Genomic DNA, 72,089 nt, shown 5'->3' with positions numbered 1-72,089 from the left:
AAGTGTTTAGGAGTGATAAGGGAAGAATTTGTTTGTTTGTCAGTTAAACTCATTGATGGTGATGTATGTCAGGGTTCTTTATATCACTGTAAGCAATTGCAGACACCTGTGCTAATTAGTTTGGCAGGTGTGTCCAATGAAAGGCAAGACTACTTAAGAAGGCTGTCCCACATTATTAAGCAGCCTACATTTTCTGCCAAAATGGGAAAGAAAAAGGATGTGTCGGCTGCTGAGAAGCAACAAATTGTGGAGTGTTTAGGTCAAGGCATGACTACAATCGTGCGATGATCAGGATGAAGTGTCTTGGCAATCAAGAAGTATGTAGCTGATTCACAGTACACACGTGTGCGTGCTGATAAGGGCAAATTGAGGACTCTTTCCTACAGGCAATTACATCAGGTTAAAAGAGCAGCGGCAAAAAAGCCTTGTCATAGCAGCAGACAAGTTTTTGAAGCTGCTGGTGCCTCCAATGTCCCCCGAACAACAAGATGCAGGGTCCTTCAGAGGTTTGCAGCTGTGCATACGCCATCCTGTCGACCTCCTCTATCCACTTCACACAAGCAGAAACGGCTCCAGTGGGCCAAACATTACATGAAGACTGATTTCAAAATGGTTTTGTTCACGGATGAGTGCATCCAGATGGATGGAGTGGAGGATGGCTGGTTGATGGACACCCCACGCAAACACGGCTACAGCGCCAACAAGGAGGAGGTGGAGTAATGTTTTGGGCTGGAATCATGGGGAGAGAGATTGTCGGCCCCTTTAGGATCCCTGAAGGGGTAAAGATGAACTCCATAATGTATGTGGAGTTTCTCAAACAGCACTTCCTGCCATGGTTCAAGAAGAAGAACCATGTATTCCACAGCAAGATCATTTTTATGCATGATAATGCACCGTCTCATGCTGCACATAACACATCTGCATCTCTGGCTGATATGGGCATAAAAGGGGACAAACTTATGGTGTGACCCCCATGCTCCCCTGACCTCTACCCCATTCAGAACCTCTGGAGCATCATCAAAAGGAGTGTCTATGATGGCGGGAGGCAGCTCACATCTAAGCAACAGCTCTGGGAGGGTATTCTGTCCTCATGCAAAACAATTGAAGCAGAAACCATCCAAAACCTGACAAATTCAATGGACGAGAGAGTTCAGAAGCTCCTTTCGAACAAGGGGTCCTATGTGCAAATGTAACATCACCTAGAATAAAGTTTTGAGTTGAAAACTGTCTGATTTCAGTTTGTAATAACCTGCTAATGCTTATAATTTCAAAAATGACCATTTTTTGGGTCTTTATTAAAATGAAAAGGTTGATCGAAGAGTGTGGGGGATCTAAGAGTGTGGCAACCCAGTAGTCAGGATTACTTCGAATTCTGACAATCTGAGGACCATGTTGCTGGTAGTGCAGCAAGAAGGCACTTATGTGTCTTGCGCATCTCGGTGCCTGAAAATTATTTTCCGGGCTAGATGCAGCTAAAAATTATTATTAATTTTAAATCTGGTGGAGCTTAGTATAGATGGCCTAATAGAATCAGTACTGCACACTGCTACAAAGCCCAAATTATTTTCCAGCCAAGATACAGATAAACATGACTAGTAATTTTAAATCTGGTGGAGCTTAGTATAGATGGCCTATTAGAATCAGTGCAGCACACTGCTACAAAGCCCAAATTATTTTCAAGCCATGATACAGATAAACATGATTAGTAATTTGAAAGCTTAAAACGGTTGGTGAGGTGATTTTAACCAATCATCAAGCTTTTGCTCTCCCCAGGATGACACAGGGGTAGAAAAGTCATTTCGGATCCATGATTTGTTCATCTTTATGAACGTGAGTCTGTCTACATTATCAGTGGAGAGCCACGTGCGCTTATCTGTCAGCACACCACCAGCAGCGCTGAACACACGTTCAGACAGAACGCTGGCTGAGGGGCATGACAAGATCTCCAAGGCGTAAGTGGCTAGCTCCGGCCATTTATCCAGATTGGTAGCCAAAAAAGAGCAAGGGTCCAGTGACACAGTCATGGCTTCAATGTTTACTTGGAGATACTCCTGTACCATCGTCTCTAGGCGTTGACTATGTGTCAGACTTCTTGTTTCCTGTGGCCTTGCAAAGGATGGGCTAAAAAAGTGGTGAAATGATTCTGCAAAATTAATGTTACCAGCAGATACTGTGTTTCTGTTACGGTTTGAGTGCTGAACACTCGACGGTCCCACGGTTTGCAAGTTGGAACTGTGAGATTCACTACGTGCACCACTGGTGTTTTGTGGAAAATCACATGTAAGATTCTGCAACAGTCTCTGCTGATACTTCTGCATGCGTGCATCCCTTTCTATGGCAAGAATAATTTTTGCAAATTTACTTTTGTACCGGGGATCTAACAGTGTGGCAACCCAGTAGTCAGGATTATTTCTAATTCTCACAATTCGAGGGTCATGTTGCAGGTAGTGCAGCAAGAAGGCACTCATGTGTCTTGCGCATCCAGGAGCACCAAGTCCCTGTTGTGTTGGTGGCGAGGTAACAATCATGCTTCCTTCCTCTGTCCTCTCCCCCCAACCTCGCACAACAGAAATGTGATCAAGGTCTCCCTCATCTGAAGAGTCTTCCATCAGTTCGTCCTCCACTTCTTCCTGGGCTCCTGCACCTTCCTCACTAGTTTGGCTGCTACCATGCGCCCTGGTAAAACCATCTCCCCCACCCTCACATGCCTGCCGCCTTGGTGCTGCCGACCATCTGGACCTTGCAGACGTTAGCCCTTCCGCATACAACTCATCCTCCTCTACTTCCTCCACCTCCTCTTGTGCCACCACCTGACTCCGAATTCTGTTTAACATGTGCTCCAGCATGTAAATCACCGGAATAGTCATGCTGATAATGGCATCGTCAGCACTAAACATCTTCGTCGCCATTTCAAAACTGTGCAGAAGGGTGCATAGGTCCCTGATCTGAGACCTCTCCTCCAGCGTGATTTGCCCCACCTCTGGATCTCGTGTGCCCAGGCTATACGTCAGAACGTATTGTACCAGGGCTTGTCGGTGCTGCCACAGTCGCTGCAACATGTGCAGAGTTGAATTCCACCGGGTAGGCACATCGCATTTTAGCAGGTGAGGTGGCAGGCCCAACGACTTCTGTAGAGATGTAAGTCGCTGAGCTGCGGGATGCGAACGGTGGAAGTGAGCACACAGCGACAGTGCCCTCTGCAGAAGGCCATCTAGTCCGGGATAGTGGGCTAAAAATTGCTGGACAACCAGGTTCAACATGTGAGCCATACAAGGCACGTGTGTGACATTGCCCCGGCGAAGGGCCGCACCCAGGTTTGCAGCATTGTCGCACACGGCCTTCCCTGGTTTCAGGTCCAGTGGAGACAACCATTCATGAATTTTGTTCTCCAGAGCTGACCACAACTCCTCAGCTGTGTGACTCACATTTCCCAGACATTTCAAAGTAAAAACTGCCTGATGACGTTGAGCCCTACTGCCAGCATAGTAAGGAGGTGTGCAGGATCCCTTCTGCGCAGTTAGAAAGCTTGTGGCATGACCAGACAGGCTTTGGGTGCAGGTGGAGGACCGAGAGGAGGTTGAGGAGGCAGAAGCATTGGAGGAACTTTGAGATAAAGAGGATTGACGCACAACTCGTGGAGACGGCAAGACTTGGACAGCAGCCCTTTGTCCTGCTGTCACCATAGTTACCCAGTGCCCAGTCAGCGACATGTAACGCCCCTGTCCATGCCTACTCGTCCAAGTGTCTGTGGTGAAATGCACCCTGTCACACACAGAGGTTCTCAAAGAAGCGGTGATGTTGTGCGCGACATGCTGGTGGAGCGCAGGCACACCTTTCTTTGAGAAGTAGTGCCGACTGGGCATCTCGTACTGGGGCACTGCGACGGACATAAGGTCTCGAAAATCCTCTGTGTCCACCAGGCGGAAAGGCAGCATTTCTGTAGCCAAGAGCTTGCAGATGGTGAAATTCAACCTCTTAGCTTTCTCATGGCTAGGAGGAAATGGTCTTTTACTTGTCCACATCTGAGGGACCGAGGGCTGGCTATTGTGCTTAGACGGGGTTGATAAAGGTGTCCCCAGCAAACTGCCGGTCTGTGAGGAAGATGCAGGCGGACATGTTAGGTTGCCTTGATCCAAAGGTGGTGCTATCGATGTCGGACAGCGCTCAACACCAGCTGGTGTTACCACCTCCAAAGAAAATGATGACCTGCCAATCACGCTGGCTGTTGCGGGTAAAGAGGTGGCAGGTCTGCGTCCCAAAACAGGTGTGACTGCTGTCCCCCCAGTCACAGAGGATGAAGAGGCCGCGGATGCACAAGATATGGCAGATGGTGGTTGGCCCGGCCGGCTAGGCCGCATTGTAGCACAGTGAGCTTCCCACTGCAACTTATGCTTCATGTCCATGTGCCGGTTCATGCATGAAGTACTCAAATTATGTATTTTTTGGCCTCTACTTAGCTTTTGCTGACAAATGTTACAGATAACACGAGTTGGGTCATCTTTATCGATCTGAAAAAATGCGCAGGCTATGCAAGGCATAGCACCCATGCGACCTGAAGAGCCACAACGACTTGTGGTGAGAGGCAGAGTTGTGTTTGAGGATGCAGTTGTTGACGTGCTTCCAGTACTATGTCTCTCCAGGAAGGCGCAACCTGACCTCGTCATCACTAGCATTCTCCTCCACCTCCTCTGCTGACCTCATCTCTTGGCTGACTGTGGGTTGACAGTAAGTGGGATCTCCAACCTCATAATCATCACCCTGTGCGTTATCACACCCGTCGTCCTCAGAGCCAACCTGTTCCTGCCCTCACAAAAAACTAAAGTTGTCGCTCCAATCAGGTATTTGAGTCTCATCATCGTCTTCCTCATTGTCTCCACCAACAGGAGTTACAGTTTGGGAATGAGGGTCTACATTATGGTCAGAACCTTCAGCGTCTGGTCCTGGATCCGACTCATAAAGATTCTGGGCATCAGTGCAGATCATTTCCTCGTCTGGATTCACAGAAGCGCTGGAGCCGACCTCTGATTCCCAGGCTATAGTATGAGTAAACAGCTCTGCAGACTCAACCATCTGTTCTACCTCATACTCAGACGGGCAGCTGGAGATTTGGGAGCTGTGAGGAAGCAAGTGCGATTGGAGTGACACCTTTGAGGACTGGAGTATTTGTGATGTTGAAGTTGATGTGGAGGAGAGCCCACTTAAAGGAGCACTTGATATCCGTTGAAGCACCTGCTGTTTTTGTGCCTCATCTGGAATTTGTAGTGATTGGCGTGGCCGTAAGAAAGGGATCTTATCACATTGTCCGCTAAAAGAAGTAGACATTTTAGTTTGGCTGGAAGATGGTCTTTCTTCTGCAGATGATACTGTTGCTTTAACACCTACCCCACGAACACAACCTTTTTTCCCCTTCCCAACATGCCTATTCCCCTTTCCACGAGCAGCAGGCCTTTATCCATTCATTTTGGTGGTTAACTAATTCACAACTCTAGAGTTGTTTGCACAAAAAAACAATGGATGGGAACCGAGCAGAGCTGAGTGGCCAAACTGTGGTATTAGGCCAAAATTATTGCCTGGGTTAGATGCAGAAAAAAATTATATTCAATTTGCAACCTGATGGAGGTCAGTATAGATGGACTAATAGACCAAGTTCCACACACTGCTAGAAGCCCAAATATTTTTTCAGAGCTAGATGCAGAAAAAAATTATTTTTAATTTGCAAACTGATGGAGGTCAGTATAGATGGACTAATAGACCAAGTCCCACACACTGCTAGAAGCCCAAATATTTTTTCAGAGCTAGATGCAGAAAAAAATTATAATCAATTTGCAACCTGATGGAGGTCAGTATAGATGGACTAATACACCAAGTCCCACACACTGCTAGAAGCCCAAATATATTTTCAGAGCTAGATGCAGAAAAAAATTATATTCAATTTGCAACCTGATGGAGGTCAGTATAGATGGACTAATAGACCAAGTCCCACACACTGCTAGAAGCCCAAATATTTTTTCAGAGCTAGATGCAGAAAAAAATTATTTTTAATTTGCAACCTGATGGAGGTCAGTATAGATGGACTAATAGACCAAGTCCCACACACTGCTAGAAGCCCAAATATTTCTTCAGAGCTAAATGCAGAAAAAAATTATATTCAATTTGCAACCTGATGGAGGTCAGTATAGATGGACTAATAGAACAAGTCCCACACACTGCTAGAAGGCCAAATATTTTTTCAGAGCTAGATGCAGAAAAAAATTATTTTTAATTTGCAACCTAAAGGAGGTCAGTATAGATGGACTAATAGAACAAGTCCCACACACTGCTAGAAGCCCAAATATTTTTTCAGAGCTAGATGCAGAAAAAAATGATCTTCAATTTGCAACCTGATGGAGGTCAGTATAGATGGACTAATAGAACAAGTCCCACACACTGCTAGAAGCCCAAATATTTTTTCAGAGCTAGATGCAGAAAAAAATTATATTCAATTTGCAACCTGATGGAGGTCAGTATAGATGGACTAATAGACCAAGTCCCACACATTGCTAGAAGCCCAAATATTTTTTCAGAGCTAGATGCAGAAAAAAATTATATTCAATTTGCAACCTGATGGAGGTCAGTAGAGATGGACTAATAGACCAAGTCCCACACACTGCTAGAAGGCTAAATATTTTTTCAGAGCTAGATGCAGAAAAAAATGATCTTCAATTTGCAACCTGATGGAGGTCAGTATAGATGGACTAATAGAACAAGTCCCACACACTGCTAGAAGCCCAAATATTTTTTCAGAGCTAGATGCAGAAAAAAATTATATTCAATTTGCAACCTGATGGAGGTCAGTATAGATGGACTAATAGAATGATGCTATGTCCAAAAGGTTTTACTTCACTAGGTGCAGTAAAAAAATTGGTATTCTTTACACAGGTGGTGCAGCTTGCAACACAGATAGGCTACTCCACTGACTAACACACTCTGCAATAGGCCAAAAAGGATTAGCTTTGCTAGATTTAGCCAAATGCTGTGAAAAAAACTTGCACAGCACTGGCACAGACCTGCCTGGCAAAAACTGATATGAACTGATGTAACTTAGTCCTGAAAAGGACTGCAATTAAAATTAGTCTTTACTCCGAACCTATCTATTTAAGAGCACAGACCTTCCTGATAAAAGGCGTAGGAAATGCTGTAACCTAGTCCTTAAAAGGACTGCAATCACAACTATTCCCTACTCCCAAGCTATCTGTAGATTTGTGCGAAAATTGGCTTGAAATTAACAAGGTATAGCGCACACAGCAACAGCGGTGCCGTCTAACACCCAGCTGCAGCAGTGAGAAAATGGTGGCGATGGGGAAAATGGCTGGGTCTTATAGGGCAAGGACATGTGACATACACTGCCAATGACACATGCCCTTGCTTGTGTGAAAAAAAGCACTTCGCTCCGTGTGTGCGCTGCTGATAGGCTGACAGATTGCACCTCCCCACTGTAAATGCGGGAAAGAGAAAAAAAAATGGAGATCTTCATTATTCCTGCAGAGATCAATCCCCTGCCCCTCCCCCCGCCCCGCTGTACACTCAAACTGCGTATTAACATTAATTTTCATCATTACTGAGAAAAAATCCAGTTATGATTTTGGTGCACGAACAGTTATCGAACATAACCTCGAACAGCCAAATTTTTTTCAAATCGTTCGTGTTCGCCGAACGGCTCGAACACCGCCCAAAACAGCTTGAATTTGAGATTGGCGAACAGTTCGAGTCGAACAACGCTCATCTCTAGTCCCAATGTCTGACTGGGTCCCGGCTTCCACTATGGTTACCCAGTGTGCCGTCAGGGAAATGTACCGTCCCTGGCCACAAGCACTTGTCCACGTGTCCATTGTCAGGTGGACTCTCCCATTAACTGTGTTGTTGAGGGCACGGCAGATGTTTTGGGACATGTGCTTGTGTAGTGCGGGGATGGCACACTGGGCAAAATAGTGTCGGCTGGGGACCGAGTACCGAGGGACGGCCACCGCCATAAGGTTGCGGAAGGATTCCGTCTCCACCAGCCTAAAAGGCAGCATTTCCAATGCAAGCAGTCGTGAAATGTGCGAATTTAGGACTGTGGCCTGTGGGGCATTGGCTGTGAATTAGCTCTTTCTTTCAAAGCTGTGGGAAATGGACAATTGAACACTGCGGAGGTACGTGGATGTGGACGTTGATGCTGTTTCTTGAGAAACTGCCTTAACAAGTGAAGACTGAGAGGAGGGGCATCTTTGCATGCAGTATGGACAGGGATTGCCTTGCGCGCACAACAGGGGGTTCTAGTACACGCAGAACAGCGGAAAAAGCAGTGGTGACACCCGCTGACACTGGTCGTGGACCCTGGGGTTCGCCTCACAAAGTCGGGTGCGTTGCTGCCATGTGCCTGATCATGCTGGTGGTGGTCAGGCTGGTAGTTTTGTCTCCCCTGCTGATGCAGGCATGGCAGGTGGTACAAATGGCCTTTTTAGGGTTATCAGCAGAATTTTTAAAAAAATTCCAGACTCTGGAAGACCTACCGGTTGTATTGGCAACGTCCCTTGTGTTGGTGTTACGGGGACCTGTTGCCAGCCTTCTGTGTGCGGCCACCACACTGCTTCTTCCTGCCTGTTGGGCTACTCTGCCTCCCTCCCCCTGTGTGCTTCTGGCCTTACTCTGCGTGTCCTCCTGCCACGTTGGGTCAGTTACTAGATCATCCACCACCTCCTCCTCTTCCACTTGCGCACCACGATCCTCCTCCTCACTTCCTGGCAATTGTGTCTCGTCATCGTCCACCTCTTGTGACAAATTGCCAGTGTCGACTTCCTGCGGCCGTAGCTGTTCAAATATTTGGGCATCGCTACATGGGATCTCCTCTTCCACCACTTCAAGCGGAGCAAGCGAGGGGCACAAATATGGAAATGGACCAGTGAACAGCTCTTCAGAGTGTCCAAATGTGAGATCAGTTGCTGTCTGACGACACTCGGCATGGTGGGAGGAAGGAGCATCAGGGTGAGGAGGAGAATGCGGTCGAGACTCACGGCTACTAAAACTTGACCGTGTGGAAGACAGACCGGAGTTGGTGGTGCCCAGGTAACTGGAAGTATTATCTGCTATCCAATTAATAACCTGTTCACACTGATCAGTTCGCAATACTGGTGTTGTAGAGTGCTTCCCTAGTAATTCGGTCAAGAAGTGGGAGCGAGAAGATGTGGCTGTTGGTTGTGGCACATTTTCACTTTGGCCACGGTCCCGTCCTCTACACGCACCAACACTAGAACGTCCAGTTTCATGTCCCTTGCCACGCGCCTTGCCCGCCCATTATAAATGAAGTAAAATAGCTTACACTCACACTATCAATGGAAAAAGGGTAATATAAAGGAGATTAGTACCGTGGAAGAGGAAAACCACAGTTCTATTTCTCTGGCCTACAACACAATCTTTTAAACAGATATATTTGTGTCTGAACAATCAGGAAGACACTATTACTGTTTTTCTTTACGGAAAAAATACCAAAAGCTGGATAATACAGAGATTTGAATCGTGGAACTGCAAAACCACAGTTATAGTTATGTGGCGTACACCAAAATCTTTCAAACAGATATATTTGTGTCTGAACAATCAGTGAGACACTATTACTGTTTTTCTTTACGGAAAAAATACCAAAAGCTGGATAATACATAGATTTGAATCGTGGAACTGCAAAACCACAGTTAAATTTTTCTGGCCTACACCAGACTCTTTTGAACAGATATATTGGTGTCTGACCAGTCAGGGAAACACTATTACTGTTTTTTTTTACAGCAAAATAATGCGAAAAACTGGATAATACAGAGATTTCACCCATGGAACTGCAAAACCACAGTTATATTTTTCTGGCCTACACCACACTCTTTTAAACAGATATATTGGTGTCTGACCAGTCAGGGAGGCACTATTACAGTTTTTTTTACGGCAAAAAATTCCAAAAACAGTATAATACAGAGATTTGACACGTGGTACTGCAAAACCACAGTTATATTTTTCTGGCCTACACCGAACTCTTTTAAACAGATATATTAGTGTCTGACCAGTCAGGGAGACACTATTACAGTTTTTTTTACGGCAAAAAATGCCAAAAACAGGATAATACAGAGATTTGTCCCGTGGAACTGCAAAACCACAGTTACAGTTATGTGGGGTACACCAGACTCTTTTAAACAGATATATTGGTGTCTGAACAGTCACAGACACATTCAATTTTTTTTTTGGGGGGGGGGGGATACCAAAAGGTTAATAAGATGTGTATTTGGACAGTCTGACTGAGGAAAAAAAAATACGAGATTTAGATGAAAAAAAAAAAAATTTCCTGGCCCCTGAGACCAGCGTGATAAGTCTAGCAATTTGACCAACAGGATCACACAGGACTGTAATGCAGCGTTTGCTGATATAACCACTGTGTCTCCTATACAGCCTGCCTGCCTGATATCTGGGATGGATATTAGTCCTGAGAAGGACTGTTTGTTTGATTTGGCAGGCTTTAGAGACCCTACACTAACTATTTCGGAGTATAAATCTCTCCCTATCTCAACAGCACTCTCCCTACACTGGCTGATCTGGAGCAACTGTGTCCAAGATGGCGGCGCCCAGTTTTCAATACTCGAGGTGACGCTGTGCGGCCAGCCAATCACTGTAATGCCCACAAACAACATAGCTGCGGCATTACAGTGACTGGCTGGCAATCCCTGCATGTTCATTGGCTCTGTAAAGAGCGCCAAACGTGCAGGGCGGAGACCCGATCTCCCGCCCAGGTAACCCGGAAATGCTCGGTGGTCGCCGAACATCCAGAGTATTGAGATGCTCGGGCGAGTACCGAGCAGTGTCGAGCATGCTCGCTCAACACTAGTTATCAGACAAACAGCAAAATATATATAGCAGAGACCTTGCACCTCATAGAAATGCACATTGTCCTTATCAGTCTGGCTAGAGTAATCGGTCTTTCCAAGGGTGGGAACCCTGTGTGAATAGATCACAGCCTATTGTCGGGGGACTCTCAGTTAGCTCCTATTAAGGATTATAAGGTTAGTGAAACAAGGGATGTGCTTGGGCTGGAAAACCCTTGCAGGATTCGATAGGAAGAACTTGCCATCTCCAGATCTGAGCTAACTGGTTCATCTATGCCTATGAAGCAGTTAGCTCAAGTCATGAGAGTCATGTGAAACCATACTTAGACAGCACAAGACATCGACTGTCAGAAAGGAGTGGAAGTCCACCATTTTCTTAAAAACTCCCAACAGTCAAGCCTTATTTTGGGTTTTAAACTAAACCCAAAAGCAGAGAAAATGTGCTCATTGGTTGCCTAAAAAAATATAATTGTTATTATGCTTTGCTTGTATAGCACCATCATATTCCGCAGCTCTTTACAGACATTATCATCACTGTCCCCATTGGGACTCACAATATAAATTCCCTATCAGTATGTCTTTGGAAGGAACCAGAAAATCCGGAGGAAACCCATACAAACACGGGGAGAATATACAAAATCCTTGCAGATGGTGTCTTCGGTGGGATTTGCTGATAAAAACTACTGAACCACCATGCTACCCGACTATATAAAATTTTATGACACAAATGCCATATATATAGCAAAACTAATTGACTGAGCTCTTGATAAAAGTTACCTCTTGGCCTTGATTTTAATGGAGTAGTAGTTAGGTTAGTAGTAGGACCTGCCATTCCCTCTCCTTCCAGTATGCGTTTCCTCTATGGTCGTAAATCAGTTCATGTGGTTGCACTTAGCTCGCTGCTAGTACTGTTGACAATGCTGAGTCAGAGCTTCAAAGACCTGGTGTATAAAGCCTAAAATATGGAAACATCATATGAAATAAATTCCCTTTCAACTGATGATCCATGATAGAAAACTCCTCTACCCGCAATCGCATACAAGATTTCTCCTATGCATCCCCGTTACTCTGGAACTCTCTACCCCAACATATCAGACTCTCGCCTACCATGGAAATCTTCAAAAGAAACCTGGAGACCCACCTCTTCCAACAAGAATGCAACCTGCAGTAACCACCGCTCCACCATACCGCTGCATGACCAGCTCTACCATCACCTACTGTATCCTCACCCATCCCTTGTAGATTGTGAGGCCTCGCGGGCAGGGTCCTTGCTCCTCCTGTACCAGTCGGTGACCCCTTTTCACACGTAAAGCGCCATGTCATAAATGGCCCTATAATAATAATAACAATAATAAAAGATCAGACCTTGAATGTTCTTAAGCTATAACAAACACAGATAATATCTTGGAATACATTGATAATCAGAGGTATCTCATGGGCTTATAAAATATATACAGTAAATCCATTATAATGAATGTCAACAGGTAAAACTAACTTCATAGAAAATTTGAACACATACGTGGGTCAACCTTCAGAGAATATTCTTGTCATATTAAGGCTAAGGTCACACGACCGTGCATTCTCACATCTGAGAGAATCGTGTCAATTATACTAATCACACTTTAAATCAGAGTTTGATCAGAGTGTGATCACAGTGTGATCCAATTCGGATGAGAAGATGGAGAAAAAAATGTCTCCATCTTCTCCAGTCTGACAGTTCATGGCAATCAGACAACACTCAGATGTCATCCGAGCACAGTCTGATGTTTTCCAGGGACTTATTGACTTGCATGGCTGAGTGCAATCTGAATCAGATCAAACTGTGAATTAAAGGGAACCTGTCACTAGATTAAATATGCCTGAACTACGGGCAGCAGAAATCAGAATATGGCTGTAAGATTGCAGCCAGGCACGTTTTTCTGGGGACCATGGGTTGTGACTTGATTAGTTCGGAGAAGCCACTAACTGGCCTCTCGGCCCTGCTCTACTTGATTGATAAGCCTCTTTTTATGTACACAAGAGAGAGACCAGTTAATCAAATGGAAAAGTGCAGTGCTATTCAAAATATGTTTTCTATGCAACGTTGCAGCATTTCAGAGTACAACATGCCTGACAGCAATCCCATAGCCAGGCTCTCATTCATGCTGCCTGTGGTTTGTGTAGCATGAATCATGCAACAGGTTCCATTTAAAAAATGGAGACAGCACCCCCAAAATAACAATCATTATTCTCATCTTTTCAAGGCCTACCTTTCACCTTTGCTGATGTCACAGCTCCCTGCGAATTCGTCTTTGATTAGTCTTTCGGCAGGATCCTCTGGCACTGACTAGGTCTCACATGGTGGCATGGGGTATGATTCACCACAATGACATGCATGAGACACCTAGTCAGCAAAGATAAGTACAGAATACTGATCTAAACATTGAAGCCATGACAGTATCTCAGTATCCAAATTTCCCACAAAAGAACTGCTGCATTCCCTGCCTCTGCTTTTACACAGGCTAAGATAGTGCATCCTATTGATGTATATGGCATGTAATATGATAGCTGCAAGGCATTATGGGGACAGCAGAGGTCATTTAATATGTCTCTGTTTGATGCAATCTTGTGTAACGTATAAAATGACGGTGACTATTTTAGGTCATTCGTGAGAAGACAATCACATATTGTTTGATTTTGCAGACTTCAGCAATTTACGCAAAATTCTTAACAAATTTTATTTGCATTAAATCTACTTACTCTTACCTATACAGAGCCCCTGATGATGGTTCTAAAGAGCTCAGTGTGTTTTCACCCTCCCTTCTCTTAGTGTAAAGCCCTCGTCTCACATAGCGAGATCGCTGCTGAGTCAAGGTTTTGGTGACGCAACAGCGACCTCACCAGCGATGTCGCTATGTGTGACACTTTGCAGCGATCAGGCCCCTGCTGTGAGGTCGCTGATCGCTGCAGAATGTCCTGGACCTTTTTTTGGTCGTTGCCCTCCCGCTGGTCAGCACACATCGCTGTGTGTGACCAGCGGGAGCAGCGATCAGGCTGGTAACCATGATAAACAGCGGGTTACTAGGGGCACACGCGCACTTAGTAACCCGCTGTTTATCATGGTTAACACTCTGCTACGGTGAGCGGTAACCTCCTGCTCACCATAGCAGAGTGGTAACCATGATAAACAGTGGGTTACTAGGTGCGCGTGTGCCCCTAGTAATCCGTTGTTTATCATGGTTACCAGCCTGCTCCTACTTCAGCAGGCTGGTAACCAGGAGCAGGACATCATGGAAAGATTCTTTCCACGATGTCGCTGCTCCCCTGATCGTTGGTGAGCCTGCCTGTTTGACAGCTCACCAGCGACCACATAGCGACGAAGCAACGATCACTGACAGGTCGTATCGTTGTCGGGATCGCTGCAGCGTCACTAAGTGTGACGGGGCCTTTAGAGATAGCAGCATGGAGTGAGATATACACAGATCTCCACACTGGGGAGAGGAAAGAAAGTATCCATGGTTTGAGAGAGGACAGAGTAGATAGGCTATAGAAAAGGAGAAACACATAAAGATTAAATAAGTGCAGAATAGAAATTATGCTGATATATGAGCAAATGAAGACAACAGCAAACTAGATACCCACAAACCTCACATCCAGCCTGTATTACTTGGAGGTACACTCCCACAAGAGAAATTTGAAATTTGGTTTGTTCAGCTTCAAACTGCAAATCACAAGTTCTGAAAATGAGTGATAAAATAAAGATTGCAGACTGCAATCTTTTTGCCATATGAAAGGTGTTTTTTTTGTAGACCTCGTATTTTTGCATTGACGCAAAACAATAAAAAAGATTAAAAAAATATGTTTGTGTCTAGAAGACCCAAAATGGTTTAGTCTGGAAGAGGTCAAAGCTAATCATATTCTGAAAGAATAAGTAAAGCATGAAGCTATCTAGTAAGACATTGTGCAATTCTCTTGAGCATGCAACATATTTGTCAGCTTCTGGTTGTGATGAAGACTGAAGTCATCATTATGTTTTTGTAACCGCCTCGCCCTTACTAGAGAGATTACATAATTTTGCTCTTTGTGACCTACTTACAAGACTTGCACATTGGCCTCACGTGAGAAGAAATCACAGGTTAGGAGATAAAGGATCTTGTTTGCTCTAGTACATATTTACCGGCATGGCAACTATACAGAACTCTTCCTGCACTGTCTAAAGATGGAGCTGGGAGTTTCGGGAACTCTTCTACTGGCCATCTGTGTTAGTCTTGTTCTATATTTCTTCCAATGGAGGAGAAAATTGAGGAGGAAAAATTTGCCCCCTGGGCCACTGCCTATACCTGTGCTGGGCACCATGCTGCATATGAGCACCAGTGAAATGCCAAAGTCCTTGGTGAAGGTGAGCACTGATAATATCAATAATTATGTTGCGTCTGGATTTAATTTGCAGATTTAGAACCTACAAAATGAAAAGGGGTCTGAAAAGGTCTTTAATGGGCACTTAAAGGAACTAACCAGAAAAAAAGTCATACGTTGTCTAATGCATAGTACAGGACCTAAAGGGGTGGTGCTCAATTCTATATTTTGTGCCCTGTTGCCTTTTTTATACTGTTTTTTTTTTTCTTTTCAGATGAGTGAGAGTTATGGGCCGGTTTTCACCATTTATTTGGCTAGTAACCCAATGGTAATCCTTGCCGGTTATGAATGTGTAAAAGAGGCCTTAGTGGATCGTAGCGATGCTTTCAGCGCAAGAGCTGTCACAGATTTAGGTCAATTTGTTTTCAAAGATTTTGGTAAGTTTTATCATGTTGAATAATAATAAAAACATCAACAACAATGTGTATGTACATTATATACCGTAACTTTTTATATAGATTCAAGCTATATTTATATTGAAAAAGTAGTAAAATGGTTTGTCTTCCGAATGCAGGCAATTTTAGTTTTTCCACTTTTGTTTTTCTCTCCTCTTCTTCTAAGGGTCATACCTTTTTTTATCTTTTTGCATTGTCATACCTATGAAAGGTCTTGTACTTGCAGGACCAGTTGGAGTTTTGAATTAAACTTCTTTTTTTACTATGTAATGTACTGAAAAATGTGGAAAAAAATTCAAGTGCGATGAAAAAAGAGAAAAAATACAATTCTGCCATTGTCTTTTTTTTGTTTGTTCTTACTGCATTCATTGTGTAGTAAAAATTATTTGGCTAGATCATTTTCCAAGTTAGAACAATTATGGTGATACAAAACTTGTATAGTTTTTCTACATTTTAGTAGTTAAATTTAAAAAAAAAAAATTTGGGTCGTCATTTTCTGAAACCCATAACTTTTTCATTGATGTTGTTTTCATTGGTGTTGTTATAAACCTTTTATCGATTTGCTTTGAAACCAATCCGCACTCTAGATTTCATAGTAGTATAAAGTTGGCAGTGACAGGGGCTTTCTGTTGCTGTCACAGGAACCTATCCATATGATCGTTTCAAGTAGTCGGAGAATGGGCATCTGAATCTGGTACCCATTGAGCTCCGTGGCCCACTCCATACTCCCACACCCAACATGTGTCACATACTGTACATACATGAACACTATATCAGTGGTGTCCTGACTCACGGCACTGTCTCCAATTTGCTTTTTAATGGGGTCACAGGACATTTGAAGTAGTACAGCTTCATATGTTGTGTAGTGGATGTGAATGGTACTGCACAATCTCTCCTATATAATATAATGTGAACATGTCACAATACAGTATTGAATTATTTCATGAGAACTTTGAGTCTATACCAAATTTGAGAAAAGGAAATTGTGGACACGTCTTGTTTTCCAACATTTGTGCACTTAAAGATAACTTGAAGCCACTTGTCTTACTTTAACACATTCACTTGTTACTGACCAAAAGGTGTAATCCTGAGCAATGGGGAGCGCTGGAAGCTGATGCGTCGATTCTCACTCACCACACTGAGGGATTTTGGGATGGGGAAAAAAAGCATTGAGGAAAAAATTCAAGAAGAAGCTCGATGTCTAGGGGAGGAACTAAGGAAAACTGGAGGTGAGTGAACCCTCTTAATGTCCTGTTTATGATAATACTTAAATTTATATCTAAGTAGTGTTGAGCGAGCATGCTCGACACTGCTCGGTACTCGCCCGAGCATCTATCTACTCGGGGTGTTCGGCGAGCACCGAGCATTTCCGGGTTACTCGGGCGGGAGCTCGGGTCTCCGCCCTGCACGTTTGGCGCTCTTTACAGAGCCAATGAACATGCAGGGATTGCCAGCCAGTCACTGTAATGCCGCAGTCATGTTGTTTGTGGCCATTACCATGATTGGCTGGCTGCAGAGTGTCACTTCGAGTATTTAAAACCGAGCGCCGCCATATTGGACACAGTCACCCGGGATCAGACAGTGTAGGGTCAGTGCTGCTGAGTTAGGGAGAGATATATAGTGCGAAATAGGTAGAGTAGGGTCTCTAAAGCCTGCCAAATCAAACAAACAGTCTTTCTCTGGGCTAATATCCATCCCAGATATCAGGCAGGCAGGCTGTATAGGAGACGCAGTGGTTATACCAGCAAACACTTCATTAGAGTCCTGTGTACTACTACTGGTCAAATTGCAAGACTTATCCCCCGGTCTCAGGGGCCAGGAAAAATCTTTTTTTTTTTCATCTAAATCATGTATTTTTTTTTCTCAGTCAGACTGTACAAATACGCGTCTTATTAACCTTTTGGTATTCCGCCCCCCCAAAATAAAAAAATTGAGCGTGTCTGTGACTGTTCAGACACAAATATATCTGTTTAAAAGAGGCTTGTGTAGGCCAGATAACTAGAACTTTGGTTTTGCAGTTCCAAGGTTCAAATCTCTGTACTATCCAGCTTTTGGCCGTTTTTCCGTAAAAAAAACAGTAATAGTGTCTCGCTGACTGCTCAGACACAAATATATCTGTTTAAAAGATTCTGGTGTAGGCCAGATAACTAGAACTGTTGTTTTGCAGTTCCACGGTTAAAATCTCTGTATTATCCTGCTTTTGGCATTTTTTCCGTAAAAAAAACAGTAATAGTGTTTCCTTTACTGTTCAGAGTGAAATATATCTGTTTAAAAGATTCTGAAGTAGGCCACATAACTATAATTGTGGTTTTGCAGTTCCATGGTTCAAATCTCTGTATTATCCTGCTTTTGGCATTTTTTCTGTAAAAAAAAACAGTAATAGTTTCTCCCTGATTGTTCAGACACAAATATATCTGTTTAAAAGATTCTGGTGTAGGCCAGATAACTAGAACTGTTGTTTTGCAGTTCCACTGTTCAAATCTCTGTATTATCCTGCTTTTGGCATTTTTTTCCGTAAAAAAAACAGTAATAGTGTCTCCTTTACTGTTCAGACTCAAATATATCTGTTTAAAAGATTCTGATGTAGGCCACATAACTATAATTGTGGTTTTGCAGCTCCACGGTTCAAATCTCTGTATTATCCTGCTTTTGGCATTTTTTCTGTAAAACAAAACAGTAATAGTTTCTCCCTGATTGTTCAGACACAAATATATCTGTTTAAAAGATTCTGGTGTAGGCCAGATAACTAGAACTGTTGTTTTGCAGTTCCACTGTTCAAATCTCTGTATTATCCTGCTTTTGGCATTTTTTTCCGTAAAAAAAACAGTAATAGTGTCTCCTTTACTGTTCAGACTCAAATATATCTGTTTAAAAGATTCTGATGTAGGCCACATAACTATAATTGTGGTTTTGCAGCTCCACGGTTCAAATCTCTGTATTATCCTGCTTTTGGCATTTTTTCTGTAAAACAAAACAGTAATAGTTTCTCCCTGACTGTTCAAACACAAATATATCTGTTTAAAAGATTCTGGTGTAGGCCAGATAACTAGAACTGTGGTTTTGCAGTTCCACAGTTCAAATCTCTGTATTATCCTGCTTTTGGCATTTTTTCCGTAAAACAAAACTGTAATAGTGTCTCCCTGACTGTTTAGACACAAATATATCTGTTTAAAAGATTCTGGTGAAGGCCACATAGCTATAACTGTGGTTTTGCAGTTCCACGGTTTAAACCTCTGTATTATCCAGCTTTTGGCCATTTTTACGTAAAAAAAAAACCAGTAATAGTGTCTCCGTGACTGTTCAGACCCAAATATATCTGATTAAAAGATTCTGGTGTAGGCCAGATAACTAGAACTGTGGTTTTGCATTTCCACGGCTCAAATCTCTGTATTATCCTGCTTTTGGCATTTTTTCTGTAAAAAAAACAGTAATAGTGTCTCCCTGACTGTACACACACAAATATATCTGTTTAAAAGATTCTGGTGTAGGCCACATAACTAGAACTGTTGTTTTGCAGTTCCACGATTCAAATCTCTGTATTATCCTGCTTTTGGCATTTGGCATTTTTTACGTAAAAAAAAAACAGTAATAGTGTCTCCATGACTGTTCAGACACAAATATATATCTGTTTAAAAGATTCTGGTGTAGGCCACATAACTAGAACTGTGGTTTTGCAGTTCCATGGTTCAAATCTCTGTATTATCCTGATTTTGGCCTTCTTTCCATAAAAAAAAACAGTAATAGTGTCTCCCTGACTGATCAGACACAAATATATCTGTTTAAAAGATTCTGGTGTAGGCCACATAACCATAACTGTTGTTTTGCAGTTCCATGGTTCAAATCTCTGTATTATCCACCTTTTTGCCTCTTTTACATAGAAAATAAAAAAATTGAGTGTCTCGCTCAGTGTTCAGATACAAATATATCTGTTTAACACTAGAACTACTGATGGAGTCATTTTGACTCCTTTCGTTTTTTATTTCTCTTCTGTGACTACATTTTTCAGAATTCCGGCTTGAAACTCGGTGACTTTTCCTCAAATATGATGTGAAAAAAGATTTTGTGAGAATAAATAATTTTGGTGAAAAATTTGCGCGTTTTTTTCAAAATTTACCAAGAACTACTGAAGGGAGTCATTTTGACTCCCTACTATATTTTGAGGTCCTTTTGTCACTAAATGTTGCTATAAAGTTTTGTGCATAATTTTTTCACTCTGTCTTATTTACCCTGATGTTCATATAGATGTAGTTCAATTTACATGTCAACTTTTCACATTTTCCTTGTGTTTTACCTGCTTGTATTACTGTGTAATGCTGAACAAACTCTATCTGATGAGGAGCTAGATGCATTCATTGCGATATTCTATGCTCGTGGAATATCTGGCACGAACCGTCACTCGATTAGCAGTATTTGGTGTAATGACTGGGGAATACCGTTTTGCAAAGCGACAATGTCTAGGGACCGCTTTGTTGAAATTATGAGGTTTCTCAGATTTGATGAGAAATCTACTCGATCGGAGAGACTGCAAACGGACAAGTTTGCTCTATTTTCTACTGTGTGGGACAGGTTTATTGAAAATTGTATTGCGTGTTACAAACCTGGCCCATACATAATGGTGGATGAGCAACTTTTCCCAAGCAAAACTAGGTGTCCATTCACGCAGTCCATGCCTTCCAAACCAGATAAATATGGCCACAAATATTGGCTAGCTGTTGATAAGAGGAGCAAATATCTGGCAAATGGCTTCCCTTATCTAGGCAAAGATGACACACGCCGTGCTGAGGACCGTTTAGCTGACCATGTGGTAATGAAGTTATTGGACCCGTTTTTGAAAAAAGGTCGCAATGTTACAACCGATAATTATTTTACTTCAGTAAAATTAGCTAAACAGCGAAAAAGCAAAGGAACAACCATCGTGGGAACACTGAACAAGATAAGGCGAGAAGTGCCTAAAGAAATAAAATCCATGAAAGAGGAATTGTACAACACTAAAGTGTTTAGAAATGAAGACAATTTTACACTTACAGTATGTCAAGGAAAGCCCAACAAAAATGTTGTCATTTTGAGTTCCGTCCATCCAGATGTTGTTGTTGCGTCTGATTCCGCTAAAAAAACTCCAGAAACGGTAAAGTTTTACAATGAAACAAAATATGGAGTAGATGTAGTGGATCAGATGGCACGAAAATATACCACACGAACATGCACAAGGAGATGGCCTGTTCATGCATTTGAAAATGCCTTAGACTTTGCGGGTATAAATGCATGGATAATATTCAAGGAGATTACCCACCAAAAAATGTCACGCAAGGCATTTTTGCAAACGCTTGTGAGAGAGTTGAGTGGTCCTTATGTCACAGATAGGGAAAAGGGTTCCACGTCCCAAGTTTCTACATGCTCAGAAGTGATGGTTCAAACAAAATTTTGCCAGATCAAAGAAAAGTGCAAGAAAAATAGATCTGTCGGAAATTGTACGACTTGTGGTAAGTCTTTGTGTGGGCAATGTACTGCCATAAATCAAAGGCAATGCCTAAAATGCGAAACACCAAATGTTTAGAAGGTGAATTCTGCGCCATATTTTCATTTTTATGCTCCTCCACCTACATTTTCTCTGCTTTTTGTTCTTCAGTTGTTCTTTATATGTGTGCACTTGAATAAAAAAAAATGTTTGAAAAACGTCTATTATAATTATTGTTATTTTCTGTAGAAAAATAAGAAAAGCAGAAAAAAAACAATCAAAAGCATTACTGTTGGATCTCACAATAATAATACATTACAAAAAATATAATTATTAATAAATAACCACAAATGAAACTCTAAAAATAAACGAAAACAAGCAAGGAGTCAAAATGACTCCTTTCAGTAGTTCTAGGCGGGGTCACGAGTCCAGTAGTCCTAGTGTTAAAAGATTCTGGTGTATGGAAGAGAAATAGATCTGTGGTTTTCCTCTTCCAAGGTTCTAATCTCCTTTTTATAACCCCTTTTCCCTTGATAGTGCGAGTGTAAGCTATTTTACTTCATCTACAATGGGGAGGCGTGGCAAGGGACGTGGAACTGGACGTTCTGGTGATGGTGCGTGTAGAGGACGGAGCCGTGGCCAAGGTGAAATTGTGCCACAACCAACAGCCACAACTTCTCGCTCCCACTTCTTGACCGAATTACTAGGGAAGCACACTACAACACCAGTATTACGAACTGATTAGTGTGAACCGGTTATTAATTGGATAGCAGATAATACCTGAGCACCACCACCTCCGGTCTGTCTTCCGCAAGTCAAGTTTTAGTAGCCGTGAGTCTCGACTGCATACTCCTCCTCACCCTGATGCTCCTTCCTCCCACCATGCCGAGTGTCGTCAGACAGCAACTGATCCCACAGTTGGACACTCTGAAGAGCTGTTCACTGGTCCATTTCCATATCTGTGCCCTTCGCCTGCTCCGCTTGAAGTGGTGCAAGAGGAGATCCCATGTAGCGATGCCCAAATATTTGAACAGCCACGGCCAGAGGAAGTCGACGCTGGCAATTTGACACAAGAGGTGAACATTGACGAGACACAATTGCCACGAAGTGATGAGGAGGATCGTGGTGTGCAAGTGGAAGAGGAGGAGGTGGTGGATGATCTAGTAACTGACCAAACATGGCAGGAGGACTCGCAGAGCGAGGCAAGCAGCACTCAGGGGGAGGGAGGCAGAGTACCCCAACAGGCAGGAAGAAGCAGTGTGGTGGCCGCACACAGAAGGCGGGCCACAGTTTCCTGTAACACAAACACGAGGGACGTTGCCAGTACAATCGGTAGGTCTTCCAGAGTCTGGAATTTTTTTAAAGACTCTGCTGATAAACCCAAAAAAGGCCATTTGTACCAACTGCTATGCCAGCATCAGCAGGGGTGACAAAACTACCAGCCTGACCACCACCAGCATGATCAGGCACATGTCAGCCAAGCACCCGACTTTGTGGGGCGAACCCCAGGGTCCACGACCAGTGTCAGCGGGTGTCACCACTGCTTCTTCCACTGTAAGAGAACCCCCTGTTGTGCATGCAAGGCAATCCACTGTCCATACTGCATGCAAAGATGCCCCCTCTTCTCAGTCTTCTCTGGGCTAATATCCATCCCAGATATCAGGCAGGCAGGCTGTATAGGAGACGCAGTGGTTATACCAGCAAACACTGCATTAGAGTCCTGTGTACTCCTACTGGTCAAATTGCTAGACTTATCCCCCGGTCTCAGGGGCCAGGAAAAATCTTTTTTTTTCTTCATCTAAATCATGTATTTTTTTTTCTCAGTCAGACTGTACAAATACACGTCTTATTAACCTTTTGGTATTCCCCCCCCCCCCAAAATAAAAAAATTGAGCGTGTCTGTGACTGTTCAGGCACAAATATATCTGTTTAAAAGAGGCTGGTGTAGGCCAGATAACTAGAACTTTGGTTTTGCAGTTCCAAGGTTCAAATCTCTGTATTATCCAGCTTTTGGCCGTTTTTCCGTAAAAAAAAACAGTAATAGTGTCTCACTGACTGCTCAGACACAAATATATCTGTTTAAAAGATTCTGGTGTAGGCCAGATAACTAGAACTGTTGTTTTGCAGTTCCACGGTTCAAATCTCTGTATTATCCTGCTTTTGGCATTTTTTCTGTAAAAAAAAACAGTAATAGTTTCTCCCTGACTGCTCAGACACAAATATATCTGTTTAAAAGATTCTGGTGTAGGCCAGATAACTAGAACTGTTGTTTTGCAGTTCCACGGTTCAAATCTCTGTATTATCCTGCTTTTGGCATTTTTTCTGTAAAAAAAAACAGTAATAGTTTCTCCCTGACTGTTCAGACACAAATATATCTGTTTAAAAGATTCTGGTGTAGGCCAGATAACTAGAACTGTTGTTTTGCAGTTCCACTGTTCAAATCTCTGTATTATCCTGCTTTTGGCATTTTTTTCCGTAAAAAAAACAGTAATAGTGTCTCCTTTACTGTTCAGACTCAAATATATCTGTTTAAAAGATTCTGATGTAGGCCACATAACTATAATTGTGGTTTTGCAGCTCCACGGTTCAAATCTCTGTATTATCCTGCTTTTGGCATTTTTTCTGTAAAAAAAACCCAGTAATAGTGTCTCCGTGACTGTTCAGACCCAAATATATCTGATTAAAAGATTCTGGTGTAGGCCAGATAACTAGAACTGTGGTTTTGCATTTCCACGGCTCAAATCTCTGTATTATCCTGCTTTTGGCATTTTTTCTGTAAAAAAAACAGTAATAGTGTCTCCCTGACTGTACACACACAGATATATCTGTTTAAAAGATTCTGGTGTAGGCCACATAACTAGAACTGTTGTTTTGCAGTTCCACGATTCAAATCTCTGTATTATCCTGCTTTTGGCATTTGGCATTTTTTACATAAAAAAAAACAGTAATAGTGTCTCCGTGACTGTTCAGACACAAATATATATCTGTTTAAAAGATTCTGGTGTAGGCCAGATAACTAGAACTGTGGTTTTGCAGTTCCATGGTTCAAATCTCTGTATTATCCTGATTTTTACCTTCTTTCCGTAAAAAAAAACAGTAATAGTGTCTCCCTGACTGATCAGACACAAATATATCTGTTTAAAAGATTCTGGTGTAGGCCACATAACCATAACTGTTGTTTTGCAGTTCCACGGTTCAAATCTCTGTATTATCCACCTTTTTGCCTCTTTTACATAGAAAATAAAAAAATTGAGTGTCTCGCTCAGTGTTCAGACACAAATATATCTGTTTAAAAGATTCTGGTGTAGGGAAGAGAAATAGATCTGTGGTTTTCCTCTTCCAAGGTTCTAATCTCCTTTTTATAACCCTTTTTCCCTTGATAGTGCGAGTGTAAGCTATTTTACTTCATCTACAATGGGGAGGCGTGGCAAGGGACGTGGAACTGGACGTTCTGGTGATGGTGAGTGTAGAGGACAGAGCCGTTGCCAAGGTGAAATTGTGCCACAACCAACAGCCACATCTTCTCGCTCCCACTTCTTGACCGAATTACTAGGGAAGCACACTACAACACCAGTATTACGAACTGATTAGTGTGAACGGGTTACTAATTGGATAGCAGATAATACCTGAGCACCACCACCTCCGGTCTGTCTTCCACAAGGTCAAGTTTTAGTAGCCGTGAGTCTCGACTGCATACTCCTCCTCACCCTGATGCTCCTTCCTCCCACCATGCCGAGTGTCGTCAGACAGCAACTGATCCCACAGTTGGACACTCTGAAGAGCTGTTCACTGGTCCATTTCCATATCTGTGCCCCTCGCCTGCTCCGCTTGAAGTGGTGCAAGAGGAGATCCCATGTAGCGATGCCCAAATATTTGAACAGCCACGGCCAGAGGAAGTCGACGCTGGCAATTTGACACAAGAGGTGAATGATGACGAGACTCAATTGCCACGAAGTGATGAGGAGGATCGTGGTGTGCAAGTGGAAGAGGAGGAGGTGGTGGATGATCTAGTAACTGACCAAACATGGCAGGAGGACTCGCAGAGCGAGGCAAGCAGCACTCAGGGGGAGGGAGGCAGAGTACCCCAACAGGCAGGAAGAAGCAGTGTGGTGGCCGCACACAGAAGGCGGGCAACAGTTTCCTGTAACACAAACACGAGGGACGTTGCCAGTACAACCGGTAGGTCTTCCAGAGTCTGGAATTTTTTTAAAGACTCTGCTGATAAACCCAAAAAAGGCCGTTTGTACCAACTGCTATGCCAGCATCAGCAGGGGTGACAAAACTACCAGCCTGACCACCACCAGCATGATCAGGCACATGTCAGCCAAGCACCCGACTTTGTGGGGCGAACCCCAAGGTCCACGACCAGTGTCAGCGGGTGTCACCACTGCTTCTTCCACTGTAAGAGAACCCCCTGTTGTGCATGCAAGGCATTCCCCTGTCCATACTGCATGCAAAGATGCCCCCTCTTCTCAGTCTTCACTTGTTATGGCAGTTTCTCAAGAAACAGCATCAACGTCCACGTCCACGTCACACCGCAGCATTCAATTGTCCATATCCCCCACAGGCCACAGTCCTAAATTCGCACATTTCACGACTGCTTGCATTGGAAATGCTGCCTTTTAGAGTGGTGGAGACGGAATCCTTCAGCAACATTATGGCGGTGGCTGTCCCTCGGTACTCTGTCCCCAGCCGACACTATTTTGCCTGGTGTGCCATCCCCACATTACACAAGCACGTGTCCCAAAACATCTGCCGTGCCCTCAACAACGCAGCTACTGGGAGAGTCCACCTGACAACGGACACGTGGACAAGTGCTTGTGGCCAGGGACGGTACATCTCCCTGACGGCACACTGGGTAAACATAGTGGAAGCCGGGGCCCAGTCGGACCTTGGGACGGAACACATCCTCTCCACATCGAGGATTGTGGGCCCTATGTCAGTCAGAGTAGCCCCCACAGTGTACAGCTCCTGCGCATCATCCTCCTCCTCATGTTCAGCCTACATCCCAGATATCACCATATCAGTTACAAGCTGGAAGCACTGCAGTACTGCCTCAGCCAAGAGACAACAGGCTGTGCTGAATCTCATAAGCTTAGGTGATAAACCTCACACTGCTTGTGAGTTGTGGACAGCTGTGAAAGAGCAGGCAGATCTGTGGCTGAGACCGCTGAACCTACATCCTGGGATGGTCATGTGTGATAATGGCCGTAACCTGGTGGCGGCTCTGAGGCAAGGCAAGATCACACACGTACCATGCCTGGCTCATGTGCTTAACCTCGTGGTTCAGCGGTTTCTTAAATCGTACCCCGAGTTGCCAGATCTGCTCGTCAATGTACGCCGCCTGTCAGCTCATTTTCGTAAGTCAGCTACAGCTTCCGCCGCCCTTGCTGTGTTGCAGCAGCGTTTGCAGCTTCCAGGCACACCGACTGGTGTGTGATGTCCCCACATGTTGGAACTCTACCCTCCACATGTTGCAAAGGATTTGTGAGCAGAAGAGAGCAATTGTGGAGTACCAGCTGCAACAAGGCCGTCGATATTCAGGTCAGACTGCACACATTAGACATCAGGAGTGGACCTGGATGTCTGACATATGTACCATCCTGACAAACTTTGAGGAGTCCACCAAGCTGGTGAGTGGCGATGACGCCATCATTAGCGTCAGCATACCACTTGTCTGTCTTCTTCAGCGCTCTCTGCAGGGAATTAAAGAGGAGGTATTGCAGCCAGAGTATGATGAGATGGATCAAGAAGCCGTAATGGGCGATTACACACAGCCCAGCCTCTTCTCATCCCAACGTGCATTGGGGGACAATGAGGGAGAGGAGGTGGAGGAGGAGGAGGAAGAGATGGAAGAACTGGAGCTGGTATCATGCGCTGTAGATGGTAGTACCTGTAAAACTGTCATACAGTCGGTATAGCATGGGTGGGAGGAGGAGGAGGAGAGCATGGTCAGTCGTCATCTTAGTGAGGACACGGAAGTCTTGCCCGTTACCAGTCTGGCACGCATGGCTGACTTTATGTTATGCTGCCTTAACCGTGACCCTCGTGTTGTCAAAATGTTGGGTGACAGTCATTACTGGTTGGTGACACTTTTAGACCCCCACTACAGGGAGAACTTTCACTCTCTTATTCCTGAGGTGGAGAGGTCTACAAAAATGTGCAGTACCAGAAGGCCCTTGCTGCAGAACTGTTAAAAAAATTCCCATCTGAACACGCTAGCGGCAGAGGTCACAGTTCGTTGACCAACCAAGGCGTACAAGCGAGAGAGACGTAACTCCAATCCAACAGAGGCAGGGGAACACTGTCAACATTCTGGGACATTTTTCTGAGACCCGCCCAGCTTACAGGCCCTGAGGCTAGGGGTACTCTCACAAGGAGTGGAAAGTTTCAAAAGATGGTGAGGAAGTACCTTGCCGACCATACCAGCATCCTCCGTGATTTCTCTGTGCCTTTTAATTATTGGGTATCCAAGCTGGACACTTGGAGTGAACTCGCTCTGTACACCTTGGAGGTCCTGGCCTGCCCTGCCGCTAGCGTGTTATCGGAGCGTGTTTTTAGTGCCGCTGGGGGAATTATAACTGATAAGCACACTCGCCTGTCAACTGACAATGCTGACAAGCTGACCCTTATCAAAATGAACAAGGGCTGGATTGGGCCAGACTTCTCAACACCACCAAATGACAGCAGATTAACAGTCAAATCCACTGTGTTATTTCGGGAGGTGTATTCCATGCACCCCTTCACACCTACACATGGGTATACGCTTCCTCATTTCGGCTGTATTTTGCTCATTTCCTTATCCTCAGCCTCCACCACCATTACAGTCATATGAAAAAGTTTGGGCACCCCTATTAATCTTAAGCTTAATGTTTTATAAAAATTGGTGTTTTTGCAACAGCTATTTCAGTTTGATATATGTAATAACTGTTGGATACAGTAATGTTTCTGCCTTGAAATGAGGTTTATTGTACTAACAGAAAATGTGCAATCTGCATTCAAACAAAATTTGACAGGTGCATAAGTATGGGCACCTCACCAGAAAAGTGACATTAATATTTAGTAGATCCTCCTTTTGCAAAAATAACAGCCTCTAGTCGCTTCCTGTAGCTTTTAATGAGTTCCTGGATCCTGGATGAAGGTATTTTTGACCATTCCTCTTTACAAAACAATTCCAGTTCAGTTAAGTTTGATGGTCGCTGAGCATGGACAGCCTCTTCAAATGATCCCACAGATGTTCAATGATATTCAGGTCTGGGGACTGGGATGGCCATTCCAGAACATTGTAATTGTTCCTCTGCATGAATGCCTGAGTAGATTTGGAGCGGTGTTTTGGATCATTGTCTTGCTGAAAGATCCATCCACTGCGTAACTTCAACTTTATCACTGATTCTTGAACACTATTGCCAAGAATCTGCTGATACTGAGTGGAATCCATGCGTCCCTCAACTTTAACAAGATTCCCAGTGCCGGCATTGACCACACAGCCCCAAAGCATGATGGAACCTCCACCAAATTTTACTGTGGGTAGCAAGTGTTTTTCTTGGAATGCTGTGTTTTTTTGCCACCATGCATAACGCCTTTTTGTATGACCAAACAACTCAATCTTGGTTTCATCAGTCCACAGGACCTTCTTCCAAAAAGAAATAGGCTTCTTCAAATGTGCTTTTGCATACCTCAGCCGACTCTGTTTGTGCGTACTTGCAGAAACGGCTTCTTTCGCATCACTCTCCCATACAGCTTCTCCTTGTGCAAAGTGCGTTGTATAGTTGACCGATGCACAGTGACACCATCTGCAGCAAGTTGATGCTGCAGCTCTCTGGAGGTGGTCTGAGGATTGTCCTTGACTGATCTCACCATTCTTCTTCTCTGCCTTTCTGATGTTTTTCTTGTCCTGACACTTCTGGCCTTAACAAGAACTGTCCCTATGTTCTTCCATTTCCTTACTATGTTCCTCACAGTGGAAACTGACAGGTTAAATCTCTGAGACAGTTTTTTGTATCCTTCCCCTGAACAACTATGTTGAATAATCTTTGTTTTCAGATCATTTGACAGTTGTTTTGAGGAGCCCATGATGCCACTCTTCAGAGGAGATTCAAACAGGAGAACAACTTGCAAGTGGCCACTTTAAGTAGCTTTTCTCATGATTGCATACACCTGGCTATAAAGTTCAAAGCTCAATGAGGTTACAAAAGCAAAAAAAGTGCTTTAGTAAGTCAGTAAAAAGTAGGCAGGAGTATTTAAAACAAGAAAATGATAAGGGTGCCCATACTTATGCACAGGTCAAATTTTGTTTCAATGCAGATTGCACATTTTCTGTTAGCACAATAAACCTCATTTCAAGGCAGAAACATTACTGTGTCCAACAGTTATTACATATATCAAACTGAAATAGCTGTTGCAAAAACACCAATTTTTATAAAACATTAAGCTTAAGATTAATAGGGGTGCCCAAACTTTTTCATATGACTGTATACCACCAGGGTGACCATGGTCCATGTTGCAAGCATTGCAAGTTCCTCTGTCCTAAATTTTGGCAGCTTTTGCTTGGAAGGCATAATCAAAGACTTTGGGAGACCCACTCCCCAATAATGGGAATAATGTTTTTAATATGCTGTACTGCATGGCTCTTGTTTGCCAGCATTGCAAGTTCCTCCGTCCTAATTTTTGGCAGCTTTTGCTTGGAAGGCATAGGCAAAGACTATGGGAGACCCACTCCCCAAAAATGGGAATAATGTTTTTAATATGCTGTATTACATGGATCTTGTAAGGGCCATGAAAACCGTCTTGTTAAACGACTCTGAACTCCACAGCTCTTCCAAGGGGCATTAAAACTGTCTTGTTAAGCTACTGTAACCTCCACCACTCTTCCAAGGGGCATTGATATTGTCTTTTATTCCACTGTGACCTCCACCACTCTTCCAAGGGGCATTAAAACTGTCTTGTTAAGCTACTGTGACCTCCACCACTCTTCCAAGGGGCACTAAAACTGTCTTGTTAAACCACTCTGAACTCCATAGCTCTTCCAAGGGGCATTAAAACTGTCTTGTTAAGCTACTGTGACCTCCACCACTCTTCCAAGGGGCATTAAAATCATCTTGTTAAACCTCTCTGAACTCCACAGATCTTCCCAGGGGCATTAAAATCGTCTTGTTAAGCTACTGAGACCTCCACCACTCTTCCAAGGGGCATTGATATTGTCTTTTTATTCCACTGCGACCTCCACCACTCTTACATGGGTCATTAAAACTGTCTTGTTAAGCTACTGGGACCTCCACCACTCTTCCAAGGGGCATTAAAACTGTCTAGTTAAGTTACTGTGACCTCCACCACTCTTCCAAGGGGCATTAAAGCCATCTTGTTAAGCTACTGTGACCTCCACCACTCTTCCAAGGGGCATTAAAACCATCTTGTTAAGCTTCTGTGACCTCCACTACTCTTCCAAGGGGCATTAAAACCATCTTGCTAAACCACTCTGAACTCCACAGCTCTTCCAAGGGGCATTAAACCCGTCTTGTTAAGCTACTGTGACCTCCACCACTCTTCCAAGGGGCATTGATATTGTCTTTTTATTCCACTGTGACCTCCACCACTCTTACATGGGTCATTAAAACTGTCTTGTTAAGCTATTGTGAACTCCACCACTCTTCCAAGGGGCATTAAAACCGTCTTGTTAAACCACTCTGAACTCCACAGCTCTTCCAAGGGGCATTAAAACCATCTTGTTAAGCTACTGTGACCTCCATCATTCTTCCAAAGGGCATTGATAATGTCTTTTTATACCACTGCGACCTCCACCACTTTTCCAAGGGGCATTAAAACTGTCTTTTAAGCTACTGTGACTTCCACCACTCTTCCAAGGGGTGTTAAAACCGTCTTGTTAAGCTACTGTGACCTCCACCACTCTTCCAAGGGGCATTGATATTGTCTTTATATTCCACTGCGACCTCCACCACGCTTCCAAGGGGCATTAAAACTGTCTTGATAAGCTACTGTGACCTCCACCACTCTTCCAAGGAGCATTAAAACCGTCTTGTTAAACCACTCTGAACTCCTCACCTCTTCCAAGGGGCATTAAAACCATCTTGCTAAGCTACTGTGAACTCCACCACTCTTACAAGGGGCATTGATATTGTGTTTTTATTCCACGGCGACCTCCACCACTCTTCCAAGGGGCATTAAAACTGTCTTGTTAAGCTACTGTGAGCTCCATCACTCTTCCAAGGGCCATTAACACTGTCTTGGTAAACCACTCTGAACTCCACAGCACTTCCAAGGGACATTAAAACTGTCTTGTTAAGCTACTGTGACCTCCACCACTCTTCCAAGGGGCATTAAAACCGTCTTGTTAAGCTACTGTGACCTCCACCACTCTTCCAAGGGGCATTAAAACTGTCTTGTTAAATCACTCTGAACTCCACAGCTCTTTCAAGGGGCATTAAAACCATCTTGTTAAGCTACTGTGACCTTCACCACTCTTCCAAGGGGCATTAAAACCATCTTGTTAAGCTACTGTTACCTCCATCACTCTTCCAAGGGACATTAAAACCATCTTGTTAAGCTACTGTGACCTCTACGTCTCTTCCAAAGGGCATTAAAACCATCTTGTTAAACCACTCTGACCTCCACATCTCTTCCAAGGAGCATTAAAAGCGTCTTGTTAAACCACTTTGAACTCCACAGCTCTTCCAAGGGGCATTGAAATGTCCTTTTTATTTATCTCTAACCTCCACGACTCTTCCAACGGGCATTGCATTTCCTCCTAATTTTAGTCAGCTTTTGCTTTTCAATGCACAGGGTAACACTTAGGGAGACCCACTCCCCAATAATGGGTAAAAGGATTTTAGTATGCTACAATCCACGTCTGTTTCAAGGGGCATTGCAGTTCCTCATAATTTTTGGAAAGCCTTCCTTTCACTGCTTAGGCCAACAGTGTACAGGAGAACCAGTTGCTATAAATGGAAAAAACGATTTAGTTATGGCCCTCTGACCTCCATGTCACTTCCAAGGGGCATTGGAGTGCCTCAAAATTTTTGGTAGGCATTGCACTCACTGCATGCCCTTTAACTGTGAAACCGAATTGCTCCTTTTGGTACAGAAACATATCCTACAAGACATGTGTGGTTGACTGGCCTGATATTGATGTGAATGGTCCCTGTTCCTCCTGCTCTCTCTCCTGTGCCACCACCTCATCCATCATTCATCACCTGAAGCTTTGTTTTAACGGGAGTCATAGAACTGGGATAGCAGCAGGAAAACATCCAGCAATCCTCGGAGGAGGTAGGATATGCGCCAAAACGCTGACCACCTCAGGCATAGCCACTAATACATACTTGCTCTTGCATTCCAAGGAACAGAAAGCTAAGGAGAGGGATGGCCTCATGATCATGAATAATTTACTCATTGTGTAGGAGACCGACCACTGGTGCTGTCTACCTTCTGAACTTTGTGTTGAAGCCTGATTGACCCAGGACCCACAATCCTCTATGTCTAGAGGATGTGTTGCATCCCAGTGTCCAACTGTGTCCCGGTTTCCACAATATTAGCCCAGTGTGACGGCGTCAGTCAGATGGACCATCCCTGGCCACATTCACTTGTCCACGTGTTTGTGGTTAGGCTGTCCTTCAAATAGGGGTGGCTGGGGACCATTTATGGACACCCGGCCGCCCTCAGGTGGCTGGGGACCGAGTATGGACACCCGGCTGCCCTCTGGCGGCTGGGGATCAAGCGTGGACAACCGGCCGCTGGGCGGCTGGGGACTTTGTATGGATACCAGGCCGCCGACGCAGCCATGACGTGGTGGCCAGATTCCGCCTCCACATGCCTAAAAGGCCAAATTTCAAGTGCAAGCAAGCAGTATGGTATTGCAGCCTGGGGATGGGTGGGTGGCAGGCTGCTTATTTGTGCTTGCATTGCAAGGAATGGGGGAGGTACAATTGAACACTGCCCTGGGACAAGGACTTGCACGGGGATAGTTGCAAGTCTGCATCTTCTGATGCGGCAAGGATCACTTCTGATGGGCACACTTTTAGGCAGTGACCTGGGTGTCTGAGATGCTTCCAGGGGTCTTCCCCGTGCTGTTCCCATGTCTTTTCAGCACTGTATGCATGTGTCACACAGCACATGGCCAGATAAGGTTGTAAAATGTTAAAATGACATTTCCCGTTGAAAGCATTTGTCACGGTTGAAAGCAATATAAAAGTGCAAAAATGCATAAAAAATGCTACTTGTGAACATAGCCCAAGGTGTGGAGGAGTATTTTTGTTTTTGTTTATTTATTTTACCTTATACAGAAGTCTTTACCATGGAAAGGATGTTCCTTAACATATTTCACAGGAAAACCGTTTCAGTTTCGTTTTTGAACGTTGTATTGTGAGCCTGTAAAAGTGGCTTAATACCTCTGACCATGTTGTTGACAGTAGTGACATAGGGGTCAGAAATGCTTCCTGGGGCGATCCCCATTCTGTCCCCATGTCATTTGAGCACTGTCACTATCGTTTTGGGCACTTTTTAGGCTTTCTACAGACTGCCGGGGGTGCCGCCACAAAAATGCTCGGGTCTCCCATAGACTAACATTGGGCTTGTGGCTCGGGTCGAGCACCCGAGTATCACGGTGAGCTCGGCCAGAGCTTCGAGCACCCGAGCATTTTAGTGCTCGCTCAACACTATATCTAAGGCTTTGTCAATCATTTTGCATTTCAAAGTAGCTAAATCTTTGGTTATCAGTAGAGAAAAAGAACTTTATTATATCCATACCCAAGATCTCATACTTAATACTATTGTCTTTCTAGATACCCCTTTCGATCCTACTGATCTGCTACGTTTGGCCGTCTCCAATGTCATCTGCTCCATTGTGTTTGGAGAACGGTTTGACTATCAGGATGAGAAGTTCATGACTTTGCTTTCCTTACTAAAGGAACTATTCCTAACTCTTTCTTCTCCTTGGGGTATTGTAAGTATAGATCTTCCCTCTTCAATTATGTGTGTAAGCTGTTAAGTAAGATCTTGTTGAATGGCACAAAATTGGGTCAGTTCTTTAGCCCTTTGGCCCCATGGATAGGGGTAATCCATATGACATATATCACTGCTGCACATTGGCTTTACTACAAGCAAAGAATGTCTCAGAGCATTAAACTACATTTCTTTCCACAGCTTCTTAATGTCTTCCCCAAGACCCTTTCGTACATACCTGGTCCTCATCAGAAGGTCTTTAAGAATCTTGTAAAATTGAAATCATTTGTTCTGGAGTCTGTGGAAAGTCATAAGAAGACTATTGATTTCAACTGTTCTCGAGACTTCATTGACAGCTTTCTGACAAAGATGGAGGAGGTGAAGTTGTCCAAACCAACTCAACGTTATGTACTGTAGTGATTCAGAAAGAATCTATCTCATATTACTTTCTACATTACTTTCTACAGGAGAAGGACAATCCACAGAGCGAATTTCACTTTGACAACTTATTCGGGACTGTAATTGATCTCTTTTTTGCTGGAGTAGAAACTACTAGCACCACTCTAAAGCACACCTTCCTCATACTGCTCAAGCACACAGGTGTGGCAAGTAAGTATTTATGGTTTATATGTAGAATTCCATCATAAATGTGTCACTTAAAGGAGTTGTCTAGGACTACAAAAATTGGTCTCTGTTTTTTTCCAACAGTAATAGCCCACCTACCATCCATATTCCAACGCAGCCTACTGTAAATATATTTATTGGAAAGATATCATACACGGCCAAAGGGCAAGAATTAAATGTGCTGTCCCATCTGGACAATCCCTGGAGATCAAGTGATCAACAGAAATCAGCTGCTGACGACAATACATTACATCGCCTAATAGGGCATATAGACAAGGGTAGAAGTAATGGGATAACTCATTTAACCCCTTTACGACAAAATAACATACATTTATGTCATATAAGTACAGGAGATAAATAGAGCGGGTACAGAAACTAAGCCAGCATCATACCTGGTAGATGGAAGCAGTATTACACAGCCGACATCTGTCTGTTAAATTAGCGATTGGAGCTTGCTCTGATCGCTGCTACTTAACCATTTCCATGCATCTGTCTATCCCTGAAAGTGGCATTTAAATAGCTGGATTGGCAGTGCATGTTCATGGCAGCCAGAGGTAACCTAGAATATCGGGGTCCTGCTGAAGTCTGCCATGTTGGTCCAAAATTGAAGACATAAAGTTGAAAGTGCATGTGATGCAGAGGAGAACATCAATTTAACTATGTACTGCAACAATGCAGTATTTGTATATATAGCATAAGGGATCAAATGATTTCAAGTTCAAATCCCTTACTAGAAAAAAAAAAAAAAAGTGAAAAAATGTTTTAAATATATGCAGAAAAAAAAAGAAAAACTTTAAGTCACTATCCATAAAAAAGAAACAAAGACAAAAACTAAAAAATTAAACATGCAAAGAAAGCGAATCTGGAGTGAAGAAAATGAAATTAAAGTTTTATTTGTACTGCAATCCAAAGATAAAGTTTCGGACTTAAACTTCAGACCTTCATCAGACAAAAATGCATACGAAAAAGTGAGAAGAAATAATTGTTAAAATCAGACATATTTGCAAAAAATATGTATATGGGAGGATAGGAATTTTTGTTTCTTTAAAGAGCAGCCATCCAATACTTGCAAACAAGCATAACAGGGTAGTCCAAATAAAAAGGCGCCATATAAAAAGTAATACAATAAACTGTTATAAACTTCTTTGTATATCAGAAATAATATGCTACTGATTTTTTTAGTTACTTAATGTAGTACCAAAGAAAATGAATAAAGAGCCTTGATTTAGGTGGAGAAAGCATCAGGACTTGATGGAGGAGTCTTCAAGTATGAAAATAGACAAATTCCTTAGGGAGACAATACTGCAAAACATATAAAAGAGCTATAAAAAAGCTTAATGGATTTCCATAATGCAAATGAAAACATTTTCATTATGGCAATCTGATAAGACTATGTAAATTAAACATATTTAGTATGATCGTGTGCTCAAAAAAGTCAGATTTATCAGAATATAATATTATTTATACAGTATATTAAACAGCAAAATAAAAAAAGAAACTTTTGATTGTCCAATTTTTGTCGCTACACTTCCCCATAAAAATGCAATAAAAAACAATCAAAATGTCAAATGTACACCAAAATGGTACCAATAAAAATGTCATGCAAAAGACAAATCCATGCACAGATTAATTGACACAAAATAATATAGTTATGTATGTCAGAAATGGGCAACACAAATCAAATATTTTACTAAAGTTCACATTTTTTATCCACAAAAACATATATATATATATTAAAAAAACATATATAAATTTAGCATTGCCTTAGTCATACTTAACTGAAGAATCATATTGACAAGATCATTTTACTGCACAATAAGCACTGTAAAAAGAAAAGCCCCCCCAAATTTTTATTTTTTTCACCACTTGACGACACATGGATTTTTTCACCATTTTTCAGTACATTGCATGGTAAAGTGAATGGGTTCATTCAAAACTAAAATTTGTCCTGCAAAAGATTAAACATTCATATGGCTATCACCAGAAAAATAAAAAAACTTCTGGCTCATGAAAGAATAGAAGGAAAAAACGAAAGTCAAAGAGGAAATTTTGTCATTGTGAGAAGTTAAAAACATTTTACAACATTTGTTCAGTATTGAAAAATATATTAAAGGGATATTCTCAACTTTGGGAGTTATTCCCTATCTATAGATTAGGGAATAACTTCCCGATCGCAATGGTCTGACCACTGAGTCAACCATCAATCCTGAGAATTGGCGCTCTGAAAAGAGCAATGGCCTCTTCTTAATGGGACCCCTGGAGATTGCCAAGCCATGCAGTTGGCTGGCCTTAAGCACTCCCATAAGTATGAATGAATGGTCCATTCACACAAGGCTCTTCAGAGCCCTGGTTCTTGAAATTTGTTGGGGATCCAGTGGTTAGATCTTCAGCGATCAGGAATTTATGACCTAACAAATAATGGATAACTTCCGAACTTGAAAATACTGCTTTACATACAAAAAAAATTGTAGAAACGTAGTTAAATTACATCTGAAATTAGCTGTTTTGAAATACAATCTATTTACCTCCATAGAGAAGATCCAGGAGGAGATTGACAACGTGGTTGGACAGAGTCGATGCCCTTCAGCAGAGGACCGACTCAAGATGCCATATACTGATGCTGTCATTCATGAGCTCCAGAGATTTGCTGATATCACACCTCTGGCCCTTCCACATGCCACAAGCAAGAACATAGTATTCAGAGGATACAACATACCAAAGGTCAGAAGATTGAGATATTAAAGTTGTACAGAATAAGAAAAACATGGCAGAAACAGAACCACTATTTTCAAAGGAATTGGTATAAGCAATGCCAGATATAGCCATTGGATAAGAGTAACGCTGTCATATACTTATAACGTGCTAAAACTGTAGAAAGGGACATGGACCGCACATTCAGAAATCACACCTTCTAGGTCAGGGGTCCACTTAGAGGTTCACAGTAATGTGGCAGTGGGCTTCATATAGTCTGACTAGAATGTAGGACTAAGAATCTCATGTTCAGTTTAGTGAATTTTTGCTTCGCCGCCATAGATCAATGTGTGATTTTTGGCTGAGCGGTCCATGTCTTTTTCTACAGTTAGGTAATATATTATAATATTATGCTATAATACAGAAATAGCCAATAACAAAGTAAAAGCGTTACAGCATTTTAAAGAAGCACTCCCATTAAAACTGTTATCCTCCAGTCATCATATTATATAGCACTGTCTACTTGCAATTGATCATTTTGCCTTTCTTCCCAGCTAATTCTTCTCTTTTCCATTAGGTCTATGACATCACGTAATTAAAAACAGACTAGCCGAATCCTTCTAAGTTCCATGTAGAAACAGGAGGTCTCTTTTCGCTGCATGATTCATAAGTCACTGCAAAATTCATTGGCAGGGGGATGAGGGAGCAGCTGGGTCAGTAGTAGAAGGGGGGGATAAAGAATCTTCCTGTTTCTACATAGAGCAGAGAAAAGAAAACAACTGGGTAGAAAGACAAAAGGAGCAATTGTAAGTACACAGTGCTGTATAATATGATGATTGCAATAAATTAAGAGTATAAAAACTTTGATGGAAGGAGGAGGAGGAGTTCTTCTTTAATTACAATTTTTATACCACCCACATTGTAAGTCATTCAGATTAAATAATTAAAGTAATATTGTCAGCTGATTACATCTTCTATATTTTCGTCAATGATTATATTTTCATCACTTTTACTTCTAGGACACGATCGTTTCTCCATTATTGACTTCTGTATTAAAAGATCCTAAGTATTTCAAGAACCCTGAGCAATTTGACCCAAACCACTTTCTGGATGAAGAAGGATCTTTCAAGAGCAATGATGCCTTCCTGCCATTTTCTATTGGTAATAATAACTTTATAGTATTGTATAAGAGTGATTAAGTATTGCAAAAAATGCAGGTTTTAGATGTCTGTCTGCATTCATCTCTGCATTTCATTTCCGTACATAAAGATGGTTTAACATGTTGTAAAGAGATGGCATATTGCTATGATATGCTGTCACTTCATGATTAGTGGATGACCAACCACTGGGATATATTTTGAGCCTGAGAATTAAATGGACTTTCACTGAGGAATCGAAGATAGAAAAAACACATCATTAGAAATACATTTCTAAATATCTTTAATTAGCAAATCCTCTAGTTTTGTAAGATGTAATTACTAGTGTTGAGCCACCCCCGTAGTGTTCGAGTTCGGTTCGGTTCGTCGAACACCCGTGTGTTCGCCGAACTGTTCGTCGAACTGTTCGTCGAACACCTTCGAACACCGTTAAAACCAATGGCAGGCAAACAAAAACACATAGAAACACATAGAAAACACCTTGAAAGGTGTCCAAAAGCTGACAAACTGCTCAGAAGACACAACTAACACATGGAAAAGTGACAAGTACATATAGTCATGCGAAAAGAAAAGAGGTGGAGGAGTAAAAGGAGGGGGAGACACAGATATAGGCATGTCATGCCCTTCTAAAATCTAAAAAGTGAGAAGCCGACACGTTCAGTCCGCTCCTGCCCGTGCCACCTCCGTGTCGCCGGGTTTGTGCCAGAGCCGCGGTGAACCCTGACGGCCAGCCCCCCTCTCCCAATACTGGTGCCTGTCCGCTGGTGGGTCGAGCGAGCCCCCCTGTGGTGGAGGCAGCTCTAAGCTTTTTAATTTAAATTGTCTCTCTAATTTGAATGAATACACTTTAAATCCATTTACAAGGATCTATTGGAGGGCAAGTCTCATGCCAGCAGCCGCGTAATTCCAGCTCCAGTAGCGTCCACTAAAGCTGCTGCAGTTAAAAAGCTTTTATAAGGATCGAGCTCGGCTGTCCACCGCAAGGCATCCTACTGCCAGTCCCAGCCCCTATGCCTTGGGGTGCCTCCTGATGCTCTTCACTGAGTATCCCGTGGTCCCGAAGCATTTCCTTTGAAAAAATTAAGTGTCCAAACTACAGGTGGTGTAGCTTGCTTAACAGCCGGGATAATCCGCTGACTAGCAGACACTGCTACTAGGCACAAAGTATTTCCTGGGCTAGATGCAGTTAAAAATTTGTAATTAGATACTCTCGTTGGATGCTGAGAAAGCATTCCATAGAGTCTCCTGGCATGCCATATATGATTCTCTTAAAAAGCTTGGGGTAGGGGTCTAGGGGACCCTTTTATGGCCAAAATCACGGCCCTGTATCACAATACGTCACCTAGGCTGAAGATAAATGGAACTGTAGCACCCTGAGGGCTCGGTTGCTACAGAGGTATTGCACCTCACCCAGAGGTGTGATATCTCACTCTCAGGTAAGGATGGAGTGTGGATCAGGACCCGACACCTGCATGCATTACACCACATTGCCGTGGGGCAGGGCGACCAATATGCCTCTGAGATGGGCACGACAGTCCCTGTCCCTGGCTGGAGTGGGGGGAGGGAACACTGAGGAAGTGGAACCCTGTAGTGCAGGAGCAGGGAGGAAGCAGTTCCTGGGTGCATTGAGAAGGGAGTATAAAAGGTGGGCACCATCTTAGTTCAGTGCAGAGAAGTCTGAGCAGAAGTGGCAGGGAGCAGGGGCTCTGCATGAGCTCTGCTCCGGAGGCGGGCCTAGTAACAGAGGCCCAGGCCTGGAAGAGGGAGAAGGAAGGAAGAGGAGCGGAGAAGGCTCCAGGAACGAGGAATGAAGGGATCCCAGGGGTGCGGACGGGTGAGTCGCCACCGCATGCCCGAATCCACCTGCGTGGAGGGGTCAGGCCAAAGGGGGAGACCGGTCCCCGAAACTAGTGGAGGCAGGAAACGACCCTCAGCTAGAAACCGGAGGCTGTGACATTTTATGTGGCGCAGCCCCTCGCTACACCCGCTAGGAAGGCACCACATAGGGTCAGGGAAACTGGCGCCAAGTTTACCAAGAGGAGGCCCGAGGCAGCCGGACAGAAGGGTTGGTAAGAAAGTGGTGAGCACAGTACGACGTGGGCAGCCGTTACCTGTGGACGTGGTCTGGATAATAAGAACTGTGAGTAAAGGCCCTGGACTGCATCACTGACTCCGTGTTGTTACTGCTGCTGCCCTGCACCATCACCCCCATCCTCCGCATACACTGCCCTGAGGCTATACTCCTCCCGTGGGGAGTTATGCTAGGCTCTGCTGCACCCACAACACCAGCCTCAGCGGTCTGCCGTGCAGCGGCGGTTCACTCTGACCGCAATCCACGGGTGGCGTAGTCGGACATTTAAACATCAAAACCACATAAATAGTTCCGCCACTGGTTTGACCACCCTGAGCCACGGAACCGGGTCGCCGCCACGAAGACTACAACCACCTGCATCCACCAAAAAGGGTCCGGCTCCGGGTGTCCCAAGGCCCAGGGGGTGCATCAGAACATTTTCATCACCTTTCACAATCACCAATGGGACAAGGCAGGGATGTCCTCTGTCCCCTCTCTTATACATCCTAGTGACGGAGCACCTGCTCTCATCAAGTCGCCATAACCCCAATATTAGGTGGATTGAGGTGGGAGGCACCGAGTACAAGTGCTCTCTATTTGCTGATGATGTTCTAGTATATATCACTCAATCACATATATCCATCCATGCTGTTATGGCTGAAATAGATCACTTTGTTACATGGTCAAATTTTAAAATCAATGCAGTGAAGTCTGAGGCCCTCGATGTCTCCCTCCCCAAATCCATATAGGATTCCATCCAGTCCAACTTTCCCTTTGCCTGACCCTCACAGGGTATCAAATACTTAGGAATTCCAATTCATAGAGACCTCTCCCATCTATGTTATCTTAATTTTGGGCCCTTTATTGAACAACTCCATACAGACCACGGTTGGCAAGTTAGAACTGTAAGATTCACTACGTGAACCACTGGTGTTTTGTGGAAAAGCACATGTACACTGTGTTCCAAATTATTCTGCAAAAAGTGTTTAGGAGTGATAAGGGAAGAATTTGTTTGTTTGTCAGTTAAACTCATTGATGGTGATGTGTGTCAGGGCTCTTTATATCACTGTAAGCAATTGCAGACACCTGTGCTAATTAGTTTGGCAGGTGTGTTCAATGAAAGGCAAGACTACTTAAGAAGGCTGTCTCACTTTATTAAGCAGCCTACATTTTCTGCCAAAATGGGAAAGAAAAAGGATGTGTCGGCTGCTGAGAAGCAACAAATTGTGGAGTGTTTAGGTCAAGGCATGACTACAATCAACATTGTGCGATGATCAGGATGAAGTGTCTTGGCAATCAAGAAGTATGTAGCTGATTCACAGTACACACGTGTGCGTGCTGATAAGGGCAAATTGAGGACTCTTTCCTACAGGCAATTACGTCAGGTTAAAAGAGCAGCGGCAAAAAAGCCTTGTCATAGCAGCAGACAAGTTTTTGAAGCTGCTGGTGCCTCCAACTTCCCCCGATCAACAAGATGCAGGGTCCTTCAGAGGTTTGCAGCTGTGCATACGCCATCCTGTCGACCTCCTCTATCCACTTCACACAAGCAGAAATGGCTCCAGTGGGCTAAACATTACATGAAGACTGATTTCAAAACTGTTTTGTTCACGGATGAGTGCCATGCAGCGCTCGATGGTCCAGATGGATGGAGTGGAGGATGGCTGGTTGATGGACACCCCACGCAAACACGGCTACAGCGCCAACAAGGAGGAGGTGGAGTAATGTTTTGGGCTGGAATCATGGGGAGAGAGATTGTCGGCCCCTTTAGGATCCCTGAAGGCGCTAAAGATGAACTCCATAATGTATGTGGATTTTCTCAAACAGCACTTCCTGCCATGGTTCAAGAAGAAGAACCGTGTATTTCACAGCAAGATCATTTTTTGCATGATAATGCACCATCTCATGCTGCACATAAAACATCTGCATCTCTGGCTGATATGGGTATAAAAGGGGACAAACTTATGGTGTGACCCCCATGCTCCCCTGACCTCTACCCCATTCAGAAACTCTGGAGCATCATCAAAAGGAGTTTCTATGATGGCGGGAGGCAGTTCACATCTAAGCAACAGCTCTGGGAGGGCATTCTGTCCTCATGCAAAACAATTGAAGCAGAAACCATCCAAAACCTGACAAATTCAATGGACGAGAGAGTTCAGAAGCTCCTTTCGAACAAGGGGTCCTATGTGAAAATGTAACATCACCTAGAATAAAGTTTTGAGTTGAAAACTGTTTGATTTCAGTTTCTAATAACCTGCTAATGCTTATAATTTCAAAAATGACATTTTTTTTGGTCTTTATTAAAATGAAAAGGTTGATCGAAAAGTTTGGGGGATCTAAGAGTGTGGCAACCCAGTAGTCATGATTACTTCGAATTCTGACAATATGAGGGTCATGTTGCAGGTAGTGCAGCAAGAAGGCACTTATGTGTCTTGCGCATCTCGGAGCCCCAAAATTATTTTCTGGGCTAGATGCAGCTAAAAATTATTATTAATTTTAAATCTGGTGGAGCTTAGTATAGATGGCCTAATAGGATCAGTGCTGCACACTGCTACAAAGCCCAAATTATTTTCAAGCCAAGATACAGATAAACATGATTAGTAATTTTAAATCTGGTGGAGCTTATTATAGATGGCCTAATAGAATCAGTGCTGCACACTGCTACAAAGCCCAAATTATTTTCCAGCCAAGATACAGATAAACATGATTAGTAATTTGAAAGCTTAAAACGGTTGGTAGGGTGATTTTAACCAATCATCAAGCTTTTACTCTCCCCAGGATGACACAGGGGTAGAAAAGTCGTTTCGGATCCATGATTTGTTCATCTTTATGAACGTGAGTCTGTCTACATTATCAGTGGAGAGCCGCGTGCGCTTATCTGTCAGCACACCACCAGCAGCGCTGAACACACGTTCAGACAGAACGCTGGCTGCGGGGCATGACAAGATCTCCAAGGCGTAAGTGGCTAGCTCCGGCCATTTATCCAGATTGGAAGCCCAAAAAGAGCAAGGGTCCAGTGACACAGTCATGGCTTCAATGTTTACTTGGAGACACTCCTGTACCATCGTCTCTAGGCGTTGACTATGTGTCAGACTTCTTGTCTCCTCTGGCCTTGCAAAGGATGGGCTAAAAAAGTGGTGAAATGATTCCGCAAAATTGATGTTACCAGCAGATACTGTGGTTCTGTTACGGTTTGAGTGCTGAACACTTGACGGTCCCACGGTTGGCAAGTTGGAACTGTGAGAATCACTACGTGCACCACTGGTGTTTTGTGGAAAAGCACATGTAAGATTCTGCAACAGTCTCTGCTGATACTCCTGCATGCGTGCATCCCTTTCTATGGCAAGAATAATTTCGGCAAATTTACTTTTGTACCGGGGATCTAACAGTGTGGCAACCCAGTAGTCAGGATTATTTCTAATTCTCACAATTCGAGGGTCATGTTGCAGGTAGTGCAGCAAGAAGGCACTCATGTGTGTTGCGCATCCAGGAGCCCCAAGTCCCTGTTGTGTTGGTGGCGAGGTAACAATCATGCTTCCTTCCTCTGTCCTCTCCCCCCTACCTCGCACAACAGAAATGTGATCAAGGTCTCCCTCATCTGATGAGTCTTCCATCAGTTCGTCCTCCACTTCTTCCTGGGCTCCTGCACCTTCCTCACTAGTTTGGCTGCTACCATGCGCCCTGGTAAAACCATCTCCCCCACCCTCACATGCCTGCCGTCTTGGTGCTGCCGACCGTCTGGACCTTGCAGATGTTAGCCCTTCCGCATACAACTCCTCCTCCTCTACTTCCTCCACCTCCTCTTGTGCCACCACCTGACTCCGAATTCTGTTTAACATGTGCTCCAGCATGTAAATCACCGGAATAGTCATGCTGATAATGGCATCGTCAGCACTAAACATCTTCGTCATTTCAAAACTGTGCAGAAGGGTGCATAGGTCCCTGATCTGAGACCACTCCTCCAGCGTGATTTGCCCCACCTCTGGATCTCGTTGGCCCAGGCTATACGTCAGAACGTATTGCACCAGGGCTTGTCGGTGCTGCCACAGTCGCTGCAACATGTGCAGAGTTGACTTCCACCGGGTAGGCACATCGCATTTTAGCCGGTGAAGTGGCAGGCCCAACAACTTCTGTAGAGATGTAAGTCGCTGAGCTGCGGGATGCGAACGGCGGAAGTGAGCACACAGCGACCGTGCCCTCTGCAGAAGGCCATCTAGTCTGGGATAGTGGGCTAAAAATTGCTGGACAACCAGGTTCAACACGTGAGCCATACAAGGCACGTGTGTGACATTGCCCCGGCGAAGGGCCGCACCCAGGTTTGCAGCATTGTCGCACACAGCCTTCCCTGGTTTCAGGTCCAGTGGAGACAACCATTCATGAAATTGGTTCTCCAGAGCTGACCACAACTCCTCAGCTGTGTGACTCACATTTCCCAGACATTTCAAAGTAAAAACCGCCTGATGACGTTGAGCCCTACTGCCAGCATAGTAAGGAGGTGTGCAGGATCCCTTCTGCGCAGTTAGAAAGCTTGTGGCATGACCAGACAGGCTTTGGGTGCAGATGGAAGACCGAGAGGAGGTTGAGGAGGCAGAAGCAGTGGAGGAACTTTGACATAAAGAGGATTGACGCATAACTCGTGGGGACGGCAAGACTTGGACAGCAGCCCCTTGTCCTGCTATCACCATAGTTACCCAGTGCCCAGTCAGCGACATGTAACGCCCCTGTCCATGCCTACTCGTCCAAGTGTCTGTGTTGAAATGCACCCTGTCACACACAGAGTTTCTCAAAGAAGCGGTGATGTTGTGTGCGACATGCTGGTGGAGCGCAGGCACACCTTTCTTTGAGAAGTAGTGCCGACTGGGCATCTGGTACTGGGGCACTGCGATGGACATAAGGTCTCGAAAATCCTCTGTGTCCACCAGGCGGAAAGGCAGCATTTCTGTAGCCAAGAGCTTGCAGATGGTGAAATTCAACCTCTTAGCTTTCTCATGGCTAGGAGGAAATGGTCTTTTACTTGTCCACATTTGAGGGACCGAGGGCTGGCTATTGTGCTTAGACGGGGTTGATAAGGGTGTCCCCGGCAAACTGCCGGTCTGTGAGGAAGATGCAGGCGGACATGTTAGGTTGCCTTGATCCAAAGGTGGTGCTATCGATGTCGGACAGCGCTCAACACCAGCTGGTGTTACCACCTCCAAAGAAAATGATGACCTGCCAATCACGCTGGCTGTTGCGGGTAAAGTGGTGGCAGGTCTGCGCCCCAAAACAGGTGTGACTGCTGTCCCCCCAGTCACAGAGGATGAAGAGGCCGCGGATGCACAAGATATGGCAGACGGTGGTTGGCCCGGCCGGCTAGGACGCATTGTAGCACACTGAGCTTCCCACTGCAACTTATGCTTCATGTCCATGTGCCGATTCATGCATGAAGTACTCAAACTATGTATTTTTTGGCCTCTACTAAGCTTTTGCTGACAAATGTTACAGATAACACAAGTTGGGTCATCTTTATCGATCTGAAAAAATGCCCAGGCTATGCAAGGCTTAGCACCCATGCGACCTGAAGCGCCACCACGACTTGTGGTGAGAGGCAGAGTTGTGTTTGAGGATGCAGTTGTTGACGTGCTTCCAGTACTACGTCTCTGTCCAGGAAGGCGCAACCTGACCTCGTCGTCACTAGCATCTTCCTCCACCTCCTCTGCTGACCTCATCTCTTGGCTGACTGTGGGTTGACAGTAAGTGGATCTCCAACCTCATCATCATCACCCTGTGCGTTATCACACCCGTCATCCTCAGAGCCAACCTGTTCCTGCCCTGACAAAAAACTAAAGTTGTCGCTCCAATCAGGTATTTGAGTCTCATCATCGTCTTCCTCATTGTCTCCACCAACAGGAGTTACAGTTTGGGAATGAGGGTCTACATTATGGTCAGAACCTTCTGCGTCTGGTCCTGGATCCGACTCATAAAGATTCTGGGCATCAGTGCAGATCATTTCCTCGTCTGGATTCACAGAAGCGCTGGAGTCGACCTCTGATTCCCAGGCTATAGTATGAGTAAACAGCTCTGCAGACTCAACCATCTGTTCTACCTCATACTCAGACGGGCAGCTGGAGATTTGGGAGCTGTGAGGAAGCAAGTACGATTGGGGTGACACCTTTGAGGACTGGAGTATTTGTGATGCTGAAGTTGTTGTGGAGGAGAGCCCACTTAAAGGAGCACTTGATAACCATTGAAGCACCTGCTGTTTTTGTGCCTCATCTGGAATTTGTAGCGATTGGCGTGGCCGTAAGAAAGGGATCTTATCACATTGTCCGCTAAAAGAAGTAGACATTTTAGTTTGGCTGGAAGATGGTCTTTCTTCTGCAGATGTTACTGTTGCTTTAACACCTACCCCACGGACACAACCTTTTTTCCCCTTCCCAACACGCCTATTCCCCTTTCCACCAGCAGCAGGCCTTTTTCCACTCATTTTGGTGGTTAACTAATTCACAACTCTGGAGTTGTTTGCACAAAAAAACAATGGATGGGAACCGAGCAGAGCTGAGTGGCCAAACTGTGGTATTAGGCCAAAACTATTGGCTGGGTTAGATGCAGAAAAAAATTATATTCGATTTGCAACCTGATGGAGGTCAATATAGATGGACTAATAGAACAAGTCCCACACACAGCTAGAAGCCCAAATATTTTTTCAGAGGTAGATGCAGAAAAAATATATATTCAGTTTGCAACCTGATGGAGGTCAGTATAGATGGACTAATAGAGAAAGTCCCACACACTGCTAGAAGGCCAAATATTTTTTCAGAGCTAGATGCAGACAAAAAATTATTTTGAATTTGCAACCTGATGGAGGTCAGTATAGGTGGACTAATAGAACAAGTCCCACACACTGCTAGAAGGCCAAATATTTTTTCAGAGCTAGATGCAGAAATAAATTATATTCAGTTTGCAACCTGATGGAGGTCTGTATAGATGGATTAATAGAACAAGTCCCACACACAGCTAGAAGCCCAATATTTTTTCAGAGGTAGATGCAGAAAAAAAATTATTTTTAATTTGCAACCTGATGGAGGTCAGTATAGATGGACTAATAGAGAAAGTCCCACACACTGCTAGAAGGCCAAATATTTTTTCAGAGCTAGATGCAGATAAAAATTATTTTTAAATTGCAACCTGATGGAGGTCAGAATAGATGGACTAATAGAGAAAGTACCACACACTGCTAGAAGGCCAAATATTTTTTCAGAGCTAGATGCAGAAAAAAATTATATTCAGTTTGCAACCTGATGGAGGTCAGTATAGATGGACTAATAGAACAAGTCCCACACACAGCTAGAAGCCCAAATATTTTTTCAGAGGTAGATGCAGATAAAAATTATTTTTAATTTGCAACCTGATGGAGGTCAGTATAGATGGACTAATAGAGAAAGTCCCCCACACTGCTAGAAGGCCAAATATTTTTTCAGAGCTAGATGCAGATAAAAATTATTTTTAATTTGCAACCTGATGGAGGTCAGTATAGATGGACTAATAGAGAAAGTCCCACACACTGCTAGAAGGCCAAATATTTTTTCAGAGCTAGATGCAGAAAAAAATTATATTCAGTTTGCAACCTGATGGAGGTCTGTATAGATGGATTAATAGAACAAGTCCCACACACAGCTAGAAGCCCAATATTTTTTCAGAGGTAGATGCAGAAAAAAAATATATTCAGTTTGCAACCTGATGGAGGTCTGTATAGATGGATTAATAGAACAAGTCCCACACACAGCTAGAAGCCCAAATATTTTTTCAGAGCTAGATGCAGAAAAAAATTATATTCAATTTGCAACCTGATGGAGGTCAGTATAGATGGACTAATAGAATGATGCTATGCCCAAAAGATTTTACTTCACTAGGTGCATTAAAAAAATTGGTATTCTATACACAGGTGGTATATCTTGCAACACAGATAGGCTACTCCACTGACTAACACACTCTGCAATAGGCCAATAAGGATTAGCTTTGCTAGATTCAGCCAAATCCTGTGAAAAAAACTTGCACAGCACTGGCACAGACCTGCCTGGCAAAAACTGATAGGAACTGATGTAACCTAGTCCTGAAAAGGACTGCAATTACAATTAGTCTTTACTCCCACAATCTATCTATTTAAGAGCACAGACCTGCCTGATAAAAGTCGTAGGAAATGCTGTAACCTAGTCCTTAAAAGGACTGCAATCACAACTATTCCCTACTCCCAAGCTATCTGTAGATTTGTGCGAAAATTGGCTTGAAATTAACAAGGTATAGCGCACACAGCAACAGCGGTGCCGTCTAACACGCAGCTGCAGCAGTGAGAAAATGGTGGCGACGGGGAAAATGGCTTGGTCTTATAGGGCAAGGACATGTGACATACACTGCCAATGACACATGCCCTTGCTTGTGTGAAAAAAAGCACTTCGCTCCGTGTGTGCGCTGCTGATAGGCTGACAGATTGCACCTCCCCACTGCAAATGCGGGAAAGAGAAAAAAAAATGGAGATCTTCATTGTTCCTGCAGAGATCCATCCCCTGCCCCTCCCCCCACCCCGCTGTACACTCAAACTGCGTATTAACATTAATTTTCATCATTACTGAGAAAAAATCCAGTTATGATTTTGGTGCACGAACAGTTATCGAACATAACCTCGAACAGCCGAATTTTTCTCAAATTGTTCGTGTTCGCCGAACGGCTCGAACACCGCCCAAAACAGCTCGAATTTGAGATTGGCGAACAGTTCGAGTAGAACAACGCTCATCTCTAGTAATTACTATAGGACATTAAAATGACTGTCACCATATTATACTGACAGAAACCTGTCCTAGACTGTTAATAGGATTAGTGCCTCTGAGCCTGGGTAGTATGAAGCGCCTCCCCCTCGTTTGATGTGTAGGAAGATGTGCTCCCAGTGCATATTTAGAAATAATTAAAGAGATGCCAACAGTGGTGATGTAAGAAGAGGCTGCTCACACTGCTGTCCTCCTTGCTATCTGATCTAATACTGGAGATATCAAGGATGCTGAGGTAAGAAGAGGCTGCTCACACTGCTGTCCCCCCTGTCTAACTAATCTAATACGGAGATACCAAAGGTGCTGAGTTAAGAAGAAGCTGGTCACACTGCAGTCCCCCCTGTCTAACTGATCTAATACGAAGATACCAAAGGTGCTGAGTTGAGAAGAAGCTGCTCACACTGCTATCCATCCAGTCTATCTGATATAATACCAGAGTTAGCAAGGGTGCTGAGGTAAGAAGAGGCTGTTCACACTTCTGTCCCCCCTGTCTATCTGATCTAATACTGGAGATACCAAAGGTGCTGAGTTGAGAAGAAGCTGCTCACACTGCTATCCATCTAGTCTATCTGATCTAATACCAGAGTTAGCAAGGGTGCTAAGGTAAGAAGAGGCTACTCACATTGATGTCTACCTCATCTGATATAATACTGGAGAGACCAGGGCTGCTGAGGTAAGAAGAGGCTGCTCACACTGCTGTCCATCCTGTATGTCTGATCTTATACTGGAGATACAAGGCGTGAAACATTAAAAAAAAGGCGGCTCCCACTGCTGTCTATTCTAAATGATCTAATACTGGAGATATTAGAGGTGCTGAGGTGAGAAGACACTGCTCACACTGCTGTTTTCTCTGTCTATCTGATCTATTACTGGAGATACCAGGAGTGCTGAGATAATAAGAGACTGCTCATACTGCTGTCCACACTGTTTTCTGAATTCTGAACAGCTGCTAAACATAGCTTATTATTACATGATATAGGGTATCTCTAGGTTACCACATCAGAACTTCACATGTCCATAGGCATTTAACTTTTTTTATTAACATTCCAAGACAAGTTTCTGTCAGTGGTAGCTGCTTTTTCTACTCTAGTAAAACCCTTTCAATGGGAAGCAAAACGACATCATGTTGTGTTCCCCTAATTCCCAGGACTGGTGAACCCTAAGGAAATGTATTTTTTCAAGAGATTGTTTCACTAAGACAAACCCTTTCTATATGCCCTATTAGAGTAAATGGACTCTTAGTGGTAGACTGGCATATATGTATTATGTCATATAAATGTTCAGCATGAAATACTATTATTGCCTTCCATTGAATTAATAGTTGTCTTGCACTACCTGTTTAGTGTGATATTCCTATATTATAGCATAGCTTCAGGATATGGGTGATTTTAGGTTATGTTACCTGTAATCTTCTCAGGATAAAAACATAATCCATTTTAATTCTGCAGGAAAAAGGAGCTGTCTCGGAGAGGGATTGGCTCGTATGGAGATCTTCCTTATTTTGACCACCATATTACAGAAATTTAGCCTGAAATCCAACAAAGCTCCAGAAGATATTGAAATTACACCAGAACCTGGAAAAAATGGAGTGGTAGCCAGAACTTATCAGCTCTATGTGGAACCCCGATGACACCAATTTTTCAACTGCATCGTTAATAAAGCTTTTTTCAATTACATTTCAGGGCGTGTTGTTCTGGACATAACATGTATGTATGGACAATTCACTGAGTGTAGTCTATGGCAACTGATATATTTTGCGCGATTTTTATTGCTAAATATTGTGAAATATTTAGAAAAATATGGAGAAAAATAAAATGTGTTTTAGTGCCATTTACAGGAGGTTACTGTGCAAGCCAATGATCGTATGAGAGAAATTAATAACTGCATGAAACAAAATGCTTGGGGAAAAATTGGCTAAGTCAGCAAATTCGAATTTCAAAAGAGCCACTTATCTCTAACGCGTGTGTATATATATCTATTCAATTAGAAAAGAAGGCATCTCTCCAAAATTGTGAAAAAATAAGGACTTTTTTTCCATCAGATGTGGCAACGTTTCAGCTACCTTCTTCTCTGATTGAATATAGAATATAATATTAGACAATGGAATCTATAAATTGTAATGCAGTGGTTTGCTGCATTACTGTAATGGTTCAGGGTGTGTTTTGGCCGAACATGTACCTCCCCCCAGGTGACTGGTCACATGACTGTGACATCAGCACAGGTCCTGTGCACACAGAAGGTCTGATCACATGACTGTGACATCAACACAGGTCCTGTATGTGCACTGGAAGATATATAAACCCTGGTAAATATGAGACAGGGTGTGAAAGGCGTGAGACCTGTTCCCCGTGTGGAACACCATTAGTGTGAGGCCTAGTGAGGCCTGGTGAGGCCTGGTGAGCCCTAGTGAGGACTGGTGAAGCCTGGTGAAGCTTGGAAGGTATGAAGGCTGGATCAATGTGTGTGTGAGAGATGCCAGCAGCCTTGGAGGGCAAAAGGGCTGGAGACCATGTTTGGTAAGACTTAGAGCCACAGCTGTGGCAGAACAAAGTGGACTGAAGCAGCTACGACCCGGCAAAGGTAGAAACACTATGTTATATGGACATTGATATAAGTGACTTTGCTGAAGACTGTAACTGGAGCCAAGTGGGCCTGTTCACCACTTGAAATGCTCCCGGATGTTATGTGTGTAAACATGCCGGTGAGACACTGAGATGGACTCGGCTATAAGCGGTTTATGATAAATAATAAACTGCTGGATTGTGAAATACGGGAAAGGTGTTGCCTGGTGTGCTTTAATTGTCCCGGTGCAGCGAGTATCCCCCAGCATGGTGACTAGCACTTCCTTACATGTGGTTCGAGAATGCGGGCAACTGCAGCCCGGTTGCTAGGGGCAACTGCAGCCCAGTTGCTAGGGGCAACTGCAGCACGGTTGCTAGGGGCAACTGTACAGGACGACGAGTGTGGATACCGGCATCTTGCTGTGGGTCGGTGGGGTCACGAAGATTAAGGCATCTTGCTGTAACTCGGTGGGGTTACGAAAATTGTCCTCACACTCAAAACCTGGTTTGCTGTGGCTCGGCGGGGTCACGAAAATTAAAGCATCAGTCTATAACTCGGCGGGGTTACTAAAATTGTCCTCGTACTCAAAACTGGTTTGCTGTGGCTCGGCGGGGCCACAAATTTTTTTTCGGGAAGAGCGGTGTTAAGTGTCTAGTGTGAACAGTGTACAGCGATAACTATGAATGGAGCAGTATCTCCAGACGGAATGGAGAAGTGGTTGGATGACCGAGTGCAATTGCTCTTCGGCATGATGGAGTGTCCTGAAGAAATGCGGGAGCTGATAAAGATGGCTGTGAAAGGAGCAGCAAATGAGACTGAAGCTATTGAGCGATTAAAGTGCCTGTCAAAAGCACAGCAGCAGGCATTTGAGAAAATACAGCAACAGGACATGGTGCAGGAACAGCAGGAGCTGTTGGCACCATATAGAATGGCGGCAGTGGACCATTCTGTGAACTCTCCGGTGGTGCCAGTATTGTCCCAGAGTGCCCGGGGAGGTGGTAAGAGATGTTATGAACTGAGTCCTAAGACTATTGCTGATTTTTTTTGTAAAAATCCCCCTACAGGTGTGGGTGTCCAAAAGGGGGCGGAGTTTGACAAGAGCGTAGAATATAGAAAACCAAAATTTGTTACTGGTTGTGGGTTGGTACCGCCTAAAAATGACAATTTGACCGTTGATAACGGGGTAGCTCAAGTAGAAGGGGTTAACGTCAAGGTGGGAGGTGACTTGTTGGTCCACGACATCATGGGGAGTGACACAGACCCCAAAACTGACGGTGATGCTATGAAAGTAGAAAGAGAGTTCAGTCAGGAGGGGCTAGACGAGGGGAGAGAGTCCCCCTCTCGTCGTTGAAGACGCAAGGGCCACAAAAAGGTTGCTCCTGTAGTCTTTGCTGAAAGTGAAAATACAGAAAATATAATGCTGTATGCCTTTGATCCAAGTGTGGATCCTGCTTTAGAGGCAAAAGAGGAGGTGATGTTGCCAGTAGCAACCTCCGGTACACGGTACACGGTAGCAAAGGCGAGAGAGCTTGTAAGGGAACTCCTACATGATGTTATAAAGATGGAGAGAGGCTGCCATCTACTGGCCAGACACAGTCAAGCGGAACCAAGATATGCAAGGAAAGTTGAAGTGAGAGCAGATTTAGACGCTGGACCTGATCAGGTGACTTCCAGGAAGGAGTTCCGGGAGATAAGAGGCCAGCGTGCCAAACCTGAGGGGTCTTTGGTGCCAAGCAGCAGAAAGGAGCAGACGTGTTCCCTGCGTGCTGAGAAGCCCCGCGTGACAGGCCTAAGCCAGAGGCCTGTGAGGTGCCACCGCCGGGCACCGGTAGAAGAGCTCCGGATCCCTCACAGATGTGACCCGAGTGCTGTTCCTGCTGAGGAGACTCGGAGCCTGCTTGCGGTGCTGAGTAAGTTCGCGGAACCCGACGTCGCCCGCTGACAGATGAGGTCTGGACCCCCCTACCAAAGGCTTGAGAGACTGCCTCCAACGGCCAAGCAGAGAGGACTTGAAAGACGGCTGCCCCAGGAAAGTCACGCCAGTGAAAGCAGAGGAGCTGCATACGTGAACAGGGCTGTCACTTCTACTGTTCACTCACGGTACCGGGGACAATTGGGTTTAGGTACTCAGGTTGGGAGGGGAGCGGTTGGGGTTAAAGAAGCTCAATGTGCCCTAATTGAATTTATCCAGAAAAAGACTCACGGCCTAGCGGGAATAACTGGTGACCCCCGCTAGATCCATATGCACAGTTAAGGAACTCACGTGGTGTCTCCCATGATCTAGGGCACCACATTACCTTGAGAGACTTCGCATTTTGCTAATACTTCAAATTACTGTTTATTACCCTTGTTGCAATCCCTTGTTCAGCATACCTGTTAAATATATATAAACTGTTTATATTCAACTCTTACTGTTCTCGCATTGTGTCTCTGTGCGTTGCATCCCGGCACGTGCATTACATTTGGCGTAGTCGGCAGGATGCAACATTCAGACGCAGAGATGGCGGAGCAGCCTGTGACTCGGTTGGGCCGGAGCCATATACCTTTGGGGGCTATGCTCAGCCATCTACCCAAGTTTACGGGGGATGGCATGTCACTGTGGGACTGGGTAGAAAGACTGAGAAGTATGCTACGTATGTATCCCCTCGATCCCCTAGCCCAGGCGGAGCTGGCCCTCCTAACCTTTGATGGAGAGGCCCGGCAGACTGTGATGTACCGCCCACCTGGGGACCGTGACACTGTGGACAAAGTGATAAAAATTCTAGAGGACATGCACGGTGACACTACAGATTTGGGACACTTGCGCTTACGGTTGTTTCAGCTGTTTCAAGGGGAAAATGAGACAGTAAATCAGTATGTTAATGCCTTACAGGAAGTGACGGCCCATATCACCTAGAAAGCTCGAGATGGGAACCGAGGACTGGGACCATTGGATGAGGTGTTGCGTGACCAACTGATTGCTGGCTTGAAAGACCCTTCCCTGAGGCAGATCCTGAAGAAGCGGCTGCGATTGAGCCCTGATCTGGGCTTCCTGGAGGTAGGGGCTGAAGCTATAGTCCTGGAGAGAGAAGTTCCTGTTCTCAAATCCACAGTTAGAAGTCATGAGGCAATTGCCCCTGAATTCACCAAGAAAGAGCCTGATTGGGTACGGGAAATACATCAGGAAATTCGAGACATTCGGGGTGAGTTGAATGCTATTAGAAAGACCCCTACTGCCCCCTTGCTGACGGACCATACTGCCCAATGCGGACGGAGACCAGAGCGAGAAAGACGTTCCTACCCGGCCCCAGCACGGCATGTACCTGATCTATCGGTAGAACGAGGACCAGAGTGCTGGACCTACGGAGGTAGGGGGCATATCTCCAAAGACTGTCCAAACCGAGAAAGGAGGAGGAGGGGACAGCCGTTAAACTAAAATGCCCCACGGTTGTGGAGCATACCATGGGGTCTCGAGCTTCAGAGAGGGGAAGAGGGAGCTCTGAAGACATTGTCTCCGAGAGGCTCATTATCTGGGCTGAATTCAATGGGCAGCGGATCCGCTGTTTAATGGACACCGGGTCTCAAGTGACCACTATGCCTGAGACGTATTTCCAAAGTCACTTTCCTGAAGTCGCTGGTTCCTGCTGGGAACCCACTGTCAAACGGGTGGCGGCTAATCAACTACCTATCCCAGTAGCGGGAGTAGTATGGATGTCCGTTCGGGCATGTGGAAAGGACCTCGGTCGGAAAGGAATCATACTGACCACAGGGCCCGGAGGCGATGGGCCCATTGTAACCCTGGGCATGAATGTGCTGAAAGAGGTCGGACAGTTCCTGGCTGAGGGCTGTAACAAAAACAACTGGACCTGTGCCACTCGAGACCCAGCTAACAAGAGAGTATTCCAGCATCTCGTGTGGGTCAGTCAGATTCAAAAATTGCCCGCTACCTCTCAGTACCTGGGTAAGGTATCGATACCACCTGAAGCCACAATGACACTGCCAGTGGGACAGACTGAACTCACTCTACCGGTGCTGGCACATGTGTCCTTAGAGGGCGTAGACATTCAAATTGAACCAATGGAGGGAGAGGAAGCGCCCTCTGGGCTCCTGGTTGCTCGGACCCTGGCCACCGTGCGGCACGGTCGAGTACCCGTGCGTTGCATCAATTTAAATGGCACAAGTTTACAGTTGTTGCCCCAACAAGAGGTGGCGCGAGTGTGTATAATGCCAGAAGCCCTTACTAGAGCTGACGCTATAGGGCTGGCACCTGTGGAAGGAAAGCCTTGGACCCTGGAGGTGTCCCTCAATAGCTAAGAGAATGGAAGAGAACCGTTGGCTGGGCGCCACTTCTTGGAGGAAATGGAGACTAATCTGACTGAGTTTTCTGCTGGACAAGTAAGGTAAATTGAACAACTTCTACAGCGATATCAGGGAGTGTTTGCACAGCATGAAGATGATTTCGGGTGCACTCGGGACATTCAGCATGAAATACCCACCGGAAATACTGCTCCCATCAGGGAGAGATGTCGGCAGATCCCGCCTCAAATGTACCAGGAGGTGAAAGAGCTGTTGGCCCACATGTTGCGGAAAGGTGTGATCCGTGAAAGTCAGAGTCCTTGGGCGGCTCCGATCGTGCTGGTCCGGAAGAAGGATGGTACCCTGAGATTCTGCGTAGACTATTGAAAGCTGAATGCCTGTACAGTACGGGACTCCTATCCACTCCCCCGAATTGAAGAGTCTCTATCTGCACTAGGGAGCGCCTAATTCTTCTCTTCCCTCGACCTGGCCAGTGGCTATTGGCAGGTCCCAGTAGCTGAGAAGGATCTTCCGAAGACAGCTTTTGTCCTCCCTATGGGCCTGTTTGAGTTCAATCGGATGCCGTTCGGGCAAACAAATGTGCCGGGACCTTCCAAAGACTGATGGAGAGATGCTTGGGGGACCTCAACTTTGAAGCCACTTTAATATATCTGGACGATATAATTATCTATTCCGCTACGTTCGAAGATCATCTCCGCGGATTGAAGCAAGTGTTAGAACGGCTTCAAAGGCACGGCCTGAAAATTAAGCCTCGTAAGTGTCGTCTCTTCAAACGAGAAATTGAATATCTGGTGCACACTGTGTCCCGTGCAGGAGTGTACCCCACTGTGGAGAAAGTAGCTGCCGTGCAGAAGTGGCCCACGCCCGCCAATCTAAGGGAACTGAGGGCATTCCTGGGGCTTGCTGGATACTACCGCAGATTCATTAAAGACTTCGCTAAAATTGCGATCCCGCTCAATGAATTGCTGAGAGGAATGGCTGGGGGAGCCAAGCGGCAGCCCATTCAGTGGGGCCCACGACAAGAAGAGGCATTCCGAGCATTGAAAATGGCGCTAACGAATGCCCCAATTATGGCCTACGCTGACTTTTCGTAGCCTTTTATGTCGTACACTGATGGAAGCTTGCATGGACAGGGAGCAGTGCTGGCTCAAGTACAAGGAGGAAAAGAGCGAGTGATCGCGTATGCCAGCAGGTCACTCCGAGACACGGAGAAGAAACCGGACAACTACAGTTCGTTTAAGCTGGAGCTACTGGCACTGGTGTGGGCCATGACCGAGAAATTTGCTGAGTACTTGTCAGGGTCAGAAGTGCAAGTGCGGACAGATAACAACCCTTTGGCTTACTTGGAGAACGCCAAACTTGGCGCGTTAGAACAGCGGTGGGTCGCAAGGATGTCCAAATACCAATATAAAATCGCCTATCGGTCCAAGGCCCTGAACACTCATGCAGATGGCCTGTCCCGGGTCACTCAGGCGGGGCCGAAGAGGGACAAAAATGAGGAGCTCGACGGCGACGAGATCCCGGATTTCAGCCAGTTCGCCGCTGCTGTGGTCGACGCCCAGGAGACCAGAGAGGAGCCGAGGCCCACTCAAATTCTGGGCCGTTCAAGAGACGAATGGATACATCTGCAGCAATTCGACCCAGAGTTAGCAAAGCTGAGAGAATGGGTCGCCCTTAGGCAAAGACCCGACCAGGAAGCCAGAGCCGCTTCACTTCCAACTACCCTACAAATCCTAGGCCAGTGGGAGAGACTCTTCCTGAAGGACGGCTTGCTATGCCGAAGAATCCAGTTGCCTCGAGAGTTTGATGTTACCTGGCAGGTGGTAGTTTCAGGAGCGCTAGTAACGCAGCTAGCCCAAGAAACTCATAGAAGAGGTGCTCACTTCGGTGTAGAAAAGACCTTTCGGTGGTTGCAATGGCTGGTGTATTGGCCTCAACTGCGGCAAGAATTCGAGGGGGGTCTGCCGAACATGTCATCAGTGTGAGTTGAACAGGCCCCCGCAACAAAGAGCTCCCATTCAGACCATCCGAACTTCTGCCCCATTGGAAGTCTTGATGATTGACTACCTGATGATAGGAACTTCATACAATGGTTATGGACACTGTTTGGTCATGACTGATCACTTCACCAAGTTCGCAGAAGTGACGCCTACTAAAGACTGGACAGCAGAAGTCGGAGCTAAGGCCATCTGTCAGGATTTCATCTGGATTTATGGGTGCCCGAAGCGAATACATTCTGACCAGGGGGCCTGCTTCCAAGGAAGAGTGATGGATGAGATATACCGCATCTATGGGATCGACCGATCCCGAACAATGCCCTACCACCCTCAAGGGAACGGCGCATGCGAGCGCTTCAACCAAACCCTGTTGCAAATGTTGCGAACGCTGGAAGCGGACAAAAAGATGAAGTGGCCTGAATTTGTGTCCGAGCTGGTGTGGGTGTATAATAATCGAGTTCATGCGACTACTGGCTACACCCCTTACATGTTGCTGTTTGGAAGAAGTGGGCGAGAAATTACTGAACTGGAGCTAGACTCAGAAGACTCCGTCCCGGGCAGTAGCCCAAGTACCTGGATTCGAGAACGCCAGCGTCGGCTCCGTACAGTGAGAAGACTGGTTGTTCAGAAGTTTCAGGAAGTAGAGCATGCGGATCGGCCCCCAACCGCAGGCGGGTCACTTCAGCCAGGAGACTGATTATTGGTAAGGGCCAAACGATTTGGGAGTAAACTGGACCATCGTTGGGAGGCGATACCATATCGGGTGGTGAAGAAGGTTCACCCAGACAACCCCGTCTACGAGGTTAGGCCCGAAGGGGATGACGCCGCGACACCCAGGGTGTTGCACCGCAATATGCTGCGACATTGCTCCTCTGAAACAGAAGTCTGTAACGACGTTGGGCCTTCGAACGTATTGGCTGAAGTGCCACATGCAGGAACCTTGGGGGATGAAGAAGGATGGGCCACAATGCAGTTGGGCCCGTCAGAACCGTTGAGGCCAACCCCGAGTGGAACCCAGAATGAGTCGAGAAATGACTTACAATCCCCTTTAGTTGATTCATCGGATCTCCCGGAGTCACCTCCACAAGAAGAGCCCCGCAGGACTGAGCGGGCTAAAGCCGGAATTCCTCCTAACCGGTATGCTCAAGAAGAGTTTATCTGGTCTCAAATCCTGCAGAAAACGCAGGAGTGTGCCAAACTCCTGTCTGAACTTGCACTGCCTGGAAAGAGGCATCAATTCTGCGAGAAGTCCACTCGCCCGAGGACTGGCGAGCAAAAAGGAGAGAGGAATGTAGCAAAGGCGAGAGAGCTTGTGAGGGAACTCCTACATGATGTTTCAAAGATGGAGAGAGGCTGCCATCTACTGGCCAGACACAGTCAAGCGGAACCAACATATGCAAGGGAAGTTGAAGGGAGAGCAGATTTAGACGCTGGACCCGATCAGGTGAATTCCAGGAAGGAGTTCCTGGAGATAAGAGGCCAGCGCGCCAAACCTGAGGGGTCTTTGGTGCCAAGCAGCAGAAAGGAGCTGACGTGTTCCCTGCATGCTGAGAAGCCCTGCGTGACAGGCCTAAGCCAGAGACCTGTGAGATGCCACAGCCGGGCACCGGTAGAAGAGCTCCGGATCCCTCACAGATGTGACCCGAGTGCTGTGCCTGCTGAGGAGACTCGGAGCCTGCTTGCGGTGCTGAGTGAGTTCGTGGAACCCGACGTCGCCCGCCGACAGATGCGGTCTGGACCCCTCTACCCAAGACTTGAGAGACTGCCTCCAAGGGCCAAGCAGAGAGGACTTGAGAGACGGCTGCCCCAGGAAAGTCACGCCAGCGAAAGCAGAGGAGCTGCATACGTGAACAGGGCTGTCACTTCTACTGTTCACTCACGGTACCGGGGACAATTGGGTTTAGGTACTCAGGTTGGGAGGGGAACGGTTGGGGTTAAAGAAGCTCAACGTGACCTAATTGAATTTATCTGGAAAAAGACTCACGGCCTAGCGGGAATAACCGGTGACCCCCGCTAGAGCCATATGCACAGTTAAGGAACTCACGTGGTGTCTCCCATGATCTAGGGCACCACATTACCTTGAGAGACTTCGCATTTTGCTAATACTTCAAATTACTGTTAATTACCCTTGTTGCAATCCCTTGTTCAGAGTACCTGTTAAATATATATATAAACTGTTTATATTCAACTCTTACTGTTCTCGCATTGTGTCTCTGTGCGTTGCATCCCAGCACCTGCATTACACTGAGATGGAAGGATCTGGATCTGACAGCCCTGAAAGAGGAGGCGGCCAGTCATGACCAAGAGCTGGAGCCTATCATGCAGCAGTATCAGAGTGACGTGCAGCAACGAAGGGAAAACCTGGGGAACGTGTCCTCAGACCAGCTGAGCCTGGAGTCTGAACGGCAGAAAATAACCAATGGAAGGAAATGTTCCAGGAAATTAAGGAGGACCGCCGCAAAACAAAGGAGGAGGTTTTGCAGTTGAAGCTTGAGAAGGAGGCGCGGCAGGATAAAGTTTCTGGGCGTGAACAAAACCTAGAACGACTGCGCAAACAGTTCAACTGGGAGCTGTGTAAATCCAAGAAGGAATATGGTGAACGCAGTCGGGAACTGCAACAAATTAAGAGAGACTATGAGGATCTCCTCAGGGTGAAAGAAATACTAGAGGATGATAAGGCGGATGCAGAGCACATGCGCCAAGTGGTTGAGACCACTCTGCAGGACGCCCGTGATGAAAATGATGATCTCCGCAGAAAGACCCTAGGTCTGGAAGCTCAGGTGAAGGAACTGCAGACGTTCTGTGAAAATCTCCAGAGGGCAGAGTCGTGCCTTAAGGAAAGAATCAGCAAGATGGAAGCTGAGCAGAAAATGATGGGGGAGTCTATCGGAGAAGCCACAGACCAGGGCCAGGAGTTGGCCACTGGAGATGGGAGGTATGAAACAAATACCTACTCGAATAATGCGAGCTCAGATGATTCGGAGGATGTAGGAGCCGAGATCAAGGAGCTCAAGGAGTCGCTACAAGCCCATTTGAAGCAAGAGAAGCTTGAGAGGCTAGCTGTTGAGAGCCGAGTGAGCGCATTGGAGACAGAAAGGTCTGAGAGAACTCTACTGTTAAAGGAGCAGTTGAAGCAGGAAGAGCTTCAGAGATGGGCTGCTGAGAGGTGAGTAGCTGAGCTAGAGGAAAAAGTTTTCGAGCTCAAAGGTTGCCTAGCAAAGTGTCACTCAGTGAACGAGGCCTCCTTGGAGAAGGAAAAGGGCAAACATGTTGCACTCACTCCCTCATACCATGAGAAGGTGGACCTGAGGAGAGCTAAGAGTGTACTGTTAACAGAAGATAAATATGAAATGGAAGTGGTCAAGACGAAAGTTCGTGAATTTGTAGCTGTGAGTCAGCTTAGGGGAAGCATACAGGGTGAAGAAGCTGAAAGTCAGTTGCCCCTGAAACCTGAGCCAGATGATCGTTTGGAGACCACTGGTGAGACAGAAACATCTTGGTACAAGTGCCTCATAGATGTACCCGAGGATTTGAGAGAAGAATGCACCAGTGAGTCCATGCATGAAGAGTTTAAGAAGGCCGTGGGAGCCTGTAAGGTGTACTCGACCTCAGAAGCTAAACAGCTGGTGGTCCTGTCCACGACCGAAGTCACAGTGAAGAGGGTGGCAATCCTAAGTGACATGCACTGGCGATGTATTCGCACGAAGCGGTTTCTCCGGTTGAAGACAGAACAAGCCGTTAGACAACTGGAGCTTATGAGAAAAGCTCACAGTCTGTGGGAAGAGGTCATCCGGGTGCCTCAGGTTCTGGTGAGAAAGCTCATTGGGAGAAATAGCCAAGCCATGCAAATGATGGTAAAGAAGTCTGGCGTGATGAAAGTAAGCAGTCCACGTGATCGTTAGGACTGGATACCAGATGAAGATGGCATGGTGTCATTCTCCGCTGTAGGAAAGGAAGAAAATCTTGCATATATACGCATGCTGATGGAGTATCGAGTGACCTACCTGCGAGAGGTAGAACAGTTGAATCTCGCCAGACTGCAAATGGAAAGGCAGCATCGCCTGAGCAGCAGAAGATGGCAGCCGTCTAGAAATTGAAGGGCCAGACAGAGAAAGGGCCCCCTAAATAACAGAACAGCTACAGCTAAAGTTAGGGACCTTTCAAGATGTCCTGAGAGTAGTGGGCGTGGGTTTAGAGGTAGTGAGACCTCCAGTAACTCAGGTTTGAGAGGCCCATACAAATGACCCAATAGAGTACGGGACAGTACGGAGTCTAACCAGACCTTAGATACCAGGGCGTGTGAGTCACACTGGTGTATGGACTGCTGGGAGCGGGGGAGGTCTGACAAGGTTACGACTGACCGCTGGGAGCGGAGGAGGTCTGACAAGGTTACAACTGACCGTTTGGAGCGGGGGAGGTCTGACAAGGTTACGACCCGGAAATGTGACTTGACGAAGTCAGTGACAATGACAGATGATAGGTCCCTAAGGAATGGGCTAATGTCATTGACTAATGTTCTAGGGGCTGAACAGCGCAATTGTCAAGTACATGGTCTCTGTGTGAACTGTGGGTTATGATGTGATTGTGTATATTTTGTGTTCAACCCCACAAGTTTGAACAAAGGGGGGGAATAGGTAATGCAGCGGCTTGCGGCATTACTGTAATGGTCCAGGGTGTGTTTTGGCCGACCATGTACCTCCCCCCAGGTGACTGGTCACATGACTGTCACATCAGCACAGGTCCTGTGCACACAGAAGGTCTGATCACATGACTGTGACATCAGCACAGGTCCTGTGTGTGCACTGGAAGATATATAAACCCTGGTAGATCTGAGACAGGGTGTGAAAGGCGTGAGGCCTGTTCCCTGTGTGGGACACCATTAGTGTGAGGCCTGGTGAGGCCTGGTGAGGCCTAGTGAGGCCTAGTAAGGCCTGGTGAAGCCTGGTGAAGCCTGAAAGGTACGAAGGCTGGATCCATGTGTGTGTGAGAGATGCCTGCAGCCTTGGAGGGCAAAAGGGCTGGAGACCACGTTTGGTAAGCCTTAGAGCCACAGCTGTGGCAGAACAAAGCGGACTGAAGCAGCTACGACCCGGCAAAGGTAAAAACACTAGTGTTGAGCCACCCCCGTAGTGTTCGAGTTCGGTTCGGTTCGTCGAACACCCGTGTGTTCGCCGAACTGTTCGTCGAACTGTTCGTCGAACACCTTCGAACACCGTTAAAACCAATGGCAGGCAAACAAAAACACATAGAAACACATAGAAAACACCTTCAAAGGTGTCCAAAAGCTGACAAACTGCTCAGAAGACATAACTAACACATGGAAAAGTGACAAGTACATATAGTCATGCGAAAATAAAAGAGGTGGAGGAGTAAAAGGAGGGGGAGACACAGATATAGGCATGTCATGCCCTTCTAAAATCCAAAAAGTGAGAAGCCGACACGGCCAGTCCGCTCCTGCCCGTGCCACCTCCGTGTCGCCGGGTTTGTGCCAGAGCCGCGGTGAACCCTGACGGCCAGCCCCCCTCTCCCAATACTGGTGCCTGTCCGCTGGTGGGTCGAGCGAGCCCCCCTGTGGTGGAGGCAGCTCTAAGCTTTTTAATTTAAATTGTCTCTCTAATTTGAATGAATACACTTTAAATCCATTTACAAGGATCTATTGGAGGGCAAGTCTCATGCCAGCAGCCGCAGTAATTCCAGCTCCAGTAGCGTCCACTAAAGCTGCTGCAGTTAAAAAGCTTTTATAAGGATCGAGCTCGGCTGTCCACCGCAAGGCATCCTACTGCCAGTCCCAGCCCCTATGCCTTGGGGTGCCTCCTGATGCTCTTCACTAAGTATCCCATGGTCCCGAAGCATTTCCTTTGAAAAAATTAAGTGTCTAAACTACAGGTGGTGCAGCTTGCTTAACAGCCGGGATAATCCGCTCACTAGCAGACACTGCTACTAGGCACAAAGTATTTCCTGGGCTAGATGCAGTTAAAAATTTGTAATTAGATACTCTCGTTGGATGCTGATGAAAGCATTCCATAGAGTCTCCTGGCACGCCATATATGATTCTCTTAAAAAGCTTGGGGTAGGGGTCTAGGGGACCCTTTTAGAGCCAAAATCACGGCCCTGTATCGCAATACGTCACCTAGGCTGAAGATAAATGGAACTGTAGCACCCTGAGGGCTCGGTTGCTACAGACGTATTGCACCTCACCCAGAGGTGTGATATCTCACTCTCAGGTAAGGATGGAGTGTGGATCAGGACCCGACACCTGCATGCATTACACCACATTGCCGTGGGGCAGTGCGAGCAATATGCCCCTGAGATGGGCACGACAGTCCCTGTCCCTGGCTGGAGTGGGGGGAGGGAACACTGAGGAAGGGGAACCCTGTAGTGCAGGAGCAGGGAGGAAGCAGTTCCTGGGTGCATTGAGAAGGGAGTATAAAAGGTGGGCACCATCTTAGTTCAGTGCAGAGAAGTCTGAGCAGAAGTGGCAGGGAGCAGGGGCTCTGCATGAGCTCTGCTCCGGAGGCGGGCCTAGTAACAGAGGCCCAGGCCTGGAAGAGGGAGAAGGAAGGAAGAGGAGCGGAGAAAGCTCCAGGAACGAGGAATGAAGGGATCCCAGGGGTGCGGACGGGCGAGTCGCCACCGCACGCCCGAATCCACCTGCGTGGAGGGGTCAGGCCAAAGGGGGAGACCGGTCCCCGAACTAGTGGAGGCAGGAAACGACCCTCAGCTAGAAACCGGAGGCTCTGACATTTTATGTGGCGCAGCCCCTCGCTACACCCGCTAGGAAGGCACCACATAGGGTCAGGGAAACTGGCACCAAGTTTACCAAGAGGAGGCCCGAGGCAGCCGGACAGAAGTGTTGGTAAGAAAGGCCAGACAAAGGACAGACAAAGGGGGTCCTGTGAAGTGCTCCAAAGTTATCTGGGAGTTGTCTGAGCCCCTCACCTGGTGAGCACAGTACGACGTGGGCAGCCGTTACCTGCAGACGTGGTCTGGATAATAAGAACTGTGAGTAAAGGCCCTGAACTGCATCACTGACTCCGTGTCGTTACTGCTGCTGCCCTGCACCATCACCCCCATCCTCCGCATACACTGCCCTGAGGCTATACTCCTCCCGTGGGGAGTTATGCTACGCTCTGCTGCACCCACAACACCAGCCTCAGTGGTCTGCCCTGTAGCGGCGGTTCACTCTGACCGCAATCCACGGGTGGCGTAGTCGGACATTTAAACATGAAAACCACATAAATAGTTCCGCCACTGGTTTGACCGCCCTGAGCCACGGAACTGGGTCGCCGCCACGAAGACTACAACCACCAGCATCCACCAAAAGGGTCCGGCTCCGGGTGTCCCAAGGCCCAGGGGGTGCGTCAGAACATTTTCATCACCTTTCACAATCACCAATGGGACAAGGCAGTGATGTCCTCTGTCCCCTCTCTTATACATCCTAGTGACGGAGCACCTGCTCTCATCAATTTGCCATAACCCCAATATTAGGTGGATTGAGGTGGGAGGCACCGAGTACAAGTGCTCTCTATTTGCTGATGATGTCCTAGTATATATCACTCAATCACATATATCCATCCATGCTGTTATGGCTGAAATAGATCACTTTGTTACATGGTAAAATTTTAAAATCAATGCAGCGAAGTCTGAGGCCCTCGATGTCTCCCTCCCCAAATCCATATAGGATTCCATCCAGTCCAACTTTCCCTTTGCCTGGCCCTCACAGGGTATCAAATACTTAGGAATTCCTATTCATAGAGACCTCTCCCATCTATGTTATCTTAATTTTGGGCCCTTTATTGAACAACTCCATACAGACCACGGTTGGCAAGTTAGAACTGTAAGATTCACTACGTGAACCACTGGTGTTTTGTGGAAAAGCACATGTACACTGCGTTCCAAATTATTATACAAAAAGTGTTTAGGAGTGATAAGGGAAGAATTTGTTTGTTTGTCAGTTAAACTCATTGATGGTGATGTGTGTCAGGGCTCTTTATATCACTGTAAGCAATTGCAGACACCTGTGCTAATTAGTTTGGCAGGTGTGTCCAATGAAAGGCAAGACTACTTAAGAAGGCTCTCTCACATTATTAAGCAGCCTACATTTTCTGCCAAAATGGGAAAGAAAAAGGATGTGTCGGCTGCTGAGAAGCAACAAATTGTGGAATGTTTAGGTCAAGGCATGACTACAATCAACATTGTGCGATGATCAGGATGAAGTGTCTTGGCAATCAAGAAGTATGTAGCTGATTCACAGTACACACGTGTGCGTGCTGATAAGGGCAAATTGAGGACTCTTTCCTACAGGCAATTACGTCAGGTTGAAAGAGCAGCGGCAAAAAAGCCTTGTCATAGCAGCAGACAAGTTTTTGAAGCTGCTTGTGCCTCCAACGTCCCCCGAACAACAAGATGCAGGGTCCTTCAGAGGTTTGCAGCTGTGCATGCGCCATCCTGTCGACCTCCTCTATCCACTTCACACAAGCAGAAACGGCTCCAGTGGGCCACACATTACATGAAGACTGATTTCAAAACTGTTTTGTTCACGGATGAGTGCCGTGCAGCGCTCGATGGTCCAGATGGATGGAGTGGAGGATGGCTGGTTGATGGACACCCCACGCAAACACGGCTACAGCGCCAACAAGGAGGAGGTGGAGTAATGTTTTGGGCTGGAATCATGGGGAGAGAGATTGTCGGCCCCTTTAGGATCCCTGAAGGCGCTAAAGATGAACTCCATAATGTATGTGGATTTTCTCAAACAGCACTTCCTGCCATGGTTCAAGAAGAAGAACCGTGTATTTCACAGCAAGATCATTTTTCTGCATGATAATGCACCATCTCATGCTGCACATAAAACATCTGCATCTCTGGCTGATATGGGCATAAAAGGGGACAAACTTATGGTGTGACCCCCATGCTCCCCTGACCTCTACCCCATTCAGAACCTTTGGAGCATCATTAAAAGGAGTGTCTATGATGGCGGGAGGAAGTTCACATCTAAGCAACAGCTCTGGGAGGGTATTCTGTCCTCATGCAAAACAATTGAAGCAGAAACCATCCAAAACCTGACAAATTCAATGGACGAGAGAGTTCAGAAGCTCCTTTCGAACAAGGGGTCCTATGTGAAAATGTAACATCACCTAGAATAAAGTTTTGAGTTGAAAACTGTTTGATTTCAGTTTCTAACAACCTGCTAATGCTTATAATTTCAAAAATGACCATTTTTTTGGTCTTTATTAAAATGAAAAGGTTGATCGAAAAGTTTGGGGGATCTAAGAGTGTGGCAACCCAGTAGTCATGATTACTTCGAATTCTGACAATATGAGGGTCATGCTGCAGGTAGTGCAGCAAGAAGGCACTTATGTGCCTTGCGCATCTCGGAGCCCCAAAATTATTTTCCGGGCTAGATGCAGCTAAAAATTATTTTTAATTTTAAATCTGGTGAAGCTTTAGTATAGATGGCCTAATAGGATCAGTGCTGCACACTGCTGCAAAGCCCAAATTATTTTCCAGTCAAGATACAGATAAACATGATTAGTAATTTGAAAGCTTAAAACGGTTGGTAGGGTGATTTTAACCAATCATCAAGCTTTTACTCTCCCCAGGATGACACAGGGGTAGAAAAGTCGTTTCGGATCCATGATTTGTTCATCTTTATGAACGTGAGTCTGTCTACATTATCAGTGGAGAGCCGCGTGCGCTTATCTGTCAGCACACCACCAGCAGCGCTGAACACACGTTCAGACAGAACGCTGGCTGCGGGGCATGACAAGATCTCCAAGGCTTAAGTGGCTAGCTCCGGCCATTTATCCAGATTGGAAGCCCAAAAAGAGCAAGGGTCCAGTGACACAGTCGTGGCTTCAATGTTTACTTGGAGATACTCCTGTACCATCGTCTCTAGGCGTTGACTATGTGTCAGACTTCTTGTCTCCTGTGGCCTTGCAAAGGATGGGCTAAAAAAGTGGTGAAATGATTCCGCAAAATTGATGTTACCAGCAGATACTGTGGTTCTGTTACGGTTTGAGTGCTGAACACTTGACGGTCCCACGGTTGGCAAGTTGGAACTGTGAGATTCACTACGTGCACCACTGGTATTTTGTGGAAAAGCACATGTAAGATTCTGCAACAGTCTCTGCTGATACTCCTGCATGCGTGCATCCCTTTCTATGGCAGGAAAAATTTCTGCAAATTTACTTTTGTACCGGGGATCTAACAGTGTGGCAACCCAGTAGTCAGGATTATTTCTAATTCTCACAATTCGAGGGTCATGTTGCAGGTAGTGCAGCAAGAAGGCACTCATGTGTGTTGCGCATCCAGGAGCACCAAGTCCCTGTTGTGTTGGTGGCGAGGTAACAATCATGCTTCCTTCCTCTGTCCTCTCCCCCCAACCTCGCACAACAGAAATGTGATCAAGGTCTCCCTCATCTGATGAGTCTTCCATCAGTTCGTCCTCCACTTCTTCCTGGGCTCCTGCACCTTCCTCACTAGTTTGGCTGCTACCATGCGCCCTGGTAAAACCATCTCACCCACCCTCACATGCCTGCCACCTTGGTGCTGCCGACCGTCTGGACCTTGCAGATGTTAGCCCTTCCGCATACAACTCCTCCTCCTCTACTTCCTCCACCTCCTCTTGTGCCACCACCTGACTCCGAATTCTGTTTAACATGTGCTCCAGCATGTAAATCACCGGAATAGTCATGCTGATAATGGCATCGTCAGCACTAAACATCTTCGTCGCCATTTAAAAACTGTGCAGAAGGGTGCATAGGTCCTTGATCTGAGACCACTCCTCCAGCGTGATTTGCCCCACCTCTGAATCTCGTTGGCCCAGGCTATACGTCAGAACGTATTGCACCAGGGCTTGTCGGTGCTGCCACAGTCGCTGCAACATGTGCAGAGTTGAATTCCACCGGGTAGGCACATCGCATTTTAGCCGGTGAAGTGGCAGGCCCAACGACTTCTGTAGAGATGTAAGTCGCTGAGCTGCGGGATGCGAACGGCGGAAGTGAGCACACAGCGACCGTGCCCTCTGCAGAAGGCCATCTAGTCTGGGATAGTGGGCTAAAAATTGCTGGACAACCAGGTTCAACACGTGAGCCATACAAGGCACGTGTGTGACATTGCCCCGGCGAAGGGCCGCACCCAGGTTTGCAGCATTGTCGCACACGGCCTTCCCTGGTTTCAGGTCCAGTGGAGACAACCATTCATGAAATTGGTTCTCCAGAGCTGACCACAACTCCTCAGCTGTGTGACTCACATTTCCCAGACATTTCAATGTAAAAACCGCCTGATGACGTTGAGCCCTACTGCCAGCATAGTAAGGAGGTGTGCAGGATCCCTTCTGCGCAGTTAGAAAGCTTGTGGCATGACCAGACAGGCTTTGGGTGCAGGTGGAAGACCGAGAGGAGGTTGAGGAGGCAGAAGCAGTGGAGGAACTTTGACATAAAGAGGATTGACGCACAACTCGTGGGGACGGCAAGACTTGGACAGCAGCCCCTTGTCCTGCTGTCACCATAGTTACCCAGTGCCCAGTCAGCGACATGTTACGCCCCTGTCCATGCCTACTCGTCCAAGTGTCTGTGGTGAAATGCACCCTGTCACACACAGAGTTTCTCAAAGAAGCGGTGATGTTGTGTGCGACATGCTGGTGGAGCGCAGGCACACCTTTCTTTGAGAAGTAGTGCCGACTGGGCATCTGGTACTGGGGCACTGCGACGGACATAAGGTCTCGAAAATCCTCTGTGTCCACCAGGCGGAAAGGCAGCATTTCTGTAGCCAAGAGCTTGCAGATGGTGAAATTCAACCTCTTAGCTTTCTCATGGCTAGGAGGAAATGTTCTTTTACTTGTCCACATCTGAGGGACCGAGGGCTGGCTATTGTGCTTAGACGGGGTTGATAAGGGTGTCCTCGGCAAACTGCCGGTCTGTGAGGAAGATGCAGGCGGACATGTTAGGTTGCCTTGATCCAAAGGTGGTGCTATCGATGTCGGACAGCGCTCAACACCAGCTGGTGTTACCACCTCCAAAGAAAATGATGACCTGCCAATCACGCTGGCTGTTGCGGGTAAAGAGGTGGCAGGTCTGCGCCCCAAAACAGGTGTGACTGCTGTCCCCCCAGTCGCAGAGGATGAAGAGGCCGCGGATGCACAAGATATGGCAGACGGTGATTGGCCCGGCCGGCTAGGCCGCATTGTAGCACACTGAGCTTCCCACTGCAACTTATGCTTCATGTCCATGTGCCGGTTCATGCATGAAGTACTCAAACTATGTATTTTTTGGCCTCTACTTAGCTTTTGCTGACAAATGTTACAGATAACACGAGTTGGGTCATCTTTATCGATCTGAAAAAATGCCCAGGCTATGCAAGGCTTAGCACCCATGCGACCTGAAGAGCCACCACGACTTGTGGTGAGAGGCAGAGTTGTGTTTGAGGATGCAGTTGTTGACGTGCTTCCAGTACTACGTCTCTGTCCAGGAAGGCGCAACCTGACCTCGTCGTCACTAGCATCTTCCTCCACCTTCTCTGCTGACCTCATCTCTTGGCTGACTGTGGGTTGACAGTAAGTGGGATCTCCGACCTCATCATCATCACCCTGTGCGTTATCACACCCGTCGTCCTCAGAGCCAACCTGTTCCTGCCCTGACAAAAAACTAAAGTTGTCGCTCCAATCAGGTATTTGAGTCTTATCGTCTTCCTCATTGTCTCCACCAACAGGAGTTACAGTTTGGGAATGAGGGTCTACATTATGGTCAGAACCTTCTGCGTCTGGTCCTGGATCCGACTCATAAAGATTCTGGGCATCAGTGCAGATCATTTCCTCGTCTGGATTCACAGAAGTGCTGGAGTCGACCTCTGATTCCCAGGCTATAGTATGAGTAAACAGCTCTGCAGACTCAACCATCTGTTCTACCTCATACTCAGACGGGCAGCTGGAGATTTGGGAGCTGTGAGGAAGCAAGTGCGATTTGGGTGACACCTTTGAGGACTGGAGTATTTGTGATGTTGAAGTTGATGTGGAGGAGAGCCCACTTAAAGGAGCACTTGATATCCGTTGAAGCACCTGCTGTTTTTGTGCCTCATCTGGAATTTGTAGCGATTGGCGTGGCCGTAAGAAAGGGATCTTATCACATTGTCCGCTAAAAGAAGTAGACATTTTAGTTTGGCTGGAAGATGGTCTTTCTTCTGCAGATGTTACTGTTGCTTTAACACCTACCCCACGGACACAACCTTTTTTCCCCTTCCCAACACGCCTATTCCCCTTTCCACCAGCAGCAGGCCTTTTTCCACTCATTTTGGTGGTTAACTAATTCACAACTCTGGAGTTGTTTGCACAAAAAAACAATGGATGGTAACCGAGCAGAGCTGAGTGGCCAAACTGTGGTATTAGGCCAAAACTATTGGCTGGGTTAGATGCAGAAAAAAATTATTTTGAATTTGCAACCTGATGGAGGTCAGTATAGATGGACTAATACAAATAGTCCCACACACTGCTAGAAGCCCAAATATTTTTTCAGAGGTACTGTAGATGCAGATAAAAATTATTTTTAATTTGCAACCTGATGGAGGTCAGTATAGATGGACTAATAGACCAAGTCCCACACACTGCTAGAAGCCCAAATATTTTTTCAGAGCTAGATGCAGAAAAAAATTATTTTTAATTTGCAACCTGATGGAGGTCAGTATAGATGGACTAATAGACCAAGTCCCACACACCGCTAGAAGCCCAACTATTTTTTCAGAGCTAGATGCAGAAAAAAATTATATTCAGTTTGAAACCTGCTGGAGGTCAGTATAGAAGGACTAATAGAACAAGTCCCACACACTGCTAGAAG

At 45.5% G+C, this 72,089-nt stretch overlaps 1 protein-coding gene across 1 annotated transcript; it reads left to right on the top strand.

Annotated features, from left to right (window-relative positions):
- Nucleotides 1-14,953: 14,953 nt before the first annotated feature.
- Nucleotides 14,954-51,084, top strand: LOC141154983 (cytochrome P450 2C20-like). Its single transcript, XM_073641570.1, has 9 exons — nucleotides 14,954-15,252; nucleotides 15,484-15,646; nucleotides 16,744-16,893; nucleotides 33,911-34,071; nucleotides 34,272-34,448; nucleotides 34,538-34,679; nucleotides 37,228-37,415; nucleotides 38,405-38,546; nucleotides 50,857-51,084. The coding sequence occupies exons 1-9, from the start codon at nucleotides 15,073-15,075 to the stop codon at nucleotides 51,036-51,038; spliced, it is 1,485 nt and encodes a 494-aa protein (XP_073497671.1). The 5' UTR covers nucleotides 14,954-15,072; the 3' UTR covers nucleotides 51,039-51,084.
- The last annotated feature ends 21,005 nt before the right edge of the window (nucleotides 51,085-72,089 follow it).

The sequence above is a fragment of the Phyllobates terribilis genome, unplaced genomic scaffold, assembly GCF_046119375.1.
Source record: "Phyllobates terribilis strain yellow unplaced genomic scaffold, ASM4611937v1 Scaffold_7__3_contigs__length_470593459, whole genome shotgun sequence".
NCBI lineage: Eukaryota > Metazoa > Chordata > Amphibia > Anura > Dendrobatidae > Phyllobates > Phyllobates terribilis.
This window is presented reverse-complemented; position numbering and strand designations above follow the sequence as displayed.

Coding starts and splice junctions, on each gene's coding strand:
- LOC141154983 (XM_073641570.1), top strand. CDS start 15,073: ATGGAGCTGGGAGTTTCGGGAACTCTTCTACTGGCCATCTGTGTTAGT. Junction 16,894..33,910: donor GGAACTAAGGAAAACTGGAG/GTGAGTGAACCC, acceptor TTGTCTTTCTAG/ATACCCCTTTCGATCCTACT. Junction 34,072..34,271: donor TTTCTTCTCCTTGGGGTATT/GTAAGTATAGAT, acceptor TTCTTTCCACAG/CTTCTTAATGTCTTCCCCAA.